This window comes from Phaseolus vulgaris, chromosome 3 (assembly GCF_051622355.1).
Source record: "Phaseolus vulgaris cultivar YP4 chromosome 3, ASM5162235v1, whole genome shotgun sequence".
Taxonomy (NCBI): Eukaryota; Viridiplantae; Streptophyta; class Magnoliopsida; order Fabales; family Fabaceae; genus Phaseolus; species Phaseolus vulgaris.
In genome coordinates, this window is record NC_143500.1 from 30,380,947 (window position 1) to 30,453,035 (window position 72,089).

Sequence of the window (72,089 nt, forward strand, 5' to 3'; positions counted from 1 at the left end):
GATGATTATACGTATGGTTGTGTGGATTTCACAACAAGTAGTATGACAGGTGCAAATCTTTAGATGCTAATTTCAATAAACAAGTCTTTCAGAAATAGAGTCAAGTGTCTGAGTATGTGAGTCGGTAGAAATTTGGCATGAGTAATGTGGATGATGAATGTTGATAGACACTTGATAATTTTGTACAAATTATGAGAATTTGACGAATTATACTTATTATTAAAAGTTAAATTTATATTAGAATTCTTAAAAATAACTAACTTATTCTGCTTTGTTTTGTGTTTGTTTTCTTTAATATGTGATTATCGTGTTAATTTACAACTCTTCAGGAGTCGAAGAATGAAATGTTTTTATTTTGAATGTTTTATTTTTTGTTTTTAAACATTTGTGTATATATTAAAAGTCCTATGAAGAGATATATTTTGAGATAGAGTATGAGATAGTTGTATATATTTATATGTTAATTAGATATTGTATGTATTTTTATTTTATTAAATATAAATAAATATAGGGATGTTTTAAAATTTAATAAAATGTTAAACCCATTAATTTGAGTAAAAATATTTGAGTTTCAGTGTATTTGAGTTTTAGTGTAGGATCTTGAAATATTCATACAATAAGCGTCTCCAAATATACATTTAATGATTTTGACTAATTTTAATACATTTAAATAATATATAACAATATTAAATAAATAAATATCATATTTTTATAATACTAATCAAGTTGACACAAGGTTTATTGGTAACACAACAACATAGATGAAAAGATTACTGGGCAAGTAGTCAAACATTTATCAAGTATACAAAAATATTATTTTATTTTAAAATTTATTTATATTTATTATTAACATTTACTATTTGTAATAATTTATAGAAAAAAATTTGAAAAAAAAAAATTGGAGTGTAAATGAGAAAAGGTAGTGAATTTGTGAGAAATTATAACATTCCTATATTTTTTTCATATCTAATAACCAATATGTAATATATATAACTCTTTCACACAGTGTTTTAAAATATATTTTTTATAAGGATTTTAAATATTTACATAAGATTAAAAAAATATTTAAAATAAAATAAACATTTTCATCCTCTAGCTTTTCAATGAAGAGTATTATTACCTGCAACATCATCTATTTCCGTGTAAATACACGATCATCTCAAATTAAAGAAAACAAAACACAATGCAAACAACATGGTAAGCTGGTTATCTTTAAAACTTCAAATATAAATATAACTTTAAATATCTACATAAAGTCATCAATTCTCATACATTTTACCAAGTGTCTATTATAATTCTTAATTCATCTTTCTCATATCAGACTCTTATTGACTCACAACACATAGACATTTGACTCTACTTCCAGAAGACTCGTGTATTTAAATTAACATCCAGAGACTTGCACATGTATTACTACTCACTTTGAAATCCACACATTATACTCATAATCATCTCAATATTTCATCATCTAATATGAAAGGATAAATCTGTTTGATATGCTCTGACCAATTCTTTCAAACCTTAGACTTAGTCAAATGAACCTCCTTCAACTCTCACCAAATGAATAACTTCATCTATATAATTTCATTATATCAGTACAGTCAAGATCATCTCATTCACAAGACACTCATAAATCAATACACCTTAAAACAATCTCAACATGGTATTTCCTTTCTTGAAAATACTAGGTGTTAATCACACTTTCACCACATTACATACATCATTTAGCGCATCAATGCACCATTCAATCACATCATATTTTAAACTTTCTAAACAATCCAAATATATCTCCAAATTTACTTAAAACACATAACTAAGTTTCTTTAATCATATTTTAAATAAAATTTAGAATTTTCACTTAAAAACAATAGGCAATAATAAAGTACGCTTTCAAAAGAAAAAATAAAAATTTTAAGTATTTTTTACAGTCTAGCTTAAGCGAAAATTTGCTCACTTGGGTGAGATTGGGTCTCTCCCAAGCAAAAATTCTCTTGCTTGAGCGATAGTAAACCGAGAGCACCTCCATAATTGATCTCATTTTTTCCTAAGCAAGATTCCTTCTCGCTTGAGCAAGAATGGACTCGAGAGCACCTCATTTTTCCATTTTATTCTCGCTTGAGCGAGAATTAGCTCACCTGAGTGAGATATGCAGAGAAATCTTCATAAATATGTCTAATTTCATCATTCATAGTCAAACAAAAACAATTTCAATAACTCATTTCACTTCAAAAGTAACTTACATTATATCAACTATACAAATCAACATATTTTTCAGATACAAACAAAAACATCTACCATAAATCATCCATATCAAAATAAACATATTCACATTTTATTCCAAACAATATTCAACATTACTCATAAACAACCAATCCTGCAAACAAAATTTTGGAACTGGTGACCACGTCATCCCCACATCCAGATCTTCTAGCCTAGAGTTCTATTGAAAATTTAAACTAGCTTTCCTTACCTGAACTTGAACACATGCTCACTAAGAGCTCCCAACCTACCAAAAGCTCAAGGGTAGCTTAACTGCACCATAGAGTCCTGGTAAAAAATCTAAATATACCATTAGGATCCTGAGCTAACAGATATCAACCCTTAATCTAAAATAATCACATACAAATCCTATGTAGAGACAAACCTAACAAGTTCAAAATTTGACTCAGAAAAGAGCAAAAATGAACTTACTCTATTAGAGAGAAGACATAGGAAAGGAAAAATGAATTTTTAAAGAGATGATGGTTGTTTTAAAATAAAACCTGAATAACTAAATTTTTATTTGTATAGTCTTTTCACTTTAATAATAAAATATTCAAGTACCATTTTAATTGTACTACTTCTACTCTAAAACTAATTTTCTTGGTCCTTAAAAGAATTGTTTGAAAAATTACTAATTTACTTTTATATCAAACATTTGATTTTTTGAAATAATTATCTTTATTAAGCTTTCTTTTAATTTTTTATAATTAGTATTAGCAACTATTAAATAATATTTTAAGTAATTAATATTTTTTAAGAAACAAATATTTTTATTTTCTCAACTAATTCCTTTCATAAAAAATGTTTATATTTTAAAAATTACACCTAAATTTGTTTTGACATTATATGATAAAATAATATACTAATATTCATTAATTCAATTCAATCAATCAAAATATCAATACAACTTTTTACTCAAATCTACTATTCTTTTTTATTAAATCAAACTACGTTTTAATTACAATATTCATTTATTAAAAAAATTATTGTGCAGTTTTCTTTAAAATGTAGTTATGAAAAGACTATTTTAGTAAAAAAATCTCATTATCTAATTATTAATAATTGTCAGGTGTATCACCTTTATTAGGTGGACTGTCTTATCGTAGTCTCGTAATAATTATGTTAATCAGTATATAATAATAATAGTAATAATAATGTTCTTATATGTTGGGATAATCTCCATAAAATATTAACGTGTCTTTCTTAAGTTATCCGGGATTTTCTTTTTCTTCTCTTCAATGTGGATAGTGTTATATATCTGTTTTTAAGCAATGTAGAAAATTCATTTATTTAACCCATAACATGCCACATCATTTCTACAATAACAAATTTACATACAAATATAAAATAAAAAATCAATATATAGTTTTTATCTTATTCTAATATAAGATGTAAAACATAGATTTGTATGAACGATTAAATTATATGTTTTATAATAATAATAATAATAATAATGTAGATGATGGATAAAATAATTCATATGAATATGTAAATATTATTAAAAAAAAATTAAATTAAATTAAGTTTTAATTTTTGTGAAAAAAAAGTACTGCTTGACTGGTTTTTGGTCTATATAATCAATTTTTGGCCCGTTCTTATCGATTCTAAATTTTTTCTTTATATAGCGATCATACTGGGTTATGATGACCAGACAAATCGGTTGGTCTCTTCAAATCGATTAATCTGATTTTTTTAAATAATGGTTATATCATATAAGAAAATATTATCTCAGAGACATAAATATAGAGGTAATTTTTTATGCTCTTTCTTTTCTTTAGCTTAGTTTTTGTTTTAGACTTAATATTACAACGTTAAAATTATGACATTCAAAAATAGTGTTTTAACTAAAATTGAGTGAAGGAAGTTGTTCGAAATTAAAGATATAAGAACTTTTAAGTTTTTATTTTCTTAAGATAAAATTTGAAATATTTTAATTTTAACTCATTTAAGTGCTTTTATCAAATTCTAAGATTTAAAATATATTTCTAAAAAAATATTTCAAATTCTCAATAAAAACGAATTATTCTTTTAATTATTTATACAACACTATTAATACTTTATAAACTGGACTATATTGGACATGGCATACTCTTAACTTAAGGGTAGGGGTTGTGAATAGTCTTGGATGTGAGAACGGCTATGCATATGATTGGAGGACAACCAGACTCTAGTATGAGAATAGACATTTTGGAATGATTAGTTACAATTATCTCTTAATATAATGAGAAATTGCATATCATTATTAATAACTTGATATGATACATACTTTAAAAAAAATGCGAAATATAAGAAGAAGAATCTTAAATATTAAAGGGTACTTAAGAAAAATAAAAGCAATGCATATAAACTACAAGAGGGACACATACATGACTAAAGAAAGAAAACAAAAAAATCTATAAAGATGGTACATGAAGTACAAGGGAGACATAATCTATAAATTACTAGTCTAGAATTATTACTCACTCCATTATATTTTAATTGATGTTCTTTTATTCAAATTTTGTTTCTATTTTTGTATTTGTAAAGTTTAAAATTAAATTAATTATTATTTAACGAATCATACCTTTATTTTTAAAATTTTAAGGTTTTTTTTTAATATTTGAAATGAATTATTTGAAGGATAATTTATAACAGTACAAATGCTAATTATTTGGAGGATAATTTATTGGTTTCCATAACTTTGTTTAACTTCCTCGTTGTATAAAATTTAGAGAGTAAAAAGGATAAAGATTGATTTTTTCAAGGTTAAATGCTCTTTATTATTATAATTATTTTTCAATTTTATTTTGTAACATCTTTAATTTTTTTTTACCCATATATAATAAAATAAAAGTAAACAAGCAATATGAAGTTAACATATGAATATGTACAACTATTTCAAAAAAAATCCCTTTTTATAGGAATTTTAATATATATACCGAAATTTTTTAAAACAAAACAAAACATTCAAATGAAAACTATCTCATCTGCACTAAGGAGGTCTATTACCTATAACATCTGCTCCCATGTAAAACACGATCATCACAGATAAAGAAACAAACACAAACAAAGAATAGGGTAAGCTAGTTATATAAATATTTCTATATAATTTTAATTTCAAATTAATAAACATAATTCATCAAGTCTCATACAATTTCTCAAACCATCAAGTGTCTATTAAAATTCACAATTCATCCACACAACCATGCACATAACATCTCAATATCTCAGCATCTGGTATGACAGGGTAAATTCATATGACCTGAAAGACCAGATTATATTTCAAACCGCAGACAAAGTCATATGAACCTCCATCGACTCTCACCAACTGAAGAACTTCATCATTTGATTCCATTGTATCAATAGAGTCAGGATGTCTCATTACGGGTCTGACAAATCAATACACCCTAACATCAATCTCAACACTAGTATTTCCTTTCCTAAAAATACTATGTCTTGATCACACTTTCACACCCTTCCATATCTTACGTAATACATCAATGCACCAGTTAATCACATCATATTTTAAACTTTCTAAACAATCCAAAAATCACACAATTAAATCATACCAAAGCTTAAAATTTCATTTAACTCATAATTTTATAAAACTACACATTACATTGATAGTTCCTAATAAGCATTATACAAACACTCTCATTAAGTCAATTAGCTATTATGTCAAATCTATACATATATATCTGATTTCTAAATCAAAATCATTTAAAATCAAACAACCAATCCTCATCAAACATTTCATTTGAATTAATTCAACAAACTATTCAAATACATTCAATAACTCATTCAATTCCAAACTCATATACATTCTACAACATCTATTATATCTACACTTTCACATTTCAATCTCAAACAAATCCCAACCTACTCAAAAATAATAAATCTTGCAAGAAAATTTGAGATTGGTGACCACGTCACCCCCCACATCCAGATCTTCTAACCTAGGGTTCTATTAACAATTTAAACTAGTTTTTTTACCTGAACTTGAGCAGATGCTCCCTAAGAGCTCCAAACTACCAAAAGTTCAAGGGTAGCCTAACCTGCACCACAAGGTCCTGATAAAAAATCTAACTATACAATGAGGACCATGAGCTAACAGATACTACTTCTGAAGATAAAAGCATCACATGCAAGAATCCAATGGCAGACTCCGATCATCAAACTAATGAGCAATCTTGTAATCTTCACTACCAGAAGTTTAATGGCGTACTCTAATCGTCAGACTAATGAGCAAGGAGATCAGAATCTTAGAGAGAGAAAGTAGATGTAACGAGATGATCATTCCGTTAAAATGAAACCTAAATAACTGAATTTCTATTTATATGCTCTTTTAAATTTAATAAAGTTAATAACAAAATACTTAGATATAATTTTAATTACATTACTTCTACTCTAAAACTATTTTTTCTCAGTCCTTACATATTTTATAATTTTTTAACGTTTCAATTTGATTTCTTTAAAAAAATAAACAAATAAAATTCTTTCCACAAAATTAATGATAGTTTTTTTATAATCACATAAACAATGTTATTTAACGAAAGTTACACGTTATTTGAATAACGAAAGTTATACGTTACTCGTAATAATGTTATTTATTAGTATGAACTTAGGTAAAGAGATTACATTAGTTATTTAAAAATAATAATAAAATAAAATTAGAGTGATTTAAAATAATGAGACGAAAATAAAAAAATTGTTGTAATAACATGATAAAAATGCTTCTCTTCAGTGAAGAAAAAAAAATAACAGAAAGATATAGTTATTTTATAAAGAAAAATGAATATTATACTATAAAAGAATACATGATTTTGTGTATAAGAAATATCATAATTTTTATTAATTTACTTATATGAATGTGGCATATTAAAAAAAATATATATATAAAAGAAATGAACATAATGTTTTTAAAAAATTGTTTGGAAAAGGACATTATTAGTTAAGAGTATGATGAGTGGTAGTGAGTGTAAAGTCTGTCCTGAAACATTAATTAGAGAAGGAAGAAGAAGGTAAAAAAAATGAAGGATGATTTTGAGGCGAGAAGGTGCAGTGGAGGAAAAGGACGTGTAGGAGACGCGCACGTACGTGGGAGTGGGGCCGCTTTCTGTTTTCAGCGATAATGACAGATGAGTTGCCGTGGGTCCCACTCTTCCGCGTTGGTCCACTCACTCTGAACCATGTTGCCTTCTTTTCCAAGGGCCCACACCATCTCAACACGCCACCTCCCTTTATCCTCTCATTTTTTTTTCCATTTAAATTGCGTAATAAACATTTTCATTATTATTATTTTAAACATATAGCTGCTAAACATTACTTTATAAAAAACTAAAATAAAAAGAAAAACAACTTGTCTATAAATAATTGTTCTTTTCTCTAATTGGACTACTCCCTTACTAATGCTTTTTGTTCTATTTAATTTAAATCGTGTTATAAAGTCATTTTTAGTTATTATAAAATTACACAAAGGGAACAAAAAATAATTTATAATAGAAATAAAGAGAATAAGTAAACAATAAATACACTATTAAATAATAGACATTTCTAGGAGTGTGTCAAATCAAAAAATTGATAACGTACAAATGCTTTTCAGAAAAAAATACATTAATAACTTATGTCTTTTTTGTCCTGTCATGGATTTTTTAAATTCAATGTTCATGATACTGTAATTATCAATAATAGATAGGTTTTTATATGTAAGGTTGATTGAATATGAATTTCACATGTCTAATTATCAAGTCAGCCTATACGGTTAGTTTATACTTTAATTATAATTTTAATCATCTTGTAAGATTTCAAGGAAATATCAGTGTACATCATAAAATCTCATAATGACCTGCTAATTTATTCTTTCACATGCATATATTAAATTTATAAAAATCATCTAAATAAAATTTTGATTGAAAATTTATTCTTTTACTTAATTTTACACATAATATCACATGTTATTTAAAATTAAAATAAATATTAATTGTTTAATTAAGTAAAAACAAAATGTTCAACGAAAATTTCCTTACACATAACTACATATAGGAAATATCCAACTATTCACCAACTCAATTAGCTAATTTTGTTTTTTATTTTATAAAAATCTTTCATGTTAGGTATTATTATGCAACTTGATATCTCAGTTACTTTAAATAACAACAATTATCTATCATCATATGAAAAAAATTATTATTACAAAAAATAAAATAAAGAAAATACAAAAATATGGGGAAACTAGGTCAAAACTCATATGTTAACAAAAATGATACATATGTAGACTATACCTATTCATAAAGAATTCTAAAAACAGACTAGATGGAAGCCTATTATACCAATGAAATGATTCTCTATGAATAAATCCTAAATTAGCCAACTTCTCAGCACACGCATTCACTTCACAAAAAATATGAGTAATCCTAAACTTGATCTTCCCACAGTAATTAAGACAAGTATTTCATCAAATCTGAAGCATCAAAGGAATATTTGTCCTAACAGTAAACGCAACACAAACCAAAGCAGAATTACATTCCAACCAGACATTAGTAAGCCCCACCTTTTGAGCTTCCTCCATAGCATGTATAACCACATAAAACTTAGCAACCGGAGTAGTCTGAACTTCAAGGAACACAGAGAAAGCTCCAATAAATTCCCTCATACTCCCACAGAAAATACCTACACAATTAGTTAATTTTGTTTTTGTATTTAAATTAGTTGATTTTGTATTTGTCAGGCCTGTAATGACATTCCGACTCTATTGATATAATGGAATCACATAGATGAAGTTATTCAGTTGGTGAGAGTCGATAGAGATTCATATGACATTGTCTGCGATTTGAAATATAATATGGTTTTTCAAGTCATATGAATTTACCCTGTCATACTAGATGATGAGATGTTATGCGCATAACTGTGTGAATTTCACAGCGAGTAGTATGACAGACATAGGTCTCAGGATGCTAATTTCAATACACTTCTTCTGGAAGTATGAGTCAAATGTCTATTTGTTGTGAGTCTAGACATTGATGGTTTGAGAAATTGTATGAGACCTGATGAATTATGTTTATTAATTTACAATTGAAATTATATAGAAATATTTATATAGCTAGCTTACCATGTTCTTTGTTTGTGTTTGTTTTTTTATTTGTGATGATTGTGTTTTACACGAGAACATATGAAGTTGCATGTAATAGAGCTCCTCAGTGAACAAATAGAGGATGAGATAACTTTTATTTGAATGCTTTGTTTTGTTTTAAATTTATATATATATATTAAAATTCCTATAAAAGATATCTTTATGAGATAGTTGTATATATTCATATATTTTAATTACAATTTTACTTGTTTTATTTTTATTTTATTATATATGGATAAAAAAAATTAAGAATGTTACCAGTCTTGTTAATCTTATTTTTCTTATATTTGGAAATTTCAACACAATGTATGAACAACCGTTTATTTTTCAAAAGTATCGATTTTCAATCATGAGAGTTGGAAAAAAATTAGTTTAGGACACTCCTCAAAATGATTAGAATTGAATTTTTTTATTTATTTATTAAATGCAAACTAATTTTAAAGATAAAAAATAATTAATTATTATATTAATCAAATTAAATATTAATTTAAAAATAAAAAAAGAATATTTAACTAATCATCAATTTTTAGCTATAAACTTCAAAATTTAAAATAGTCAGAAATTAAAAGTTAGTAGTTAATTAAATATTAATTTAAAAATTATTAAATTAATGATAAAAATAATTTTAAATATTAATAATTTTTTTACTTATATAATTTTATCAATATAATAATTAATTACTTTTTATTTTAATTTTTTATATTTAATTATTTTTTTAGTGATAATTATTCATTATTTGTTTTTCAAAGTCGCTGTTTTTTAGATAATTATAAAATTTATTTCGTAAATAGTTGTTATTATTAAGAATGCATCTCAATAGTTAGTAATTAAATTACACTATAAAAAAAAATAACATGTATGCTTTTATAGTCAAAAGTTTATCTCCAATTAATGATTTGTTTCTTGATGGGGGTTAGGGTAGTAGACTAGTACATGTCTCCCACCATGGGAATTTGTTTGTACCGTTAGATCAATTCAATTTAAATAAAAGGTTCAGATGTATTTTCTCTTCTTTCTTCTCGTGTGATGGACCTTTATCTTCTTCCTTCTATCACCAGCATGAGACATCCTGTGCCCCGTCGAAGGTGATTTTTGGACAACGATGTTTTATTTTATTTATCGTCAACGTTTTTCTCTTATTTTATTTACATATACAACATTCACATATTTGGTGGATTTTATGAAAATATTAATATCAGAAGTTAGCCAACTTTTTAAGAACTATTTTTCTATTTATCATAAGTTAAATTTAAATAAAATTCATGATTTATCATATATTAATGAGCTTTATTTTATCCATAATTTAAAAAATTCCATTATTTTTATCTGACTGACTCTTCCTTAACATTTAGGCATCTGATGGACAAATTGTGGGTCATACATAAATGATAAATTCATTTTGGATACCACCAAGACCCCATATTAGAACCAGAGAATTATAAATTTATTGTATAAAAAGGTTAATCAATGATCATGTGATCTAATTAAAAATCTAGGCGTGTTTATTTTCTGATTTTGATCACATCCTATTAACTTTGTTTGACTTAGGATAAAATGAAAAGGAATGTTATTGGAATTGCATGTGGACAATAGATGTTTTGGTTGATCATTATTTAATTACATTTTCAACATTTAAAATGTGTAGTAAGTATTTTTCTTATACAAGAGTAAATAAACATGTAAATAAATTAAGAAGGGTAACTTAAATAGATGATTATGCATGCAACGATTTTAATTGATGGCATGCTCTTCATATCACTATGGACAAGTAGTACTAAATACAGTTTGCAACATAGTATTACTTGACTTTGAGCTTTTAGTTTTTGGTCATTCAATTTTTTTATTTTGGTTAATTTGTGTTTACTATAGTGTGGCAGACGAAGATAATCACTAGTTCAATTATTTTCTTATAGACTCGAATATAACTAAACCATTCATAAATGTTAGTGTACGAGGTTTTTTTTAGGACAATGAAATACTTTAAAAACATTTTTAAAAATGATCAGAACTTTGCAAATGAGAATGTACAGTTTTCAAAATAAACCTTTTAAATGTTAAAAATATGTTTAGACAAGATATTCCATTATAATTTATAAATAAAAAACAGAATGTAAATATGAAATGAGTAATTTTTCGTAACTTAAAAGTAAATTATATATAAAATAAAAAGCAATTTATATATAATTTTAACTTATAAAAACTTTTTTTTTACTTTTCTCTTTTAAATTACACATGCAATCCAAATATAACTTTAAAGTAATACTGATTGTGTTTAAATTAGGCATGGAATTCCTTGTGAAAGTGTAGTTCTGTTATATGTTATTTACGCTTGTTATGAAAAAAATAATATAAAAAATCATTTTTTACATTAGCCATAATCAGAACAAATATAAACTATTTTATATGTATGTATATAATGTAGATTATGATCGATGCTTAAAAGAATGGATTGAATGGTTGATTTTTTTGATAAAGTATAATAAATGATAAGAAAATTGCATTAGAATGTAAAATTGGGGGCTGTTATAAGAATGATTAAAGGAAGAGATGGTAGATGGTGAAAGAATGATGACAGCAGTTCAAATTTTAAGAAAATAAAAGTTATGGGTTAAAACAAAGTGGCACAGAAGAAAGATGAGTTAGTGGATGAATATGGGAGTGATGATTGGAATGCACATAGAACACAAACACAAACAAAAACACTAGTAGAAGGAGCAGAGAGAGTGAATTATTAGTATGCTATGCGAAGAAAGACAGGGAAAGTTAGGAAAAGTTACTTAGACTTTTCTCCAACTCCCATGAATTGCCATGTGGCTTAACTTCACTCACCTTCTCCACCCCACACGCACATATTATAAATTATACATAACAAATATTTTAATTCCGCGCATGAAATCTCTCTCTCTCTCTCTCTTTCTCTCTCTATAACAGTGACGCACACAAATATTCCATTTTCCTTAAAAGCATATATCACCTGTTTTCGCTATTCTCTAGCCCATAAAAAGCTTAAATGCAAGAAACAAAAAATAAATAAATAGACAAAATGATCCGAACAACCATTATTAATAATATTCAATCATGAACTTTAAAGATTTAAATCTGTTGGGAGAAGACAAAGTGAAAGGTAAGAGTTAATAAGAGAAGAGAGGAGGGTGGTAGTAGTGGCCACTGGGGAATCAATGTCACGGTTTCAAGTTATAGTGTACAGTTTTGTTTTCTAAAATACTATTATTCTAAATAACTCCCACTTTTTTCACAGTGAAAAGTGTTTCTTCTGTGTTCTTATTTATTCATCGTAACTAAGAAAAGGTTCCCAACCGAATATACGTTTTTCAGATGCTGCTTTTTGCATTGCTTCACTGCTTTTCTTGCACTATTAAAAATCAATAGTTTTCCTTTCCTTTCCTTTCCTTTCTTTCCTTTCCCCATGTATAAATATTAATAATAATAATAATAATAATAATAACAATGGTAAATATGTGTTTGTATTTGAGAAACATTATTATTCAGTGTGAAAATTGTGACAGGGGAGATGAATGGTAGTAGGTATGAGATGGAAAATGAAAGAGCTTATGGGATGAAAGGGGCGGGGGAGACACGTGGCGAGAGGGGGGAAATGGTGGAGGAAAAAGCAATATAATATTATGTTTTGCATAAAAAAGGCAAAGAGTGAGTCAGAGTGCACACTGAAAAACGCAAGAGAAAGAGACAGAGATAGATAATAGTGAGGGATAGAGATAGAGATAGAGATAGGGATAGGGATGGGATAGGGATTCAAGTTGTTGAATGAATGAATGAATAATGAAGGGATTGAGCTGAAGTCGCTTCAAAAGTAGAGCTTCACAATCATAAAGTTCTTCAACGGAATACCCACTTTGCACTCCCTTTCCTACGTTAAACATTTTCATATTTTTCAATGCCTCTTCTTTAAACAACAACACATAAATATTATTTCCAAATTTTTTAATGCCCACATCAAAGTGGATACCAAAACCACAACCACAATGGAAGTGCTGCTTGCCATGACATACACACACACACAAACACTCTTGAAACGTGATTTTCGCACATCAATGCTATTTTAAACCAATTGTTGTTGAATATGAGTAGAAGGAACTAAAGTTGGGAGTTTGGTATTGCTTGGTGTGTGCCTGCCTTGTGGTTGGTTACGTTTCCATGAGGTGCATGTCAAGGTGCTTCCCATCCAATTAAGTTATTTTGGAGTCAAATCAATGAACTGGCTTGCATAAATTTTGAATTCGTTTACATGTATGTGGACATTGACCCAAACTACCAACATCAAACTTTGTACTATTTTATTTATTTGTTTGCATAAAGCTTAAATGAGAAGAGACCCACCATCGCCATGGATAATGCTTGGTTTACTAAATGCTATAAATTAATTCCATCTACATGCCCCATGCCCTACCATAATGTCAAAACGAAAAATGCTTCAAGTGAGGAGAGTAATAAGTGTCATTCATAGAAACTCTTGCCATCAGAACAAACCCAAAATTAAATTAACACCAAAGGAATCATTCTTATTTTGTAATATTACATATTCGGACGCAATGAATACCAATTACATATTTTTTACCGGATATATTCCCTATAAATAACCTTTTTTTTTCCTTAAAATTCAATTATTCTCTCTTCAAACACTTTAAATCAAAATTTTACCTCATAACTAGCAATTAACATACATTATGAACATCAATGTCATATGAATGTCTATAAAAAGCATGTTATCATTCATATTGATTTTAATTTTTCTTAATTACGCGAATTTAAACATCATAATTACCTGTCTTGCTTTACACACTACTATGTTTTGAAATACTTTCATCAACATGCTTGCGTTTTATTAATGGAAAATCGCTAGTATAATATTGAAAAATAAAATAATTTAAAATGAGATTAACTAAAACTTGTGAAATTTTTTATCCAAAGATTTTGTTTTTGAGGTTCCAGTAGAGGCAGCATAATTTTTTTCTAATAGTTTGTGATTATTTGTGAAGCTTGCATGGTTGTAAAAAAAAGATGGTAAACGTAGAAAAGATTCGTAGGTTAAGTGTGTGGGAAGAGTAGATTTAAGAGGAGGGGTTAGTTCCTCGCACGAATGAGCTGGATCCACTCTCTCAGGAGCCACTCACACCCTACTTTCATTATATTATTATTATTATTATTATTATTATTATTATTATTAATATGTAACGTCACAAATTATCTCCTGAAATAAAAAATTAAAACCACAACTATTACCATCATGTTATTATTATTGGAAATTTATTAAGTGGCATAATAAATAACATTAAAGTTTTGCTTAAAACATTTACAAATACTGAATAAAAAATAGTAAATATGATCAATGCCCGAGAATAATTAAAGAATAATTAAATACCCGAGAAATTCAGCGTGTAACAGTGACAAGGCGAGGACATAAGCAGACCAATAGTTATTGTTTTTTTATTATGAAATAAAAATATATTTCTCACCCAAAATTCGTCTTCTCTTTCTTTCTCCTCCGATTCCTGCGTTGCGTTTTGGACCAATTGAGAACACGGCAGCACCAGCTCCTCAAGTTGTTTCACTTCACTTTCGCCTCCAACTTGATTCCAGCTATGTGAACGCCACTGTTTTCTCGTGTTTGTTGTTGTTGTTATTGTGGTGGTGGTGGTGCTGCTGCTATAGTTCTGTTAGGTTCGGTTTGGATCTCCGAAGCATGAATCTGAGCAACGGAAAGGGATCCATGTCTACGGTTACTACAACCGCGGTTATGAAATCCGGCGATGCCGTCTCCGACCAGTTTCCGGCGGGTCTCAGGGTTCTGGTGGTCGACGATGATCCCACGTGCCTCATGATTCTCGAGAAGATGCTCCGCACGTGCCTCTACGAAGGTACCATACTACTACTACTACTACTTCATCGGTTTGTTGTTTTTCTCCTCTTTTTCCTATTTGAACGCTCGGTTGTTAATTGACCTTCTCAAAAAATAACAAGAGAGAAACAGAACAAAAATTGAAACCCCAACTTAATTAACTACTTGGCGATCAGTTTTTGTTTCTTGATTTGTTGATTCTTCCTTTGAATCAGGCTTTTGCTAACCGTTGGATGTCAGATTTGTTATTTTGTTTCTGTCGTCGAATTGTTGTTTGGTTGATATATATGCGAATTTTTAGGATTTTTGTTGTGGTGGTGATTTCAGTTACTAAATGCAATCGAGCAGAGACTGCGCTTTCACTTCTTAGAGAGAACAAAAATGGGTTTGACATTGTTATAAGCGATGTGCATATGCCTGACATGGATGGATTTAAACTTTTGGAGCACATTGGGTTGGAGATGGACCTTCCTGTTATCAGTGAGTGCCTCGTTTGACCTGATTAGATCTGTTTCTTGTGGAGTGCATTGGTGTTTAAATTTACATGTTTTGTGTGATGGTTGCAGTGATGTCTGCGGATGATGGTAAAAGTGTTGTTATGAAGGGTGTGACTCACGGTGCTTGTGATTACCTGATTAAGCCTGTTCGCATTGAGGCTTTGAAGAACATATGGCAGCATGTGGTTCGGAAGAAGAAGAATGAGTGGAAAGACGCAGAGCAATCCGGCAGTGCCGAAGAAGGAGATCGCCAACCTAAGGCATCTGATGAAGCAGATTACTCTTCCTCGGCTAATGAAGGCAGTTGGAGAAACTCAAAGAAGAGAAGGGACGAGGAGGAGGAAGCAGAAGATAGAGATGACACATCCACGTTAAAGAAACCGCGAGTTGTTTGGTCTGTGGAGCTTCATCAGCAGTTTGTGGCTGCTGTGGATCAGCTGGGAATTGACAGTATGTATCTTTTGCCTGGGTTAAGTTATTTTTTTGCTTTTATGTCTTTGTTGCATTTCCGATGAAGACCTATTTAACGGAACTTTTGATGCATGGTTGTTGGGATTTTTTGTGTATATTGTCGAAACAACACTTTTACCACTTTGGTCTTTTAGTTTTTCGATTCTACCATTATCCCGATCACTGCAAGTAGGTTTTGCATGCTTTTCAAATTATTCAAGTCAGAATATTAATAGATTCATTAAGACTCCATTTTGACTTTAAAATTGCATCTATAGTCAGGTCTTATCCCACAGGTTGGGGTTCTAGCCATTGAGCTTTATTAAAAATCAAATCACTTCTCTAAAACCATTTTTATACTCTTTCTTACATTTTTTGGAGTTCCTCTTCTACCTGTTTTACTTGACTATTTTCCACTTTCCTTATTGGAGCCTCTATTAGTTTGCTAATATCATGAACCATCTTTGATGAGTTTTTTCTCTCCTAGTTTATCCCGTGTGTATTTAATAATCTTATCTTTTTATTGTATGTTCACTCATCCTTTTGTCTAAACTAGTAATTTGCTTGAATATTCTTCTTCAAAGAATTATGATCTTTGATTTTGCATGACTCATCTAATATTTTATTCAGAGGCGGTTCCTAAAAAGATTCTGGAATTGATGAATGTTCCTGGGCTCACTAGAGAAAATGTTGCCAGCCACCTGCAGGTATCATACTGTTATACTGTCTGTAATTTGGGAAGAAGTTGGGTTAAATTTTTATCCCTACTTGATGGAAGATCCCTTTTTTCATCCTGTTTCTGTTACAGAAATACCGGTTGTATCTTCGAAGATTGAGCGGAGTTTCTCAACACCAGAATAATTTGAACAACTCCTTTCTCGGCTCCCAGGAGGCAACATTTGGGACAATTTCTTCAATTAACGGGATTGATCTTCAAACTCTTGCAGTTACTGGCCAGCTTCCTGCTCAAAGTCTAGCTACACTTCAAGCCGCAGGACTTGGTAGGTCAACTGCCAAAACTGGTGTACCAATGCCTCTCATGGATCAAAGAAACCTTTTTAGTTTTGAAAATCCAAGGGTAAGATTTGGAGAGGGCCAACAGCAACATTTAAGCAGTAGTAAACCAATGAATTTATTGCTTGGAATCCCTACTAACATGGAGCCAAAGCAGCTTGCCAATTTGCACCAGTCTACCCAATCCATTGCCAGCTTGAATATGCGAGTCAATGCATCTGCTACACAAGGCAACCCCTTAATGATGCAGATGCCACAATCCCAACCTAGAGGCCAGATGTTAAGTGAAAATACTGGTCCTCGTGTTCCCAGGCTTCCATCATCTTTGGGGCAGCCTACTGTATCAAATGGAATTTCTAATGGCTTTCTGGGCAGAAATGGAATTGCTGGTAATAACAGAGGACCTGCATATAATCCTGTTCCCCCAAACTCTTCGTTGTTGAGTTTTCCAATGAATCAAAGCTCTGAAGTGTCCGTCAACAATAGTTTACCTCTTGGAAGCTCTCCTGGTATATCCAGTATCACAACAAAAGGCTCATTTCAAGAGGAAGTTACATCTGGAATTAAAGCAACTGGTGGATTCCCAAGTTATGATATTTTTAATGAACTGCACCATCAGAAGTCCCATGATTGGGAGATAACAAACCCAAGCCTGACATACAGTGCCTCCCATCATGCAAATCCTTTACAAGGTAACATTGATGTCTCACCATCAGTTTTAGTGCATCAAGGCTTTTCTTCTACCCAGCAGAACGGCCAAAGCAGAGATGCTACTTTAATTGGAAAAGCTATGTTCTCCCTGGGAGAAGGCTCAGAACAAGATAACCTCCAAAATGCTGTTCAACACCTCCATCCACTTCTTGTTGACAATTCAATAAGGGTTAAGGCTGAAAGAATTCCCGATGCAAGCTCCCAGACTAACCTCTTCCCTGACCATTATGTGCAGGAGGATCTGATGAGTGCACTTCTAAAGCAGGTTTGCCCTTCATCCCTTTCTTTGGACCTGGAATATTTACACCTGTTATGAGCAAATCAGTTTTCTCATGTGTTTCTATGTTGGCAGCAAGAAGGCATGGGACCAGCTGAGAGTGAGTTCGAATTTGATGCTTATTCTCTGGACAACATCCCTGTCTAGAACAAACCCTGGCCAGTTCTTTCTGATTGCAGTTGTCAGTGTAAATAGTTTATGTTACACAAGCACGTCATCATCCTGCAGTTAGCAATTTTGGAACTGAGTCTAAATTGTTCAACAAACAGGATTTGGTTGATGTCAAATATTCAGACTTCTGGGAGTAGTATTGTATTGTAATGGTTTAGTCTGGATGGTCAAGATGAATCAGCTACAAACGTCAACTGCATATATTTATATATATGCACAAGGCACGTGCAATTTTGACTGCTATTGATAGCAAAGTTGCTAGCAAGCTTCTAATTTTAGGGTGTTCTTGAAGGTATGTTGGCTTAGGGCAGAATTGCAGAAGCAAGGTTTTGATACATCTGCAAAGTTGTCGTAGGATCGTTTCTAACTTCAAATAACAAATTATGAATTTTTTTTTCTTCTGTTTCTTTTGTAATTTATGTCATTCAAAGTAAGTAACGACTTCGGTAAGCATGTAAATATTGCATTTGGCTGCTCTAGACATTTGGTCTGGCCATTCTTTTCTGGTTGCTTCTGTACTACGATACTTCTGTGCTTTTAATGTTCATTATGTCATGCATTCTTTGTACATGAACCTGGTTTGGTACTCGTGTTATGGCTACCAGTCTATAACTAAGCAATATGCATTGCTAAGCAGAATTGACGCATATATAGGAATCTCTATACTAGGTTAGAGAATCTGTCACCGGCATTTTGTAGCTTTCCCAAAACAACTTAATTAACAGAATGCATGTTCATAGCAAATGTAGGGAAAGAAAAGTTAAGTATTGAAACAAAACATTTTTTTATTATAAGAACAATTAAAATATAAGAATACTGCTGGGTGTAGTGTCTAAATAACAAAGCAGATTCATGAAATTCTAAAGTCTGAACCAGTTGTTTTTATTGGTAATAGAAGTATGTGATAAGAATGAACTTTGGTTCTACATAGATACAACTTAAGAAAAATCGCTCGCCAACTCACTTCTCATTAATTTTTTTTTACAAAAATAGAAAGCACCACTTCTGTTATATATATATATATATATATATATATATATATATATATATTAAGAAATTCATCTCAAAGTCGTATATGTGAATCCGAGTTCAGAATTTAAATACATGTAAGTCTAAATTTAATTGCCATATCATTAAATTTTAAAAGATAATTGTAAACTTATAAAATTTCCTTTTCAATCACATTTATCATTTACTTATTTAAAATTATATCTCTCCATTTGTTTTACCCAAACTACGATAGAACGAATGTTGCCTATTCTTTCAGAAAAAAAAGATCTATTGAATCTTTTAATCATTGTCACTTTCAATACTGAAATTACCTTTAGAATTGATTTTTTCGTTTCCAATTTAAAATGGTAAGTTGTTTTTTATTGTATAATATATTTAGGTAAATCACTTAATGCTTTTAGTTTATATCGTAATCTTATTTGTTAAATATCTCCATTTGAAGGGAGAAAAGGTATTAACTAAATAACCTTTTATCTTGTATTACCTGTCCTTAGTTATTTTATCACTCTCTTAGTAGTTTGTTAGATTAGTTTATATATATATGATTGTATTTTTCTCTTTTCAAGAAAATACAATTTTTTTACATGGTTAATATGGTACCAGAAGAAATCATGAATCACGGTTTATCATTGTCTTCTTCCTAACCCATCTTGTGTTTATTTTTTCATCTTCCCACTCTGTTATTCAACACAATTTGATCCTAGCGATGCCGAAGGATGAATATGCAACTTTTTCTTCCTTCATCCCTATGATGCTCTGATATCTTCCATTGGTTAACATCCTTTAACGGGCGACAATTGCAATTGCTGCAGTCACACCACCGAAATGGCACTTGGCGGCAAGAACAATTTAAGATATTTCGATGGAAGTCCTGAACGTGCTTCTACTCACAAAAACTTCAATTCGTGGCTGCAACAGTTTGGAGATAATTTGCAAATACAATATTAGTAAAACAATGGATCATGCCTTTTACAGCTACGACGAGATCTCGTCACCTAGAAACAAGAATCTTTGAGCATCACAGAGTAGTTCACAAAAGTCAAAGCATTATGGGAGGAGTTATCATAATACAACTCTTCTTATACATGCACTTGTGGGGGGAATCAGGAAAATGGGTGGATTACCACCAATCTGAATACGTCATACTGTTTCTAATTGGTTTGAATGAATCTTTCTTCCATGTGAGAGCATACGGATCATTCCTAGTATTGATAAAAAATAATGTTTCTTTATTTTTACTGGAAGAAAAGCAACAAAAATTGGTACTTCGGTTACCACCAATGATATCCCAACTGTTTTTTTTCGTCTGAAATAGTTCCGACTCCAAGAATCAGATATTTAGTTTTGTACCTACTTGTTATCTGAAATATATAATCGACGCCTAATAAATATATTTCGGATATGTATATATATGGTTATAATAAATTAAATAATAATTATTCAGTAATGAATTATAATATTTCAGTCTAGTTCCAAAAATTTATAAATACAGGTGAATCTTATATAAAGTATTAACTCAATTTTTTTATTCATTCTTGTACTCATATATTCTATGATGTCCTATTAAACTTTTACTTACTTAAAGGTCAAATAATCTTTTGTAAGTAAATTTTTCTCTACTTCATTAATAAATCGATGATCAACCTTCAAATATATAAACTCAATTTTCTAGGAATACCACTATTTCTACCTCAAGAAAGTGTTCATGTAAAAAAATTTGGCACCTACCATGGGAGTTGGGTAAATTCTTTTTTCAGACCACAAAATTTTATGATTCTTATTAGAAGTCGAACTATCATTTCAGCTTTATCCAATCTTGAGATAAACCTATCATTTGTCAATAGTTTCAAAACACATGAAAAATCTTTTTGGAGTAGTCAAAATAATATATTCAACAATATGGTTTTATGATCACTCAACAATAGTGACATATATTAACCAATAATTTTGGAGGAGTCAAAATAATATACTTTATACATTGTAACTATTACAACAAAACTAAGTACATAATTTAATATATACAAAGTATTATCATTCGTTCTTTCAAATTCTTGAAATCATCAATAATTGAATCAGAATTAAAATTTTCAACCATTTTCTTTTTAATGTAAGTAACCATATTATCAACAATAAATTTATTTTCATTATATTTCACAATCTTTTTTTTGATAATCTTCATTGTAGAAAATTATCTTTCTATTGTAGATGTAGAAAAGTTAAAATAAGATGAAAAGTTAAAATAAGATGAATTAAGCGATCAATCAAGTAAAACGTACTTGACTTCCTTGTTTTTGTGAAAGATTGACACAATTCAAGTCTAATTGGTAAATTCTTCGAACATGGATAGTTAGGAGGATTAACAATAAAATATTGTTGAAATTTTAAACTGATGTTCTCTTGTTCACAAGATCAAAATGATAAAATTTGTTCACAAAAGTGCATATATCTTTAATTTTAAAAGCTTTATAAGCATCGTTAGGAACGTAAGCATTGCTTAGAGTTAAAAATTTCATTGTTTGCTCACTAAACTTGTCATTTAATTCTTGTAACTGATTACTCAATATAACAAATAATATATTCACTTTGAAAACGATGTTCTACAATGACATGATCATTTTGATGTTGAGAACAACTATGACGTGCAACATAAATAGAATTAAAATCAAGCATATCAATGTTATGTTGTTCACAAAATAATATTACACCTTTCAACAAAATTTGCCAACCGTCATCTCTTAACTTTTGAATTAAAATTTTAGTAGAACAAAATAGTTGCATAACATTAAGTATATCCTGAGATTGTTTCTTCAAAGCTTGACAAAGACAATTAGTGATTCTCATAATCTCTTTCATCATGTGTAAAATCAATATGAACTCAAATGAAGACAAAATATTAAAAGTAACATTAGCATCATCCCTTTGAAAATAAACCAACAATAACTTTTTGAGAACAAACAAGATGCATTATATAGCTTCATCATACTACAAATGAAATGAAAATGTGTGTTACAATGAGTATCACCAACTCGTTTTAAAGTGTCGATTTGGTTTTTCCTTTTACTAGTTTCAAGTTTACTCATTTATAACAATTAAGCTATTTCATCTAATTCAACAACTTGTAACTCATGATTTTACTAGAGGAACACAACATTTAAAATAAAAACCAAATTTGAAAAAAGATTGATAATCTGGAATAAGTTCTCTTGAGCAACAACCAAAGCAAGTTGTAATCTATAAGCAAAATAATGCACATAATAAGTTTAATAATTATCATTAAGAAATAATGCATGCAATCCATTCCATTCTTCCTTTATATTACTAGCATCATCATACCCTTGATTACGAATATTGAAAACATCAATATTATGTCTAGAGAGAACAACACTTAATTCCTTTTTGAAAGTGGTAGTTGTCGTACCCTTAACATGCATAAATCCCAAAACAATAACCATTTTCCCTTTTTAGATTCATCTTGTGCTTCATCAACAATTATGAAAAATTTAAAATCTCCAATTTCTTTTCAAATATGACTTCTTACTTTTCTTAAAAAAAAAATGCAAGATTTCTTTATAAATATGAAGAGAAGTATATTTTGCATTACATGGAGCATTTTCAACACAACTTGTGCTACTTTATCATTATATGATGCTAGAAGTTTAATCATTTGAAGAAATTTACCTTTATTACTTGACTCTGGTGTTTCCTCATGGCCTCTAAATGCAGGAGCTTGAAATGCTAGACATTCAAGGTCTTTCTTAAGAGGGAGGGAATGATGCAGACATCCAAGCCCAAGGGTGACTAATCTTTTGGAGGCCCAATTGTTGAATGACCCTCAGTTTAAAAAGACTAAGTTGATTACATGCACAACATGCTTGGAGTATTAGAATAAAATAATAATATTATTTTTCTTGGAGTTATATTTGAACCTAGGACCAGTTAAAAAGTATCAACTTAACAACTGAGACAAATGATCCTTTCTTGAAATATAAATTTTATTTACTTACAAACGAGACAAGATCTATAACTAAATTTGTATTTATACACTTTTGGAATTCAGAATGAGCATGAATATTTTGGCAATTTAAGAGAGAATATTTCTCTGCTAGGGTTTTTCCCTGCATCTTGTGATTTTATCAAGAATATACCAATTCTTGTGGCGATCATCCTTAAGCTTAACAAACTTTGTTTGTAGCGCCTTCCTCTATCCAAGTTCTCATTGTTACTATTTTTATTTGATTCCGTTCCGTAACCCTAAATTCCTATTTCCATTGTTAGTTCTATTTGGAATCATATCATTTGGTATCAGAGCAAAGGTTTGAGTGATAATACAATTGTGCATACTGTTTTTTTCCTTATCACTGTCCCCGATACCATTCACGTATTGTTCACGCATTGTTCTGCACCATTTGCGTGTTGTTCAACATTGTTTTGCATTGTTCACGTACTCTTCTTTTTTTAAAAGAAGAAGAAGAAGAAGGGGAAAATAGAAAAAAAAGAGGAAAACATAGTAAAAAGAAGAAGAAGAAGAGGAAAATAGAAAAAAAGAGGAAAACAGAGAAAAAAAATAGCAATCTGTTGAGGATAAGTGAAGATTCTACTCAACTTTCATGAAGAAGAGCTTGATGAAGAAAACTTGTTTGAAGGTGTATAAAATTGTATATCATGGTCTTAGTTAGGATAGAGTTTTTAAGTAGCCTTTTTTTGCATTTTGATTCTACTTCATATCTCATAGTCATGGTGATGAACTTAAGCACAAGGGTCTTTTAAAAAGAGTTTTAAAAATCTGCTCAAGTTTTTCAAAACTGTTTTACAACACTAAAAATTTAATTTGTTGTTTGATAAAATAATTGATGAATTTGCACTGCATCAAAACTGTTTTGATATTTTCAAAATTCTGTTTTGTCCCCAAAATCAGTTTTGCTCACAAATTCAATTTTAACTAAATCAAAGAGTGGTTATGATACCACCAAGTGTTTTTTCAAAATATAATATGTTCTTTCAAGTTTCAATATGTTGTTTATAACAGTTTTCAAAACTGTTTTGATTTGAATCCTATAAAAAGGAAGCTTTTATCTCAGTTCAAATCACCCTTTGCAATTACAAAGTGCTTACAATTTTCAAGTGATTTTCATTGAGGTTTTCATGTGAGCTTAGTTTTTGAAAGTTTTTCTTAAAAACTTTTAAGAGTTCTTGTGTTGTTTTCTTTTGGCTTGGGAGTTGAAGTTTTATCAAAATTTTGCACGGGTTTGAGTTCCTTAGTCTGCAAATAAGGTAGGGGTGGCAAAATGGGGTGGGTCGCGCGGGTCGGTTCGCAGCCCGCATCAAATAACACGGGACGAGTTCCCTTTTTTGACCCGCTAACCCACTTAAGCTTGCCCCGCATAACCCGCGGCCCGTGCAGGCTTACAACGGGGCGGGGCGGGCTAGCCCGTCAGCCCGTAAGAAATCCCATTCTGTTGTAGACCTGTTACTGACATGTGATGTGCTGTGCTGCCCTTTTTTTTCTCACAATCATTTTCAAACCCTAAAAAACAATCAACATCTGCGAGCGAGAACCATCTGTTGCCACTGCGATTCTTCCACCATGAACACCACCGTCTCTTTCCGCCGTCCTCCACCGCCAACACCACCATTTGCGACCGCCTCCACCACGAAGACCACCATCTCTATGAGCATCCTCCACCGCGAACACCACCATTTGCGACCGCCTCCATCGCCAAGACCACCTCACCATCTCCCGATTCCTTCCCTCCACCGCGAACACCACCATCTCTGCGATTGTCCTTCACCGCGAACACCACCATCTCTGCGAGCGTCCTTCATCGCGAACACCACGATCTTTGCGACCGTCGTCCTCCATCACCAACACCACCATCTGCGATCTTCGCCCTCCACCGTCGTCTTCCTCAAGGTTTTCTATCCCTTCCTCCTTAACCTTCCACCAACTGCAACTGCGACTGCCACTTGTATGCATGAGAATTTTTTTTTCCATTACCTTTTTTTGCAGATTTGTGGAGCAACAGTTTTAGGGTTTTTCTATTTGTAAAAGTTATGCGGGCCAACCCGTATGCGGGGCGGGTCATGAAAACCAACTCGCATTATGTATGCGAGGCGAACCAATGCGGGGCGAGCCAACCCGCTTTGCCACCACTAAAATAAGGTGTTCTCTTTCCTAATTCTTTTTCCTTATAAAAGTGTTTTTGTATGTACTTCTTGATAGTGTTTCTAGAAGTAAGTGTGTTTAAGCCTGTGTTCTCGGTTCTTGAAGGGTTCAAGAACTGAGTGGTTTGTAAAGATTGTTTTGTTTTAGTGGAACCCATCTTGGTGTAAGGTGGGATTGGATGGAACTCTTATTGAGTGAACCAGTATAAATCTGTGTGTGCCATTCTTCTTCCTTAATCACTGTCTCTAAAACTAAAATATGGAAATCTATGATGAAATAAACCTGTTGTTTCAAAATTGAATAAGTTGTTTTTTACTGCTGCACTAGCCTGAATCACATTTTGTTTTCAAGATTTTGATAAGACTTTAATCAAACTTAAAACTCAAGAATCCTTAATCTTTGACAGATTTATTCTTAAAATTAGCCACCTAAAAGCAATTGGTTTAAGAACTGTTTTAAAAAAAACTCTTCATATCAAATCGAGTTTTAAAAGGAAAGTGGTTCATGGTTTAAAATCTCACTTGTTCTTGATCAATCTTTTGTAAGAAACTGGTTTGAATAAATCTTTAGAATTGTGTGATTCAAAGCTTTTGTTTTTAAATCTGAAATAAAGATCATAATCTCACTTGATTTGTTTTTCAAGATCTTGGTTTTAAAACTATATTGAATATTTGATAACTCATTGTATTCAAAGCTTTTATCCTTTGATACTGTTATCAATATCCCCACTATATAAAAATAAAAACTGCATTAGATAGAATTCTTAAGTTAAAAATAAAATCTGTTAATCCTAAAACTAATATGTAGTATTTCTGAAATTGCTACTTAAACAAGAAAAATCAATATGTTTTTCTTTAAATCAAGTTGTTCTTTTTCTATCCAGATTTCCTAAATAGTGTATTTGCGAAAATTTTCCTCAGTACAATTCACCCCCATCTTGAACTTAGACTCCCATAATCTCAACACAATCATCCAATGCATACTTCTTGATTGTTAAAAGTTATAAGTTTCAAGTGTCTTGTCTATATATATATATATTGTAATTCTCTTGCTCTTTTGTTGGTAGTGAAATTGTTCTTCACTATTTTTGTTCTTCACTATTTTTCTTTCATTGATGTTAAAATATCAAAATTTTATTTTAAGCTTGTGATTGCTACCTTTGAAAGCGATTCTTGATTGCTTGATTCGTGTAACAATCTTAAGTTAGATAACGAGTGGTAAAAGGCAGTGTAATCATTAAGAATAAAAGCCTTATTGTGTGAAACACGAGTGTTGAGTGTAAACACGTGAGAAAGTAGTATGAAGCCTAAACTTATTGTTATTTTTAATCTATTTACTTGACCATGGCAGGGGAAACGTCAAATAGTGGACTTTCACAAATACAAATGCAAGCCTTGTGGAGTGATAGGGATACAAAATTCCTAAGTCACTTTTGGAGGACTTTTGTTTTCAACTACTTGTTATCCCCAAATAGATGGACAAACAGAGGTAGTGAATAAATCTTTTGGTACTTTACTTAGAACTATTTTTAATTTTGTTTTGAAAGCTTGGTAATTATGTTTACCTCATATTGAGTTTTCTTACAATAGGGTTGTTCATAGCACAACAAATTACCCTCCATTTGAAATTGTATATGAATTAAATCCTTTAACTCCATTAGACTTGTTACTTACGCCTAACATTTAAAGCATAAATATGCATAGACTAAGGCTGATGATAACATTTTACGACAAGTGCATTGCGTTTGTCAGAAGTAATAATTGTATCTAAGGACGGATATCGATCCCACAATGAACTGTGAATTATCGACTGATCAAAAAGAAAAAAAAAACAAAGAATTAGTTGCTTCAATTGGAAAAATAGGGATTAGGCTTCATCAATTCCACTCTCATGTATTTTGATTAGCATGTTAATATTGAGTTCTTTGATTGAAATTCATTTATATCGATCTCTCGCATATAAAATTCTTAAGAATGTTTCTCAAATATCGATCTCTCGCATACTTATAAAAACAACTTAGAAATAACAATAAGATGTTAATGGCAATTAACATTTCAAGTCTATCTCAAGCACTCAAATATGTTAAGTATTGATGTTTAGGTTTGAACCCTAAAAATACCTCTCGGTCAGATTTAAGATTCTCAATTTGTCACGGAAAGTTAAAAGTAAAACAAAAATACCAATAATCAATCAAGAACTGAATATTAATATATAAGATATAACCTCAATACATAAGAGTTTGAGCAGATTACTCCCAATCCAAAAAGGGTAGAATTAGCCACGCATACTTCTACCACCTCTCATTCTCCCAATTGGGTTACAATTCCCTCTATGGTGTTTTCCTCTCAATCTGGCACACTAGGGTTGAGCCTTTAGCCCTCTATTTATCCTACTTTTCTAGGTTTAGGTTGCTTCCTGTGTCGCGCTAATGGGCTAAATGATAAAACATAAAAAAGGCCCAATCTTTCTTTGCATCTTTTTCCATTCCCTAAGAAATCTGTAATTAATACCAAATTTGGGAATAAAATGCTCTTATTCAAATAAAGCTCATAAAAATGTAAAAAGGTATAAATTCATAAATTAGCAATAAATCTTCATAAGTGCCTATATTTTAATATGAAATATTACTGAAATTAGACACTTATCACTCTCCCCATCTTAGAATCTTGCTTGTCCTCAAGCAAAGTAAATGAATATATTTTAAATTTAAATATCAAAAAAATTAATTCACTAAACAACAAATCAAATTAGAAACTTATGATGCTTCCAAATTCAAATATAGAATAATATAGACACAATCAACTTTCAGAATCAAATCAAAACAAATAAATGACAATTCATCAAGGAATATCGTCTCATATGCTCACAAGTAAGTGTTTCTCTCTATTTTCACTGAATCATAACAAATCATGGTTGTTTTTCATTTCATATTCGAATCACAAACATATTAGAAACATGAATCTTGAGGTCTTTTCCAGGGTTGTAATGAGGCTGAGCTTCAAAAAAATATTGGTTTTTCTTAGATAACAAAATGCACATCTTAAAGAAGAAGAACATACCTACAATTCAATTATAGAGAACATATATGTTATCTAATCACCACTTTCTTTCGATGTCCTTTTTCCTCATTTTTCTTTTTGACTTTTCATGATGATTTTTTTTTCTTTTCTTTTTCTTTTGCTTCTTTTGTTTCTCTTTCTTTATTTTTTCTTTCTTTCAAAAATAGGAAAAGATTCTTCCTATTTTCAACTTTTTGAGCTTTCACGATCAGAACCAACCATTCCCTTTTCTATATGTATTGCATCTATGCTCTCCCTCCTTAAACATGCTAAAGGGTAGAAAAATATACCATTAAAGGTTAAGGTGCAATATTAACAAAAATTTCTTGCCCAAAGGGGATATAAAAAAAATGGAATTCTAATATAAATGTTGATTTTTTGGCCCTGGCTCCTAATTAACACAAACAAATGCCTCAATCATCTTCATGCTATTTTATGATGCAACAAATATAAAAATTAAGCAACCACAACTGTCAATTCATCATTAAAACTCTCAAAACTATCTAAGGTTCACACATTCACTTGGTTTAAATGGTCTCATTCCTTTTTGTCTTGTCATTATCTGTCCTAATCAATCATCCTGTTAAATTTTCATGTATCAAAATTTTAACTACATTTGAATAAGGATTCAATCATATTTTCTTTTCTAACCTGTGTCTAATTCATCTCACTATTTAATATTTAAACACATTCTTTTTTCCACAATTCAAAATTAATATTCTAGTTCTTTTTTATTTGAAAAAAATAAACTAGAAAACAAACAAATTAAAACTGAAATTTATTCAAGAAAGATAATTTAAGACTTAAAACTAACAAACTAACAAAACAGGAAATTTATTCAAAATAAGCAATATAAACAAACTAAACAAATAAGCTAATAAACAGAAAACAAAATAACCAAAAAATAAAATAAATAAAATAAGACAAAATTCAAATAACTGTAAAGCAAAGAGAATTAGAAAGATAAAACCATATTTTTGCTCAATCCTCTCTTCTTCAAAAGTCATCCAACTTTTTGTTAAAATCTTTATCTACAGTCTTGGTTCATTTGCTGGATCTGCCTCCGAGAATAATAAAACCTGTCCCCAGGTCAAAATACATAACCTGCAAAATGATTAGGAGACATATAAGATTTTTTTTTATATTTTTTTTTTGAAAAAATAAACTCAACATTGGTATCAAAACAACATAAAACTAAAATGTGGATTGGGTTGCTTCCCAGTAAGCGCTCGTTTAACGTCATTTAGCTTGACGCCTGTTTATTTCAAGGTCGACATACATAGGTTAGGTTTCCCTTAAAATTCTCCATGGTTTACCAGCTGGACTTATTTGATAGGAGTGATTGGCTAGACAGAATTTCCTAGCCACTTCATTTTTAAAACCATATTTTCTCACTCAACTAGTAATAGGTACCGTCATCGTCATCTCTCCTTCTTTTCTAACTTCTCCTTGCTTCTCTTTTCTTTATTTTTAACTTCTATTCTTCCGAGTCTTCTTCTCAATTTCTCAATCTATAACAACTTGTTTTCTTAATATCATAAGACAACTCAAGTAAGGATTAGTATAACAAGCAAATAGTTTTTTTTTAAAAAAAAAATGAAAAAAAGAAAAACAGAAAATTTAAAATAACAAAAGAAAGAGAAATAAATAATAAATGAAAAACAAGAACAATAAAAAAAAAAAAAAAACTTACTTAAATAAAAACTAAATAAAATAATAAAAATAAATAAATAATAAAACTAAAATAAATAATAAAACTAAAATAAATAATAAAACTAAAATAAATAATAAAACTAAAGTAAATAATAAAACTAAAATAAATAATAAAACTAAAATTTTTAAAAAAGAGAAAAATAAAATAAATAAAAAAAGAATAATATATAAAAACTAAAAATAAAACAAATAAAAAAAAACTTAAATAACTAACTAACTAAGAAAACTAAAACAGAATATATAGATCGAAAAAAAAACTTGCGTAAAATAAAAACTAAGAATGAAATCAAAGAAAATAATAAAACTAAAAATAAAAATAAAATAAAATAACATAAAATAAATAAATAAATAAATAACTATTAAAAATAAATAAATAAAATAAAAATAAACAAAAATAAAACAGAAACTAATAGTAATAAATAAGTAATTAAAATAAATAAATAAAAACTACGTAAACACTAAATAAAGTACTTAAGCTAAACGTAAAAAAAAGACTAAAATAAAATATGATAAAACAAAATCCAAATAAAATAAAATAAAAATAAAAACAAAAACAAAACAAAATAATTACAGTAAAAAAAACTACGTAAACGAAACATAAAAACAAAAAACTAAAGAATAAAATAAAATATAACAAAAAAAATCAAAATAAAATAAATAAAGCAAACAAATAAAAAAAAACAAAAACTTAAAAGAAAAAATATTAACATAAAAAAAATAGTTTTATAAAAAACACACATATTCACATCTAAAAAAAACTTTTTACATATGCAACTAGAGAAAAAAAAACAAAATCTTTACAAAAAAATATGCATATCTAAAAAACAAAAAACTATAAAATTATTCACATCTAAAAAGGAAAACAAAATCTTTACAAAAATATTCAAATCTAAAAAAAATAATAAAAACTAAAAAAAATATTCACAACAAAAAATAGTTAGTATAATCACAATATTTAAGAAATTATATTCAACAACTCAAACTTGTTCCCGGTAACGGCGCCAAAAACTGACATTTTACAGCAAGTGCATCGCGTTTGTCAGAAGTAATAATTATCCCTAAGAACGGATATCGATCCCACAATGAACAGTGAATTATCGAGTACAAAATTAGCTAAATATAACAACAAAACAATAAAAATAGTTTTGAAGTGATAGTGGTGGCACTGATCAATAAGAAAAAAAAAGGATTAGTTGCTTCAATTGGAAAAATAGGGATTAAGCTTCATGTCTCCCAGTCTTATGTATTTTGATTAGCATGTTAATATTGAGTTCTTTGATTGAAATTCATTTATATCAATCTCTCGCATATAAAATTCTTAAGAATGTTTCCTAAATATCGATCTCTCGCATACTTATAAAAACAACTTAGAAATAACAATCAGACGTTAATGGCAATTAACATTTCAAGTCTATCTCAGCACTCAAATATGTTAAGTATTGATGTTTAGGTCTGAACCCTAAAAATACCTCTCGGTCAGATTTAAGATTCTCAATTTGTCACGGAAAGTTAAAAGTAAAACAAAAATACCAATAATCAATCAAGAACTGAATATTAATATATAAGATATAACCTCAATACATAAGAGTTTGAGCAAATTACTCCCAATCCAAGAAGGGTAGAATTAGTCACACATATTTCTAGCACCTTTCATTCTCCCAATTGTGTTACAATTCACTCTATGGTGTTTTCCTCTCAATTTGGCACACTAGGGTTGAGCCTCTAGCCCTCTATTTATCCTAGTTTTCTAGGGTTAGGTTGCTTCCTGTGTCGCGCTAATGAGCTAAATGATAAAACATAAAAAGACCCAATCTTTCTTTGCATCTTTTTCCATTCTAGGACCTTCCAGCTTTCTCTTTTTAGCTTAAATTATTCTCCTTTATTCCAAATCTTCAAAGCTCCCTAGAAATATGAAATTAACATCAAATTTTGGAATAAAATGCTCTTATTCAAATAAAGCTCATAAAAATGTAAAAATGTATAAATTCATAAATTAGGGATTATTTTATATGTAAATTATCAATAAATCTTCATAAATGCCTATATTTTAATATGAAATATTACTGAAATTAGACACTTATTAGCTGACTATGTGAGAAAGCTACATGAAAAGGTTAAAGCTCAAATTGAAATAAAAGTTGAAGGTTATTCTAAGCAAGCTAACAAAGGAAGGAAGAAAGTAATCTTTGAGCCTGGAGATTAATTCTAGGTACACATGAGGAAAGAAAGGTTCTCTGAACATAGAAAATCCAAGCTCCAACCTAGAGGGGATGGACCTTTCCAAGTTTTAGAAAAGATTAATGACAATGCCTACAAGATTGATCTTCCAAGTAAGTACAATGTGAGTAACACTTTTAACGTGTCTGATTTGTCTTCTTTTACTGAAGCTTTGGAATTAACTTCAAGTCTTTCTTAAGAGGGAGAGAATAATGCAGACTTCCAAGGTCTTTCTCAAGAGGGAGGGAATGATGCGGACATCCAAGCCCAAGGGCAAATAATCTTTTGGAGGCCCAATTGTTGAATGACCCACAATTTAAAAAGACTAAGCTGATTACATGCACAACATGCTTGGAGTATTAGAATAAAATAATAATATTATTTTGCTTGGAGTTATATTTGAATCCAGGACCACTTAGAAAGTATCAACTTAACTACTGAGACAAATAATCATTTCTTGAAATATAGGGATTGTATTTTCATTTTATTTATTTACAAAAGAGACAAAACCTATAACTAAATTTATATTTATACACTTTTGGAATTCAGAATGCGCATGAATATTTTGGAAATTTAAGAATCATATCACAAAGTATTCTAACTTACAAAAAAAATCATAGGATTAAAATAAAGCCGATGAACACTTGCAAACACAAAAAAAGAGTTTTAAAACTATGGAATGGAATACGAAGAGTTTAAAAACACTTCATTTCTAGGCGCAACAACAATGGGACACTCAAATATTGTGTCTTAGGACAACATGACACAAAATGATGAAACGTTAGCCACCAAACGACATAACGTCTCGAAGAAGGGAAAAAAACCTTCATTAATGCACATTAGGAATCACACCATTGTACTGACTATCAAAACTAAATTAACTTGGCTTCATGAAAGGTTGCAAAGCCATAACCACAATTGATGGTTGTGAAAATAAAATCTCAAAAGTAATTACGCGAGTAGAACACTCAAACTCATTTATCCATCAAATTGGACCACTTGCACCTCATTAATGGATTTCGAACTTGAAGACTTATATATCTATCTAAATACGAGATGTATCACAACATAATAATATAAAATTCAACCAAATCAAATATGTTCATATAACATATATATATATATATATAATGGATTGAATAATAAATATTCAATACTCACTTAATTTTCTTATTCTGATTTATACTAATGTATTCTACTATAATTTATTTAGTTCTTATCGACTTGAACCTAAAAAATCTTCTACAATTGGATTTTCTCTCGAACTCCATCAACAACACGACGATCAACTTAAAAAAATATAAACTCAATTTATTAAGAATATCAATTTTCACCTAAAAAAAGTCATGTTGCTTTCTATAAAAATAACTTAAAAAAATATCAAAATATAAGGATACTCATTCTAAATCACATCAAGAACAAATGCTTCATGATCGTGATTACCTTATTCGTTATTAGAAAAATAACCACTTCAATAATATTTTCAATGATGATTCTTTCTTATTAACTCAAAATCAGTATCGTTATTGTCTCTTGTAAAACCATTATAGCTCAAATTTATAGTATGATAATACTAATTTATAGTATAATATTTAATATTAAAGATATGAATTGTAGTAAAAGTAAATAAAGAGTGAACTAGGCGTCTAAGGACTAATTTTGTGTAATTATTTTACAATTATAATTGTACATGCAAATTTGGTATAAAAAATTATGCATTCCAGGGCTACTTTGGTTTTCTTTATTTAAGAAAAAAACAAAAAAGTGTTACTTCAAAAGCACAACTTATACCATTGAAATCGTTCTACAATTCACAACTTTCATTTTGAATAATTTTTTTAATACTTATTCATTTTCATAATTTCAAAATGAAATTATACCAATCCAGTAAATTTGCTAAAATCGGTGGCAGTAATAATACACTACCAATGTAAAACCACTTTAGCCAAAACATGAGTATGATCAGATAATTTTATTTATGCTAGGCTCAAACTAACACATCAGTCATAAGTTTTGATAGGCTCCTCTCATCCGGTTGGTGTTTTTCTAGAATTTTGAAGGAGATTTGCGGAAGTTAGTTGAAGAGATGAGTCAAGAATGACTCCATTGGAAGTATAGATTCCTTGTAGTTGCATGAAGAGTAGGGAGAGTGATTAGTTCAGCCATATCACTTGGAGAGGTGAAGAAGAAGACCAAAGTGTCTATCCTAGAGAGGTTTAGACAAAGGAGGACTTAAGCTTGCAAAATTGGCTGCATAACACTCATAAAATTGATCTTGAAAAAAATGAGCCAAGCTACTCCTTATATATGTGTAAGAGGCCGACCAAAGGTTACAAAAAAGAGAGGGAAATTCAAATGCTAAATGGTTTGAAAATAGACACCTAATTAGAGTCACAAGTCATGATCATGTGTGCTCCATGTGACCTAATTAGGTCTAATGACCATATCAGGGTTTAATGTGGGCTGCAATTAAGCCCAATTATACCCTAGGTAGGTTTTAGATGTGATACAACCTAATTAGACAAGGATATAACCAAGGACATAATAGACAATTCATAATTAAGTTAGTCATCTCAGCATCTAAGACAAGGCCCCACCAAACTTCAGAAGGACCTCAGTAGAAGAAGAACTGGACAGAGGCTAGAGCATTTGATGTTCTTTCTTCTGATCTTTTTAAAAGACAAGTTTATGTAAATAAACTGGGCTCAATTTGGGGGTTCAAATAGAAGAATAAGCTAGAGTAGGGTTCACTTAGCATAAATTGGGGTGTACTTAGCATAAATTGGGCTTGTGTCAAGCCCTCACCTTTCATGACAAGTGCTTCTAGGTTTAGGGTTTCTTTGACTTACCTTCTAGAAGGTTTCTCACAAATGACACCCCTACCCCTCCATCTTGTTCTCCAAGACACTCCCTCCTATAAATATAGTGTCTTGCCTCATGTTTTACACACTTGAATTTGAAATAGAAAGAAAACTCTGCAAGAGTGTTTAGTGAGCTTTGTCTTAAAAATTGGGTCTTATCTTCGGTGTTTGTGCACTTCAAGTGGCGGCTCTTCACCACTTATCTCGGAGTTTCCTCCCCCTCCAAGTAGCGTGATTAATTATTACATAAGCATCTCTTAATCTCTTCACCTTTGTGTTTTTCTTTCCTTTTCCTTATGCCATTCTTCCATACTTTTATTCGTTTATGTTTGCCTTTCTTCATCATCTTATGCTTTATTTAATGTCTTTTATCTTCGCACCTTCATCATTATAACCACCATACATGTGTTTTCTCTTTGCCCTTTGGAAGTGCACCTTCACACTTACTTAACCACTTGGTTAAGTTCGTGTCCGATGAGAATCTTTTTTGGGTTTCTCACCATAATTGCTAATCTCAAAACTCATAAACAAAAGAGTAACCCATAAAATGTGTAATCCTAAAATCAACCCACATCAAGATGTCTAATCCTAACCCTAATTTAGTTAAATAAAAATTACAGTAAATTTCCTACTCTACTTATAAGCAAAAAAATTAAAATCCTAATCTAGGAAATTACCCTAGGTTATGGCTTTTTTTGAACATGTATAAGAGAGTGTCTCTGCCATCAATAGCAGAGTCCCAATCTTCTTGTATTCTCCTTGTCATAGCTTTAGTGGTTGGTCCTGTGTTGAGGCCTCTATCATCATTCCCTCCCTCTTGAAGAGGATTTGTCCTCAAATCAAAAGTCTCTGCTCATCATTTGTGCTACCTGCAAAAGGTGTTAGATTTATAACATTAAAAGTAGCATGTACTTCATCTTCTCAGGCAGATCTAACTGATATACATTATTATTGATTCTCTTCAGGGACTAAGCTTAGACTTCCTCTTACTAGGGAATCTATCTTTTCTAAGATGCAGCCAAATCTAGTCTCTATTTTCAAAAACTATCTCCCTTTTTCCCTTATTGTTATGTTTTATGTATTTCTCAGTTTGTTTCTGTATTTGAATTTTAATCCTCTCATGTAATTTCTTAACAAACTTGGCTTTTGTTACCCCTTCCTTATGCATAAATTCATGTGGATTATGCAAAGGTAACAAATCCAAAGTAATGTGAGGATTAAAACCATATGCAACCTAAAATGGAGAAATATTAGTAGTCTTATGGACCACTCTATTGTATGCAAATTCAATATGAGGAATGTATTCACTACCTCCATTTGTCCATCCGTTTGAGGGTGACAAGAGGTTGAAAAGTTCAACTTAGTTCCTAGCCTTTCCCAAAGAGTTTGCTAACAATTTTGGATCTCTATACGAAACTATGGGTTTAGGTAGACCATGAAGTCTTACCACTTCTCTAAAGAACAGTATGAAGATGTTGTTAGCATCATCCACTTTATGGCAGGGTATGAAATGAGTCATCTTGCTAAACCTATCCACTACCACAAAGATGGAATCAAACCTCTTTGTGTCTCAGGAAGCCCTAAAATGAAATCCATGCTAATGTCTTCCCATGGAGCATAAGCAAGAGGCAATGGAGTGTAAAGTCCATGAGTCACTGTCTTAGAACATGATATGTATCTATGACAATGTCTTTGAACTTCTTTTCTCATATGGGGTCAAAAAAAAATTCTTTTAAAAGCTAAAGAGTTTTATCAACTCTGAAATGACCCATGAGACCTCCTTCATTGACTCTTTAACAAGGAGTTTTCTATGTGTTCCTTGAGGTATACAAAGTTTTCATTCTTTAAACAAATACTCCTCAGAAACATAAAACCCTCCTTGTGCTCTATGTTTATAACTAGCAAAGGTGGATTCAAAATCCTAATCATTTTCATGAAGCTCGGGTATGTTACCAAATCCAAGAATTTGGGCTCTAAGTTTAGAAAAGAGGGCATGTCTTCAAGATAAAGCATATGTCACAATATTTGTAATGCCCTTTTTGAATTTCATAACATATGAAAATTGCTCTAGAAATTCCCTCAATTTTGCATGTCTTTTGTTTAACTTATACTGACCCTTAAGATATTTCAAAGACTCGTGATCACTATGAATAACAAATTCTTTTGAAACCAAATAGTGTTCCCAAGTCTACAGGTCCCTCACAAGTGCATAGAGATCTTTATCATAGGTGGGGTAATTAAGGGTTGCACCATGTAATTTTTAACTAAAATATGCAACCACGTGCAATAACACTGCACCTATGCCTACTCCTGATGCATCACACTCTAGCTCAAAAGTTTTTGAAAAGTTTGGAAAAGCTAGAATGGGTGCATTAGTGAGTTGAGCTTTCAACCTTTGGAAGGCTTGCTCATGTTTCTTCGTCCAATAGAACGGAGTGTCTTTCTTCACTAACTCATTGAGTGGTGAAGCTAGTATTGAGAAGTTGGGAACAAATCTTCTATAAATTCTTGTTAACCCATGGAAGCACCTAACATCTCCTACATTCTGCTCTTGGATGACTTTGATTTTCTCGAGGTCCACATGGACCCCATTTTTGTTGACTGTAAAACCTAAAAGACTACACTATCAACACAAAAAGTGCATTTATCTACATTAGCAAACAAATTGTTATTCTTAAGAACTAACAAGACTTTCCTAACATGACCTAAATGAGACTCTAGACTCTTACTATATACTAAAATATCATGAAAGTAAACTACTACATATTTACCTATACAATCCCTAAGGACATGATTCATAAGCCTCATGAAAGTGCTAGGTGCATTAGTGAGACCAAAATGCATCACTAACCACTCATATAATCCAAACTTGGTCTTAAAAGTAGTTTTTCACTCATTCCCCTCTTTGATTCTTATTTGGTGATAACCACTTTTGAGATCTATCTTAGAAAATATTGTGGACCCAGGCAATTCATCAAGCATATCATCAATTCTATGAATTGGATGCCTATATTTGATGATGTTGTTGTTGATTGCTCTACAATCACAATACATTCTCCACTTTCCATCTTTCTTAGGCACCAACAAAACCGGTACAACACAAGGACTTAGGCTCTTTTGGACCCAGCTTCCAACAATTCCTGAACCTAGGATTCTATCTCCTTAGTCTCTTCAGAATTAGTTTTGTATGCCAGTCTATTTGGTATACTAGCTCTAGGAACTAAATCAATTTGATGTTCAATGCCCCCTTAAAGTCAAATTGGTTATTCCTTAGGGAACACATCATAAAATTCTTTTATAAGACTTTTGACCCTAGGAGGTAGAACATTAAAGTGTGGCATTACATTTAAGTGCTCCTTTACAAAGAAGGAGACCTGAAGGTTGTTCAAATAGCAGAATTTTGTTAACTTCTTTTTTTCTCAAATTTTGTTCTATTTGAATGACCTTGTTTGAAGGAGCACTCTTCTTCCACACCTCAACATTGTCCCTAAGGACTATCCTTTGATTTTTGAGATTTTTATTTTCATTTGTACTTGGTCCTCTACCACTTGTGAAAGTGTTAAAGGATAAAGTACAAACTTTATCTTTATGGGTAAAAGTAATCTCGTTGTTAAGGCCATTATGGGTGGTTTTCTCATCAAATTTCCATAGCCTTCCCAATAAGATATGGCAAGCTTCCATGGGTACTACATCACATAAAACATTATCTTTGTAATTCCCTAAAGAAAGACTGACTTTTACTTGTTTATCTACAACTAAATCCCTATCTTCATTCAGCCAATGCAACTTATAGGGTTTGAGGTGGGGTATAACTTGTACATCAAGCTTCTCAACCAACAAAATGCTACAACAATTACAGCAAGAGCCACTATCCACAATGAGAGAACAACTATTTTCTAAAATTCTACATCTTGTATGAAATATGTTCTCTCTTTATGTCTCATGTTTCATGTTAGGTTGATTGTTGAGGGTTAATTTCCCCTCACAAGGATATGCCCCCTCATTGTTTTCTTTCTCCTCTTCTTCTCTAGACTCGTCATCTTGGTTGTTATACTCATCTTTCCCCCTTAGTATCATGGTTCTCTTATTGGAGCATTGAGATGCTATGTGGCCTCTACCAAGACATTTAAAACATTGGATATCTCTAGTGCGAGTGTGTGAGATTTGCATATCTTTTCCTCTTTCTAGGTTTTTGGGAGTTTCTAACTTAGATTTATCTTTGGAAAAACTCTCATCCCTTTCTTTCTTATACTCCTTCTTGGGACAAAAGCTTGAGTAATAACTCTCCTTGTGACTTGATCCTTTTCTCAAATTTTGATGCTCAACTTTTATGAAAGTTAGATCAAGTCATTTAAGTCCCTGTAGGGCAAAAGTTATACTTTGTCTCTTATCTCAAGATTGGGTCCACTAAGAAACCTAGATATGGTGGTGGTTTCTTCCTCCATAATTGAGGCTTTTATCATGTAAAGCTCCATCTTCTGCCTATACTCTTCTACACTCATATTTTTTTGTTGGAGTCTTTGGAGCTTGTCCATCAACTTTCTATTATAGTACGAAGGAATATGGCGAAGTCTCAATGCTCCTCTAAGATCATTCCAATAGGTAATGAATGGGTCATTGTGGAGACGTCTCTCTCTCTAGGGCAGTCCACCAATACATAGCATTTGATTGAAAGCTTAAAGTGGCTAGGGGTACCTTCCTTTCCTTACTCATACAATGGCAGGCAAAAAGTTATTCTACTTTTATTTCCCAATCTAGATATACAAATAAGGTAGGTCTACCCTAATCTAATTGGTTGCCTTTCTCTTCTAGTTCTCCTAGGTGTAGGTTGATAATAATCATTAATTCTAAGACTCTATTCCTCATGAGAGTCACTAAACCTATAACTAGATGGGTGATACTTTTTATGATTTCTTATATATTCATCTCTTTCTTTAACAAGTTTCAACTCTTCATCTAGAATTGCAAGATCATAATCTTCTTTCTTTTCTTCAATAATTTGATTCTCATGTTGTAATTGTCTTAGTGTAAGTTATTGGATATCTCTAGCCATTTGTTTGAAAAAAGATTTAGTAGAGCTCAAATAACTTTCAATAAGATTGGAAGTATGTTTAAACAAGTTAAAGTTTGTGATAGAAGTAATTCCCAAAGAGAAAAATAGGCTTAGTAAAGTAGGTAATTTCCCAAGTAGGCGGTGTTGAACAAGATGATTTGATGTCTCCAAATCCATTTAAAAAGCTTGAAAACCTTGTTGTTGGGTGTGTGTGTGTGTTGTTTAGTTGTTTGAAACTTGTTAATTCACTCCTTAAGATAATCCAAGCTCAATTGAATCTTTACCTTTTTAAAAATATGGATTTTCTAAAAGGATGTGAAATTTTAACCTGTTGAAATGTCAAATCAACTGGTTGTTTGACACTTAATGGTTTTTAAAATTGCTTGGAAAAACTTAGCTTTGTTTTGGCTTTGCTGTCAAACAGATTCAACCGGTTGTTTCGATAAATAAACTGGTTGTTTTTATGAAAACCTTAACATAATTTTGTTAAGAGGTTTTAATCTATTTTAAATTATTTCAACTACTTTTGGTTTTTAATTTAACTGCTTTGATCATTTGATTGAGGCATATAAAGGTTGTTGTACGCTCCTTTGCATTAACAAAGAAAGAGAGATTAATCAAAAACGTTTTACAATATTTCAAAAGCTTTGAATCATCTCAAGTGTGTGCAATAGGATTGAGTTTTGTACTTCTGAACCTTAAGCTTTGTATTACCCAGATGAATTCTATTCCTCTTCTTCTTTGAATATTTTATTTATGTATTTGAGTGTAGTACAAATCCAGAAAGATGTTTTCTGGAAATTGTGTGTTGCCAAGGAGTGGTGTGTGTTCTTGAGGGGTTCAAGATCATCACTCTTGGTGTGTGGTTTGTAATCTAGGTTTGATTACATAGTGAATTCTCAGTGGTTAGCTGAGGACTTGATGTATCTCTTGGTTAAGAGTGAACCAGTATAAGCATCTTGTGTGATTCTCTCTATACCTACACTCATAAATTGTTTTAACATTGTTTTTCATTTCTGCTGGTATAAACAACTGGTTGATTTTTTGCAATCAAACTTAAAACAACTTTTGTATTGGTTGAACAGAATTTTCAATTTATTGACTCTTCATAACTTTTCACTCTACCTTCAACCTTTGCGAAAATCTTTCAAAAACAATTCACTTCCCCTCTTGTTTAAGGCCTCTAATTCTAACAGGTGGATCACTTAAGTACCCAACCTTTTCTAGCCAGAAATTATCCCACAACACTTCACAAACCTTTCTCTGAGCAAATTACTAAGAGCTTAACCGAAGATGAAAACTCTTAGCAAATATGAAAGCAATAAAAACAATTGAAATTTCTACTTAGAAAGCTTTAAACTAGATTGTTTCCTAGGTGAGCTTCTTGGCACTTTGGACCTTGAATACACACTCACCGAACTATGCAAAAACTAATCCACTAAGTAAAAAAGTTTAACAAATTACAACTCAAAAGAAATACAATGAAATTAGGTCAACAATTTTATGCACTAAAAATTAAATTGCCTATTTTATGCACTCCACAAAGTTGCTCCAATTGTCTTTTGTTTCTGTGTAAATTTTAAGTTTCTTCTCTCCCTTGCTTCACCTCCTTAGGATATTCAACCTATTGTGTATGGTTTTTACCTTTTTATGATATTCAACCAAAAATTTTCAGTCCCACAACTCACCAAATGTAATCCAGTCACTTTCAGAAAATAGAGGTCAAACAATTTTTAAAGCAACAAAAGCTCACTTTAAAATAAAGGCAACTTCAAAGAGAGTTTATAATAGACATGAATTCAAATGAGTAATCAAGAAATTGACAAGCAAAAAATTAAAGTTCACAAGAAATGATAGCACACAAATGAAATCCTAAAGAAAGGTTCTAGAATTAGATGAAGAAAACCAAAAAATGCACTACAGAATTTTGTATGAAAGTTTTCTTAAATTTCCGAATTTATGCTGAATAAAATATTTGAAATTAGGGTTTGAATTTTTAACCACTGAAACTTCAATGTATAAGCTTAATATTGGTGTTGGAAGTTCACAAAAATAGTGCGGCAATTAATTGCAATAATATTTTCAAATTTACTATTCAATTTAAATTTTCAGAGCCAAATTTTTTTACACTATGTCCAATTCCAAAGTTTCACATTTTTTCACCAACAAATCAAATTATGATAAACTTTTTCAATCAGCACAAAAATCTGGAAAACTGAGAAATCCTAATTGAAATTAAAAACAGAAATGAAAACTCAAAGACACAATAGAATTTAGTGAAATTGGAATTTGTATGGAACTAAAAACAGGTATATAACTCAAATTTGAAAAATTAAAATGCACCAAAGCTCAAATTAAGAATAGTATTTAGAATAAAATTAAAGCGAACAACCAAAATCAATTAGAAAAGGCACCACACAAATTTAATGACATCGTAGGAAGAACATGACTAGGCATTACTAGAAACTTGATTCAAAAGTTAAAATGTCTTAACCAACATTAAAATCCACTAAATGAAATTGCAACAAGACTCAAATAAAATGAAAAGCAAACGGTATACTCAAATTGAAACCTACAAAATTTAAAAAGGATTGAAATAGAAAACAACATCATAGAAAATGAAATTCAAGACAATAAGGAACATTAATGCCACAACACGGAATTAAGAACAAAAATAGAAGAGAAGACACTTATCTCTTGAAGAACCAAAGCTCTAGATACCAAATGATAGGTTTCACTCATCTGGTTGGTGCTTTTCTTGAATTTTAAAGGGAAATTTTGGAAGCTAGTGGAAGAGAATGGGTCAAGGATGGCTCAATTGGAGCTATGGATTCCTTGTAGTTGCATGAAGAGTAGGGAGAGTGATTGGTTCGACCATATCCCTTGGAGAGGTGAAGAAGAAGACCAAGGTGTCTATCCTAGAGAGGTTTAGACAAAGAAGTGCTTAAGCTTGCAAAATTAGCAGCATAACACTCATAAAATTGATCTTGAAAAACATGAGCCAAGCTACTCCTTATATAGGCGTAGAAGGTCAGCCAAAGGTTACAAAAAAGAGGGGGGAAATTCAAATGCTAAATGGTTTGAAAATAGGCGCCTAATTAGAGTCACAAGGCAAGTATGATCAAGTGTGCTCCATGTGACCTAATTAGGTCTAATGACTGGTCTAGGGTTTAATGTAGGCTGCAATTAAGCCCAACTATACCCTAGGTAGGTTTTAGATGCCTAATCCTAACCTTAATTTAATTAAAGAAAAATTACAAGTAAATTTTCTACTCTACTTTTAATCAAGAAAATTAAAATCCTAATCTAGGAAATTACATTAGACTATGACATTTTTTAACATGTATAAGAGAGTGTATCTGTCATCAGTAACAGAGTCTCAAACTTCTTGTATCCTCCTTGTCATAACTCTAGTGGTTGGTCATATGTTGAGGCCTCTACCATCAAGTTTCAAGACAACATTTTTGAAATATGCATGAATGTTCAAATATAATCTAACTAAGATACTTAGAACCACATTAATCCCAAATTCTTGTTATCAACAGCACACGTGAAAATCACATCCTTCAAAAATTAAAGAAATTTTATACAGCTACATATAGCTAAAAGAAAGAATTGCATGACTTTAGTCGTTTGATGCAAGTTAAGATTGTAAGTTGTTAGCAAATGATTTCTAAAGTTATGGTGCCCCTTGTCCTATCTTAATTATTGAGGTTGAACATGGAAAAATAATCCTTTTTAATGACTAAACATCCGTATACAAATAAATAAATGCAAATGCACATAAATTTTAATCTGTAAAGAGCTTTTAAACCGTTTGTGCTTACTTACTAAAAAAATTTATTAAATACAAATTAATTTTAAAATAAAAAATTAATTATTATACTTAGATACTATTTTATAAACTAAAACCTATTAATATTTAAACTACTTTTTATTTTAATAAAATTTTATAAATTAATATCTAAACCCTAAAATTTTAACTACTAACTATTTTAGATTTTAAAAACAGTCTTAATAGTTTTAAATAATATAAATATTATATCCCTTAAAAATAAATAAAAAATATTAATTATTATGTCCAGCTATATTTGAGTTATTAGTTTGTACTCACATTTTTATTTACATTACATTGGGTTGTTTCAATTAATAATAATATGAGATTCTAACAATTTGTATTTCTTCACCTCTCTATAGTTTCTTTCTGCATCTTCATATTTTTTTTTATGAAAAGTTAAATTTATCCTTAATGAATTAAAAATTAAGTCTAAGTTCCTACATCTTCTACCATCTTCTTTGTTCGAGTGTAGATAGTATTTCGAATTCAAAATACAAAATTTACTTCTAAATTCTATAATTCATAAATCATTTCTAAATTAAAAAATAACTTTTCGAATTATAGAATTCATCGTACAAAGTTTTCAAATTCTAGAATTTAAAATGATTTATGAATATTAGAATTCGAAAGTTAATTTTGTATTTCAAATTATACAATTCGAAAGTTATTTCTGAATTCATAAAATGGTTTCCAAAATTTAAAATTTAGAAATAATTTTTTAGATTCATAAATAACTTCTAAATTGTAAAATTCAAAAGCCAACTTTTCAAATTCTACAATTTGAAATTTCTGAATCTAAGAGAAAAAATTTTAAATTGTAAAATTCAAAATAAAAATTCAAAAGAGTATATTTAGAATTACATAATTATGGAAGTGCATAAAGAAACTATGGAGGTGTAGGAAGAAAGCAAGAAATTGGATGAGATTCTCTAAGTTAGAGATGAGAAACAATTTGAACCCACCAGTATTAGCTTAACGGGAGTTTCTTCCTGCACCTTTACATTTTTCTTCCTGTACCTCTACATTTTTTTCCTGCACTCCTACATTCTTTTAAATACCGAAATTACCCTTTCACAGTTTTATGTGATTCCGGGAGTTCTTTAAGTAAAAAGTACTTCCAGAATAGAGGTTTTGTAAGCAAAGAGTGTTTCCAAAATAGAAAATCCGAAAGATAAAAAAAATCTAAAATATTCTGGAATACATTTTTTGATTTCCAGAATGGTAAATCCGGAATTAATATAATGTGTTCCAGAAATATTTTGGAGAAAGCAATTTGGAAGTCATTTTTAAAAAGAGTAAAACAGTCTTTTTGGAAAATGATGGGATGCAGAAAGAAATTTGTTAGGGTGCAGGAAGAAACCGCCTAACTTAACTTGCTTAGACTTCTGTGGGAATTTTTCGCTTTTATGGCCTATAAATATGTTTTTATCTGTATATGTACAATAATTTTCTTTTATTTATACAATTTTAAATAATATAAGTTTCTTTTTTAATAAATAAATTATTTAAACCATAAAATAATTAATTGATAAAATTAAAAATATACATTTGATTAAAGATATAATATAATTTTTAACTTTTACTTTTAATTTTTCTAATTTATTATTTTTTATATTTTGTTTGAAATAGAATATAATCAGTTATTTAGTATATTTTTTATTTAAAATTATGCATAAATTAAAGTTATAATAAAAAAATGTAATGAGTTACCACAATTTATCTAAACTATCAGTTACTTAGTATATTTTTTATTTAAAATTATGCATAAATTAAATTTATAATAAAAAAATGTAATGAGTTACCACAATTTATCTAAACTCGATGAATACCCAATAAAAGAATAGATATTAAAAACTAAATTCATTTTTTTTAAAAGGGTGAGCTCATTTCATTGTTGGTGGTAGAAGTATGAAACTATCACATTTGTTTTACTCCACTACTGTATCAGCAGTATAACTTGTATATAATTTGCTATAATATTATTTTATTTTTTATACTTGTCTATTATTGTATATAAAGATCGATTTGTAAGATATTTATAATTTCAAAAAGTTCACTTCAAAACCTTTGTGTTTATTATTTTATTATATGAAGATTAAATTTGTTATTGCTTTATTCCAAGTACAAATAAAAGTTTATATTCCCTTTAAGCCATGCTTGGTTTACTCTCAAAATCAATTATTTTCGCCGCTTATAATTTAGATTAATTTAAGCATTTAGACTACTTATGCTGGTCGACTTTTAAATGATAGAATGAAAACACTCATGAATCAATTATTTACATATATACATCAACCAAGTCATCATCTATTACGAACTTTCTGGGATGACCACCCACTAGGAGAGAATTACTCAGATTAAACGCAAACAAAACAAACAGTCAAAGGAGAAAAATAAGCTTTTAATAGAAGAAGGAATATATTTCTATCATCTAACACAAATCTACAATCCTCTGTACTATAACATGTTCCAAAAGAATCACATATGAATTGAACAATGACTGTCACAGCATCCAAACCAGACACGACTAAGTCCACTGAGTTTCTGTGGTGAGGTCAATATATGAATCAAATCCTGTCCCGGGACACAGCAGGCCAGAGCCTAAATCAAACATAGTCACTATCATCGTAACAAGAGGAACGACAACAGGGATAGAAGCATTGAAGTACCCAATGAAAAACCATTCCAAGAACCACCACTAGTTGGATACACGGAAGGAAGAGAGCATTCCTCTCCATTGAAAAAGACTTTAGTGGGAAAACCATCTCCACGAACCATATTGATTCCAGGAGTAAGTTTCTTTGTGAAAGAGATCACAGACTGTTGTTTACCAGGCACCCTGGGATCTCTCAGAGGGTCAGCTCCATCGGCTTCTGCTACAAGGTAGTTCAATCCTGGCAAACCTTGCATAATAATAGTGTTGTTTACGCCGTCTAGAAGACTTGCGTTGAAAGAGTACATTTTCTCAAAACCTGCAGCTGCTTTATCCATTTGTACTGCAGCAAACCAGTCTGCAAAATTGGTGTCACCCCAGTTAAAAAGTGTCACCCTCGCACTCCATCCTTTAGTGTAGTCTGTGTACAAATGCCAGTTGATGCTCACACCACAGTTATCACTACAGGGCATCTGGGTTGGCACTCGAAGATGTTTCAGGCTTGCCCAAGCAATGGCCTTGGCGGTTCGGTTTTCATAAGGAACAAGAAGTGCCTCTGGTGGAAGCCACATAGCTGGGGCAGTGGTACTACATGTTCTCTCTGTATTCTGGGGGCATCCACAAGCACATGTTTTGCATGGAATAACTGAATCATTGTAATAGGCTGAAAATGAAACACAGCATTTACTTGATGTTCCCTTGGCTGTTGTAATATTGCACACAACCTGCCAACTGGCCATCACAGTTTTGTTCGACGGTAAGCCAGAAAGATCAGGGTTTTCCGTAGGACTCACTCTTACAGGAGGGCCACATTTATAGTCAGGGTTGAGTATCCCACTTATCTTCCAGTTCTGCGGTGGTGAAAGTTGGGATCGGTTAAGCGCTGGTGGCATCTTGAAAACCTGCATTTGGAATCTTGAAGCTGACATGCTAGGGTCCATGGAGGGCGGCAAAATAGTACCATTCCGGCAGCAAAAGGGAATCTTCCCAAGGTCAGAATCATTGAACTTGGTGGGAGGGAGATCAATTATGGTTGGCCTTCTCTCGCAATTCAAAACAGTGGCAAAGTCAAGATCCCTGTAGAATGTGCCTTGCTTACCGAACAGACATTCAGAAGCATCCACAACAGAAGGATAAGCCCCTTTCATTGAATATATAAACTCATCGTTCATCCAGTCCCAGCTCAACCTCCAGTTGTCAAGCCTCCCAAGTGGGTTATGGTTTCCAATAGTAACCTCAGCCCAGTAATTAGAATCGTAAGTTCTTATCACGTCATACATAATGCTAAGATCACCATTCTGACGTGGCAGAAACTCTTCATCCGTGGTAATGTTAGTTTTGAATTTGGGATCTCTCGTGCAGCACACACTACTAGCATTCTTCCCTGAAAAACCAAAAAGTAACCCCACCCCATTTCATTAATCACAGCAATTAACTAAACCCGATCAATCATTTCACAGATCAAACAAAACTAACCCAATAACCTAAACTCACAGCAGTTAAAAATTCAACTTTTTTTTTTCTAAACAACATTCTCACAAGCACCTAAGCTACAATCACAGATCAAGGAGAAACACGCTACCTTGGGTGGTGGATTTACGACAGAGGAATCCATCATTGGCGAGGCTGATGGATTTCGGCATCGGAACACTGGGCGGCGCCACCCCGAACACGGTGCCGACGAGATCGATCTGAACCTGCATCTGGGTCAAGTCTCCGGCGGTGGCCACGGCGGTCTTGAGATCGGTCATGGGATAGCCAGCGAAAACAGTGCCGTTTCCGACGGAGGCGGGGAGGGTAGTGCCGTCTGCGAGCACCGCATTGGACGCAGAGACCAATAACTCGTCGTGGTCGAACCCCACGGAGACCTTCCACGACTTGAGCTCATCGAGACCATTGTTGAGCACCGTCAACGTGGACTCAAACCGGTAGGGCTGCTCCGCCGCGTTGGTGACATTGGGCGGAAGGCGCAAGCCGCTGGTGTAGGCATAAGAGACGAGGATGCCGTTACAGGATTGGGCGTCGGAAAATGACGAGGTTGAGAAGAAGATTGTTAGTGCGAGGATGGTGGTGAGGTAGCAACAGTGGATTGGGAGGAGCATTCTGGTTTGGGTTTGAGCTTTGGAATTCGAAATTTGAACTAAGAGAGAGAAACGCGACGCATCGACTATTAAGTAGCTCTGTTTGGTCTCTTTTCTTATGAGAGAGAAAGTGATTGGTGAAAGAAACGCGCTTAAAGAAAGCTGTAATGAGGGAATGGCATTTGAACGTGTTTGGATTTTAATTTTGTTTTTTATGTCCTTCTTTGTGCCGCGTTCGGTTTATTAATTCAAAGGACAGAGCATGTTCTGTTGAAAACTTGCGATCGATCGCGTTGCGTGTCTTTCCATTATCAATTTATTATTTATTATGCAAATGGTTTCTCTCTTTTTTCCAAACAAGAAAAAGTGTCTGTTTACTTTAGTAGAAAAAAAGACAGAAAATTGTAAAATTTTGAGGCTCAAACGTTCAATTTAACAGCTCTATTGCGTGCTTTAATTTGAATTGGTATCCCCAATGAAAAGAGATCTTTTGTAAGTGTTGACCTCTGATTGTTGGTATTGTGTTTGTGGTGTGATTGGATATAGGGAGATATATGAAGAGTGCAAGTTTTTTAATATGGATTTGTGTTTGTGTTCGAGACATATGGTATAACGTGATTGGGCCAAACCTTACAATCAATCATCCATATATCCGCGGCTTGAGTTGCGCCCACGTCTGTGTCACTCTTTCACCCCCAAACATTCATATTTTCCCTATAACTAACTCCATTTTAAATAACTTCACTACTTTTTTTTCGCTCTTCAACAAGTTTTAAATTGGATTATGGGTGAAAAGAGAAGATATTTGTAAGCTGTGTAACTTGTTAACATAAGCTTCTATTACAAGTGAAAAATAATTGAATTATTTCAAATCAAATGGGTTGCTTAAAAAATACTATATATGTTCATATATTAGTATTACCACTTTTTGTCTGCATTAACCACTATTCTGTTTTTTAATTTTAAATGTCAATTTATTACTATAACACTCACATGCCAAGTTTTGCTTGAAAATAATCTTGAGTGGAGGTGGCACCTTTGGAAGCCCATAGTTTTTGTAGCTGCGACCCTGAGAGAGCCCAAATTGGACCCAATATCATACAGATTGCCCAGTTGACTGCTTCTTCCTGCACCTCCATCACTTATTCAGCCACCTCCATAAATTTTGAAATTTCAAAAATTACCCTTCCGTAAAAAGATAAAAATAGAAGCAATATTTTAGAAGTAAAAAATTACCATTTACAATCCAAAAGTTACAAATTTCCACTTTCAGATTACGTAATTCAGAATCTATTTAATAACTCACAATACTGGATTACGTAATCCAGAACTTATTTAAGAAAATAAACCTACCAAATTATGTAATACCGAAGTCAAAATTATCATTTCCAGATTACATAATTCATAACCTATTTAACCACTAAAAATACTGAATTACATAATCCGAAACCTATTTAAGAAAATAAACCTTTTGGATTACGTAATCTAGAAGTGGTAATTTTTTACTTCTGGATTATATAATCCAGAAGGATTTTTTCCTCAATAAGTTATGAATTATGTAATCTGGTATTGTTAGTGGTTAAATAGGTTATAGATTACATACTCTGGAAGTTGTAATTTTTTACTTCTGGATTATGTAATCCGTAGATTAAAATATATTTTTTCTTTTTTTTTTACTAAAGGGTAATTTTAGGAATTTTAAAATTTATGGAGGTGAAGAAGAAATGATGGAGGTGCAGGAAGAAGGAGTCTACCCAGCTTCTTATTATGAACAGTTGAAGACAAATGCTTCCTTCATCCAATCATTTTTAACCTGCACCCAACATATTTTTTTAATTTCCAAAAATGCTCTTAATTCCGGAAATAAAAATCCGGAATTGAAAATAATATATTCCAAAAAAATAAATCCAAAAGTAATTATTGAGTTCCGAAAATAAAAATCCAGAAACAAAAATTAAAATTCTATTTCGGATAAAAAAAATCTAGAATTGAAAAATAATACATTCCAGAAAAAAAAATCCATAAAAGAAATTATTATGTTTCGAAAATGAAAATCCAGAAAAAAAAAATGAAAAATTCATTCTGGATAAAAACATCCGTAATATAAAATTTTGTTCGAAAAAAAATAAATCCGAAACACATATTTCAAAAATATTTTTTAAGGACAGTTTCGTCTTTTCCGTTGAGATTGGGTGCAGTGATACAGTGCAGGAAGCAATTGCCACAGTTGAATCGATGAGCATGTTGATGGTACTCTATAATGAAACAGAACATAGTTTCTTGTAGCACCTCATACTTTTTAAAATATCAAAAGTATTTTTCTTATTGGTATTTTTTATTTCAGTCTAGAAAATTTTGAAACTATAAAATTTGAAAAGTAAAATATTTTCCTAATTTTATAATTTTCTTTAAAAAAAAATACATTCTAAATTTTCGAATCGGAAAGATATTTTAAAATTATAAAATTTAAAAGTATTTTCACATCTAAGATTATCTTCCAATTATAATTCATAATGTATTTTTATAAAAAAAATCAAATTGTAGAATTTATAAGATACTTTTGAATTAAAAAAGTCTTTCAAATTCTACAATTCAAAAGTAAAAAGAAAAATATATTTTTAAATTATAAAATTTGAAAGATATATTTTTAAAGACAAAATAATTTTTTTGTCTGACGAATGGCAATGGAGGTGCTGGAAGAAAGTGGTGTCTATACTCTGTTGTGTTTGAGTTTCTTTGCATGTTAAGATCTATGCTCATATAAAATATAAAAACCTGACATAAGTTTCAAACAATAATTTAAATTACTCACATCCACAATGAGATTGGGTGGGGAAGACTATCATTATCTCCTACAAAAAACATTACATCTGCTAATTCAAATATCCTTAATTACCAGTTTTACTGATACCAACCAAATAATAACAATTTATTATAAAAGAACTTTCATTTTAGATAAATATTTATTTCGTATAACTAAAAATTATAATAATAATTTATTTTAATGTATAAATCATGTTATAATTACAATTTATAATAAATAAATACTATCTATGTTGTGATACAAAGTTATTTTTAATTACTAATAATTTGTTTTAAAATATTAAAATTCAATTTAAAAGTAAAAATGGAAATAATTAATTAAAAGATAAAGATTCTTAAAATATTTTCATTAAAGATTAGCCTTAGTGTTTTTCCTTTGTTTTTATTCTATCACACAATCAAACATATATTAAAATAATTCTTATGAGGGACTGTACATGTGTACTTATTATTTTTAAATTTCTAATCAATACTTATAATTTTTTCTCTCTATCTTTCTTTCAACCACGTCATATTAATTATAAAATATATCCTTTTCTGTGTTTCATTTAATTAAATTACATAGAGTACTTAATGAATAATTTAATGAGTAATTCTATGTAAGAAAAACATGAAATAAAAATAAATTTTAGAAAAAAAAATAGTTGTTATACTAACTAAATTAGAGACAATTTTAGAAACTAAAAAAATTGATTTTTAAATTAGTTTTTTTATTATTGTTAAATGGTTTCAAAATTGATATCTAATTAACAACCAATGTTTTTAGTTTCTAAATTTGATAGCAAAAACCTTGATGGCTAATTAGATACCAATTTACAAATCATTTAACAATAATAGAAACTAATTTAGAAACCAAAAATTTTTTAGTCTCCAAAATGACTTCTAATTTAGTCAATATAGCAACTAATTATTTTTTAACCCAACTCTTAAAAAATAATCAAACTATTTATACCCGCTTAACCAAAAATAAGTTACCTGTATATATAATGTTTATGCTGTAATAAGTCATCCATTTAGTATTCTGAGTGTGTATGTATTATTATTTTTATTTGTTGATAATATTACAGTGTAACACAAGCAGGAAAACAATGAAAAAAAGAAAGTTGTCATTGGTGGCACATTTTTTAGTAAGTCCAACCTTCATGATGATAATATACAACACATTCTATTAACATTTGTTCTATAAGATCCTCTTCATAGAGCTTAATTCTTTCCTTAATAGTCTCTTTGGACAAGAGGGCACTATTTTCTGCATGTGAAAGAGAGGATATACTACTGTTTGGATCTGTAAATAGAGAAAAGTGAGTGACTGAAAATTAAAAGTTGTTTCTCACACTTCACACTTGTAGAGAAATAAAATAAAAGAAAAAGAAAGTCACATAAAAATATATGTGTCTACATTTTTATTAACAAAATTTGCTATGAAATTGTACCTTTTCTTTTAAATTATCCACTACACATATAGTAAAATATAAAAAAAGTATAACTAAAATTAAAAAAAAATTATAAAAATATAAAATACATTTATAATAAAATAAAAATATTATGTATTAATAAATACCAAAAATTAATTATATCACAAAATTTATATATATAATTAATTATATAACATATATATAAATTTTAAAAATTATATATGTTATACATATGTTATGTACATAATCGATTATACTTATACATAATGTTATGTATATAAATTTTAGAATAATTATTAATATAATTCATTATAATACTATAATATAATAATAAAATAAATAATTATATTATAAATATATATATATATATATATATTTATAAAAATAAAAATATATTAATATTAATCATATAAATATTAAAATAAAATAATTTAGAATTAATTTATAAAATAATAATATTAATTAAAATAAATTTATAAAATAATGATAATAAATATAAATTAAATAAATTACTAATAAATAAATAAATAATAATATTATTATTTTATTTTATTTGTATCAAATATTTAATAATATTATTAATAATAATAAATATAAAATTATAATATAATATGATAAAAATAGATATAGTTATTTATATAAAATACATAAATTTATACATAATTATAAAAAATAATTTTTTTTTATTTATTTATTTAAAATATAAGAATAAATTTGTAAAAATATAACAAATTTGTATTTTTTTTTTAAATAGTTAGTCAACAGATATACAAATTTTTAATTAAATCAAATCTATACAAATATTTTATTATTTAAATATTTTTAATGATAAGAGTAAATTTTATATTTATATCCTTAAAAATAATTCAAAACATCATCACAACTATCACATTACTCACATATTTCAATAAACTTTTTTCACACATTCACTCTAATATACTCTAATCCAAGTACACTAAACTTTTTTCATACTTTCTTCTCAAATCCTCACATTTTCACTCTCCCATTTTGGAATAAGTTAAATAAAAGAGTTAGGTTCTTAACTCTAACTATCCAAAACTAAAACCTAGGTATTTTTGTTATCATAATGTTTTAATTCATTCTGTTTTCGTTATAAATAGCATTGTTTGTATTATATCAATACATTTTCTTTAATAAGAGATTTCAGTTTCAATTCCAATTATCAAATTAATTCCCAACAGAGTGGAGGTTAGGAAAATTAAGGGGACTTGTGTGGTTCCTTGAAGATAGTGTGGGGATCTTGGAGGAAGGTGTTGCTGAATTTGCATAGGAGAATTTGCATAATTGCAAGCCAAGAAGAGAGGAGTTGACTGCTGCAAGTGGAAACTTCCATGGCTGCAATTAATATGGTTTTAGGGAGTTTTCCAGTATTTGATGGGAAGGATTATGATGATGGGTTGTGAAGATGGAAGTCATTCTTGGTTTTCAAGAATTGGAAGAAGTTGTCAAGATTGGTTACAAAAACCATCCAAGCCTGAATCTGAGGAGCAGAAGAAGAAATCTGAGAAGCATATAAAAGGGAATAGAAAGATTGATTGCAAAGCACGAATGTTGTTTCATCAATGTGTTTCAGCTACTATTTTCCAGAAAATCTCAAAAGTTGAAACTACCAAGCGTATATGGGATATACTGGAACAGACCTATAGTAACACTAGAACGGTCAAGAAGGTAAGGCTACAATCACTCATAAGACAATTTGAATTGATGTCCATGGATGATCCAGAATAATGAGTGATTATTTTGGTAAGATTCAAGCAATTGCCAATTCTATGTGGGGTTGTGATGAGCAATTAACTGGTTCAAAGGTGGTTAAGGTTTTGAGAACTTTGAATCCTGGTTTTGATCATATTGTAGTGGCAATTGAAGAATCCAAGGATCTTAATGCAATGACAGTAGAAGAACTCCAAAATTCTCTTGAGGCACATGAGCAATGGCTAATTTCAAGAAAAGGCAAAAAGATTGTAGAGCAAGTTTTCCAAGCCCAAACCAGCAACAGAGGTAGAGGAAGGACTGACTGGAAGAAAAGAGGCAGAGGCAGATGAAAAGGAGAAAGATTAAGTGACTGGACTGTCTCAAACAATCCAGTACAGAATCAAAGCAGTGTGTAGAGGCAGAAGGTGGTTGGATGTAGAGGAAATCAAGATCATGGATCCAAGAAGTATTTTGATAAAAGAAAACTACAGTGTTATAATTGTGGTAAGTATGGTCACTTTGCAGCTGAATGTTGGGGAGTTGATCACAATAATTGCACTGGAAAATTATCTAAGAAAGATTAAGCACATCTAGCCCAAGAAGATGAAGATTTTGATTTAGACTAAGTGTTATTGATGACCACAACAAATCAGGATGAAGATGCTTCAAATTGGTACTTAGACACGAGTTGTTCCAATCATATGACTGGCAATGGCAATAGGAATTGGATCATTGATTTTGATCCTAATATCAAAAACAGTGTGAGATTTGCAGATAATAGTATGATTTATGTTGAAGGAATTGGCAAGGTCAGATTCAATGGTAAAGATGGAAGAGCTGGTTATTTGAATGATGTCATATACGTTCCATCAATGAAGAATAATCTTTTCAGTTTAGACCAACTACTAGAAAAGGGATTCAAAATGTCAATGGAGCATAACTCTATCAAGATCTATGATCAGAAATCAAGGTTAGTTCTTAAAACACCTTTGTATAAAAATAGGACTTTTAAGACTAACCTTAATATATCAACTGCACAATGCTTGTCTTCAATTGGTGGTAAGGAAGAAACAAGTTGGTTGTTGCACTATAGATTCGGCCATTTAAATTTCAAAAGTTTAAATCGGTTAAGCAACAAGCAAATGGTCACTAGGCTACCACAGATTCATCTACCTCATAAGACACGTGAAGGTTGTTTATTTGAAAAGATCTTTAAGATTTCTAGACTTCAAAGAGAAAAGAAGTCATTGGAGGTTGTATATTCAAATGTATGTGGCCCTCTAGACAGTAGTTCACTTGGAGGTAATAGGTATTTTCTTACTTTTATGGATGAATTCAACAGAAAAATCTGAATTTACTTATTAAAGGAGAAAGGTGACGTGTTTGGTAGATTTGTGAAATTTTGTGCTAAAGTCGAAAGGCAATCAGGCTACGCCTTGACTATTTTCAGAACTAATGGAGGTGGAGAATTCAATTCGAAAGAGCTAGAATAGTTTTGTGCTGCAAAAGGAATTGAGCATGAGGTCACGACTCCTAACATTCCACAACATAATTGAATTGTAAAGAGAAGAAATAGAACTCTGCTTGATATGGCAAGATGCATGCTCAAAGGAAAGGGATTGCCTCATAGTTTTTGGGGAGAAACTATCACCACTACAACCTATATTCTAAATAGGTGTCCCACAAGAAGATTGGAGGCAGCCATACCAGAAACAATTTGGTTTGGACATAAACCAACTGTTAGTCACATGAAGATATTTGGTTCTTTGTGCTATAGGCACATTCCAGATGAGAAAAGGAAGAAATTGGAAGATAAGAGTGAAGCTCTTATTCTAATTGGGTACCATCCAACAGGTGAATATAGGTTACTCAATCTTGTAAACTAGCAAATCATCATCAGCAGGGATGATATTGGAGCAAGCTAGGAAAACAGATCCATTGCATGTTTTAGGACAGTGGGCAAAAGCAAGATGAAGGGTATGATATATTAGCAAGTTGAAACAATATGATAATTTGATCACTGATGAAGGAGAGCTGGTTCACTTAGCATTTGTGGCATACATTAAGTCGATCATGTGGAAGAAGGCAATTGTTGACAAGGAGTGGAAGAGTGCCATGATTGAAGAGCTGGAATCACGGGAAAGAAATAAAACCTGGGAATTAGTGGTTCTGCTGAAGGGAAAAAGAACAATTTATGTCAAATGGGTTTTTAAAATAAAACTAAAGTTTGGTGGCAGCATAGCCAAGCATAAAGCTAGATTAGTAGCTAGGGGTTTTTTGCAGAAACTTGGAGTAGACTACACTGAAGTTTATGCGCCAGTGGCCATATTGGAAACCATTAGATTGGTGATTGTTGTGGCCAATTCTAGAAACTGAAAAATTTGTCAAATGGATGTTAAATTTGCATTCTTAAATGGTATTCTAGAAGAGGAGGTTTATGTGACTCAGCCACCAGGTTTTGAAGCAAAGGATGTGAGCCACAAAGTGTTCAAACTCAAGAAGGCACTGTACGAACTCAAAACAAGCTCCTAGAGTGTGAAATAAACTAATAAACTTGTTTTTGTTTGAGTTAGGCTTCATAAAATGTTCAGTAGAATATGGTGTTTATGTGAAAGTACCACAATGTCAAAGCTTAATCTATGTATATTTGTATGTGGATGATCGGTTAATTACAGGAAATTTAGTGCAAAAATTGAGCAGTTCAAAGACAGACTGAAGGTTGTTTTTTAAATGACAGATTTGGGAAAGCAAAATGTAGTTGCTCTCTCATCTTGTGAGATAGAGTATATAGTTGTAGCAGAGGCAACTTGTCAATGTGTTTGGCTTCAGTTTGTACTTGATAATTTGAAGCTGGATCATGTGAAACTTGTGCAACTTTGCGTGGACAACCAATCAACCATCAACCTTGCAAAGAATCCAATCTCACATGGGAGGAATAAACACATAGAGACCAAGTTCCCTTTCTTAAGGGAACAAGTTGGAAAAAAGAAAGCTAGAAGTGAAGCATTGCAACACCAAAGAGAAAGTGTCTGATATTCTCACCAAACCACTTAGACTAGACAAATTTGAAGAACTGAGAGAGTGGTTAAGAGTTGGAAGTGTTGCAGAATTTAACTTAAGGAAGAGTGTTGGAATAATCTAAATAAAAGAGTTAGGTTGTTAACTCTAACTATCCAAAACTAAAATCTAGATATTTCTGTTATTAGAATGTTTTAATTCATTCTGTTTTTTACAGTTATAAATAACATTGCTTGTATTGTATCAGTTCAATTTTTCTTATAAGAGATTTTAGTTTCAATTCCAATTATCAAATTAATTCCCAACACCCCACACCCTCAACTTTCCACTCTCCACACCCTCAACTTTCCACTCCCCAATCCAAACAATGCAAAAATGTTGTTGATATGATAATGAAAAACTTCCATTTATAATGTAAAAGAAACAAAGAATTTACGAGGGATTCATAAAAAAAAATTATGATTTGCATTTTAGACAATGGACTTATGGGTCTTCTATCTTATATGTTACTCAACTTTTTCATTTCTACATAATGTGGGATTTACATCTGGGTTAAATATGTTTTTTGTTTACAAATTTTAGATCTCCTTGGTACTTGTAATAAGGAAACTATTGGAATGAATTATTGTCAATTTTTTTACGTGTGGCAAACATATTCTCAATGTGTATTAGGATGTTAAAATATTTCATGCTGACTCATTGCTATGGATGTCATAATATTATAATACAGTCCACGTTGTTCTTTTGTTACGTTAATAAAACACTGGTAATAACCATTTCCAAAAGTTTCTTTATTACAAGTGTCTAAGAGATCAAATGTTTAGACTAGAGACAAAAATCAATTTCGTGTTATAGTACAACGACGAAAATATGTTTAACACATTTAGATTCATACTTGACTTCCTAACTGTAATGGTCAAAGTCGAACGAGCCACATCACTCAGCATCGTTCACCGATCAATTGCATGAATTGGTTATATCAAATAGAAAATAAAGAGATATGTGATAATCATGTAATATCTTGTAAATCCGATAACCATGCGAGAAATAAGGTAATATTATTTTATTAAAAATACGTATCAGATATGACCCATAAACGAAATAGTCCATTATTAACACTATAAATAAGCATTGTTACATGAGAGAAAAGTATGCCTTTGATCAATTTCACTATACACTCTTAACACATAGTACTTATTTGATCGTCAAAGAACCTTTTGCAAGTTAACTCTCGACCAAGTGCTGAGGAATTAAGGAGAATGAGTCTTGAAGTCTGAAAGAGTAAAGTATTGAGGAGCAAGGAATAGATCGAGCAACCAACAACCACATCAATTGTTACTATTTATGTCCACTTTATTTATAGAAGTACATTAACATAGGATAATTCATATTAATACATGTCTCTCGAATCAAACATTTCTAACCGCAAATATCTTATTACTAATCCTTACATTTATTTTCGTTCACTTTCAATAATCATAGTGTAATAAAATGATTCGGTGATTCCACAACAAATATGTTATAACTTATTTGGAAGTCATGCTTCTTTTATTTAGTTGGTTGTGTCGTGACGAGTTTTTTCTTACAAATTTGATGTTGTTGGTTCAAACTTAACCACTATATTAATTGGTTGAGAAACAACACAAATACAGATTTATTTTTTTTAGTTTTCCACAAGGCCTTAATCGTTACCAACTCATGTCAATTTACACAAAAAGAGAGAGCGTAAGAACACGAGAGAAGAGAAAGGGGGAAAAGCTTGTATTGTATTTTTATTAATGGTGTTAGTTGCTTGGTTGAATAGCTTTTCTTCCTAGTACTTGCTCCTGTGTATTATTTAATGCCGTTCTGTTAGAAATTTGGGCCATCTGATGAGTTTGTCAAAGAAGGAAAAGTTTCATTTTTTTTCGTGAAAAAACATACGTTAGAATTGTGGAATTAGGATAAGAATAACACTACGAATTCTGAATGCTTGTTTTTACAGCAAAATTATATAACAAAAATGTATCCATTATAAAGGAGATAGAAAGAGTTGGGAAAGATAAACAATAAAAAAAAATTAAAATTCATTATTGAAATATGCTATGTAAATAATATAATAATTAATATTAAAATTTATTCGTTAACTAGTAAATATAAATTATGAAGAAATTGTATGGAAAAATGCTGTATAGGAGTTATTTGTGATTATCTATATTTTTGAAATTTAGTTTGAAAACAGTGTAGATAATAAGGTCCTAATGAGTTGGGTTGGGAAGGGTAGCAGCCCCACGTGGAAGTTGCGTCTGCGTTGCGTCTCCTCCTTGAGTTGCCTCCTCATCATCACTTTCAAGTGCAAAAGGGAATCAATCCCCAACTCTCCCAATGTTAGTCTCTTGCAGCATTAACACAAACTCTCTAACTATTATCAAAATAAAAGAAACACATTTGTTGTCTTCTTATCTTACCTAAATTCAAACACATAAATGATGAAACCGTAGAAGCAGAGTTTTCTGTAGTGTCCTAAAACTACCTATCTTAATATCAAAGTTATGAAAGTAACCTAATTACTGTATTTGGTTTGGTTTGGTTATCATAACATAACATATAACACAGCTCGAACAGTGCAAGTGTTCAATTCAAACATGTCTGCCCAACGTGTGAAACCAAAACGTGTCCACCTCATCTTTTACAATAACTCATTAAACTTGATTTTTAATCTGGTGTCCGTTAACCAACCATTCATTGGCACAAAACCAAAAAATGCATATTATAGTATAAAGTTGGTAGAGTTAATAAAAAGTGTAGGATAGCTTAAAAGATAAGAGAGTGGAGTTCCTATTTCCTATTTCCTAGTCTTTACTCCACACACCACTCTTTTAGTACTACTCACTGCCCAATTTTCTCTTCCCACACACTCCACTTCCTTCCACCTTGCTTTCTTAACTTCCTCATCGTCGCCGTCCTAGGTAGTTCTAGTTTCTGAAGGATGAGGTTGTTGTTTTTAACGTTCTTGCTTCTGGTTAGTGTGGCAATGGGAGAAGATGCGGATCGTAAACACTCCCTAAAAGCCACGTCACATGCGCAGATCCAGTGCACAATGTGTTCCTCTTGTGAAAACCCTTGCAACCCACTTCCCTCGCCACCGCCACCGCCACCCTCACCGCCACCTCCTTCCACCACAAACTGCCCTCCACCGCCGTCTCCTCCTTCCTCCGGGGGCGGGGGCGGAGGTTCTTACTATTACTCCCCTCCACCCTCTCAGTACACCTACTACTCACCACCTCCACCGGCATCCACCGGCGGCGGTGGAGGTGGCGGCGGAATCTACTACTACCCTCCTCCCAGCAATGGAAACTACCCCAGACCGCCGCCGCCGAACCCGATTGTGCCGTATTTTCCGTTCTACTACTACAGCCCACCGGCGCAGGGCTCCGGCGCTCCTGCGCCCTCGACGGCCTCTTTTCTTCTCTGTGCAATTACTTTCTCCTCCTTTCTGGTGTTCTTGCTTTGATCGTAACTGCAAGAAACGAGAAAAGAAGGGAAATAGTGGAAATAACGGCGCAGATTTGCAGATCTGGAGATTCTGAGGGAAATGAGAGTGATGATGGAAGCGGTGGTGAATTTCCCGTTATGCCCTGCACACACCTACAGAACCCACACATGTGAAGTGAATACCGCACGCGCGCGCATCCTCTTATATTATATATGTTTTTTTTTTTATCTCTGGATTTCTAGTGCCAATGTAGATTGATCTGCAATTTGTTGACAACTTTTATGTATTACTACTAGTGAGTCTTATTTGGTCAGCACCAAAATGAAATAAATTACAATTATTCACGTTCTATACAAGCAGTGGTAATAGTTTAGCAGAGTGTTTCATGGTTAATTTAAAATTTGATGATGGGTTATAAATTGAATGTGATGTATCTAGGTGATGAAGATGATAGTGATGGAAGAGACTTTCAAGATTTGAGGTATGGAGTTGTTAGAATTGTTTGTCGCCACCAACGTCATTTGGGAGCGTCTTAATTATGTCTTGTAAATGAAGTGGTCTCTTTCAGTTCCCTACCTTAACCTTCTCATTCACAAAACATCAAAACTTCTTCTTCACTTTCTTCTGTTCACAAAACGAAATCAACAAATTGAATTCATCTTGCAATACAATTATGCAAATCCCTCAACAAAGTTTACTCGTGGGCCAAATCTGCATTTTGGATTCGTTGACAAGAACTTTGGTCAGCCTTTAATATTCTTTAGGTTTAGAACGCCCTGTTCGATGAGCAGTAGATAAAGAAATACTTTCTTTGATTAAAACCAAAAGAGATTTAAATTAAATAAAATTAGTTTGTTAACACTGTCATAAATATGATTTGAAAACACTCTTTTCTGTCATTTTGAAAGAAAAAATGGTGAACACCCAATAAATCTGTTTTTGAAAATTATAAATATGGGTCATGTTATTTGTCCCTTTTAAGAGTGTGTGAAGTAGTTGAAGAGTTAGTATGATGAGCAATATCTATAATTTGTGCAGTGTTAAAAATTAGAGGGTAAATTGATGTGTTTTTCTTGAGATGAGTTATGCAGTTTCATTGTTGTTTACATTATTGGCAGCATTATGAAGCGGCAGCATGCAGCGTTGCCGTTTTGTGTCTTAATTCTTAGGGAAATGTAATAGTGTGTGATGGCAGAAAATAGTAATTATATTTGATGAAAAAACAAAGTTAAGGACAAAAATGTGTTGGCAGGAATTAGCTGTAAGTCACAATGGAGGTATTATGGTGGTGAATGGGCCCTGCTCTTCCCACTGCAACTGGCATCCATATCCAACATCACACTCTCTCTCTTCCGTTTTGAATTTCTTTCTTCCTTTTCTTTCTACATGTTTTGCCTCTGCTACAGCTATCTCTTTTGTGTCTATCTGTGAATTCTCCAAAAACGTTTTAACCATGAAAGCTACATATACCTTTTGAATAAGTATATTTCAAAAGTTGCTCATTAGTTACCTTTTCATATAAAACAACTCATTATTTTCAATCATTGCTGAATACAGCGTCTACAACTTTCACTCTAATAATCATACTCAGTCTCCAATTAACATCTCCAAAATACAAAGATTGGAACTCTTTTGCATTAATAACATGTGCACTTTCTTATGCCTAAATTAATTTCTAAAGTAATATATATCACTTAGGATATAAAAATTACATAAAGATCAAATTATTAATTCAAAGTCACATTAACTACATCATCAATAAAAATATAATAAAAATCAATTCTTTTTCAGAACAATAAAAAAATTCTCAAATAAAGTCAGAATGCACCTTCCTCAAGAATTCGACTCCCCAATTGAATTCTAAAGAAGTTTTTTTATTGAAAAAGGAGATGAAGAACTACAAAATAAATTAAAATAATTAATTAAGAATATTGAGATCAAACTTTAATTGCTTTGATATAATGAACAAACTACAAAATAATTTAAATTCTAATAAGTTTGGATTTTGTAATAAAATTTGTTATTACTATAATGGTTTTGTAGAAAAAAAATGAATGAAAGATAAAAGAAAAATATAAAATTTTCAAACATTATTATGATATTGATCACAGATTTTTTAAAAGATTTAAAACAATATAACAAGAAATATGAAATGAGTTAAAATATAAAGTACAATTTTTAAATTTATATTAAGGATTAAAATTATTATATAGAAAAGTAGTTTAAAATAATTAATAGAGATATTAAGATTAAATTTTAATGAGCTACAGATAAGTAACAAAATAAACATTAATTTAAGGATAAATTAATTTTGGTTTTGTGATATTATTTTTGCAATATAATTAAGAATAAATTTTTTTATTATTATAATGGTTTGTAAATAAATTAAACGAAAGATAGAAAAAAAAATATAAAATTTTATGACATTATTATTATTATTAACCATATAAGTTTTTAAAGTAATTTAAAAAATACAGTAAAAAATATAAAATGAGTTAAAATATAAATTAAAATTATTGAATTTATATTAAAGAAAAAATTTATACATTTATAAATATTTCCTATTAAAAAATCATTTTAATTTTACATTTTAAAATTTTAATTTTAAACCTAAAGTTATTATTAATCACTTTCAACTTTTATTACTAAATGTATAACATAAACTATATGTTTTTAATTATAATTTCCAATCATTTTACCTTTCTAATGTATTATTAAATATGTTTAAAAACTCCTTTAAAATTTCTGAAAGGATTTTGGGTGCTGGAAATTAAAAAATCAATTAAGAATTCGATTGTTACAATAAACAAATGCATTGGAGGAAACAATATTCGACTTTTGGTCCATTTGAGATTTTTTTTTTTAAGTATTATTCTAAGAAAAAAATAATAAAATCAATTCTAAAGTGTTAGAATGTTTTAAAAAAAAACTTAACAACAAGGGTGAGAACTCTAATTTAAAGTTATAACAAGCATAGAAATCAAATAAATATTAAATCTATTAAAAAATACAAATCATAATGACTCACATTAAAGTAATTTGTTAACCCCTAATGACTTACAAGTGTATTTGAGGAGTGATCATATAACTAATTTTCAATATAAATAATTTTCTATAGCATTGAAGCAGTAGTTTTGGCTCTCCGTATGACCTTTTTTTCTCAAAAACATGATGAACTAATTTTGATATGCCAATAATTGTAACATTTGTTTTTTATAAAAAGGATCATGTAAAACATCACTGTGAACTTTAACGATTCACTTCAATTTCATTAATAATATATTATTACGCGAAATATATTATTACAGAAGAAAAAAAACAAAACAAAAATCACGAAAGACTATGTCAAATACATGAAAAGAAAAAAATAAAACAATACTCCAAATCAAACAGAGAAAAAAAGTAAAACATTCCAATAATACAAAACGGAAAATAGCGAACTTAAACTTATTATAAAATAAGTTAATACAAAGAACCAAAGACAAAACTTCGTATTAATTTGTCTCCTTGAAATCAGCTTCTTATACTAGTTTAGTTTATTTAAAATTATTAAACCTTAAATCCTATAACCTAAATTCAAGACGTTTTGATTTTTTTTTTTAATAAATTTGTAGAATAGTTGAAGATCTGGTAATATCCGATATCGAAAGTTGTCTGATCGGCCAGATATAAAGGGATACGTGACAAATCATATTTCATTGTTATGATTATACATATTGAATACGTCTCATCAATGAATGATATAATTCATTACAAACGGTATAAATAAGCACATTAGAAAGAGCAAAAATGTGTCTTTATTACAACAATGACAATATCTAAATATCGAATACTCATTTGAGCGTCGGATATCTTTTAGCATGTGTACTCCCAACCGAGAGCCAAAATTTGAACATAAGAAAGAGAGGAAGGAAAGCACGATTGATGAAGAATAATCAATTGTTCAGCCAGTAGCAGGTAGTGTCGACAGTACAAAATATATTTAGAAAATAAATCCTTAAAAATTAAAATATATATATATATATATAAAAACAAAAGAGAAAAATAACTTCAACAAAAATTAGCGGAAGTTTTTCTTATTTTTTTAAAAAAGTGAACCATTTATTCTTCTTTCATCTTAAACGAACTAGTACGAAGAAAAGACACTAGTGCAGAAAAGCTTTTAGACAACGATTTTTAAAGCTCTCAGACAACGATTTTGTAATTGCAATTTATCAGCACATAGTCTATACTTTTGACTTATAGACGATGGTTTAAAATCGTAGTCTATAAGGCACATATAGACGACGATTATTTTGACCAACCGTCGACTATAGCTTACGGAAAATAAGGTCAAAGTATACCCATAGAAGAGTATAGGCGACAGTTGTTGTCCAAAATCGTCGTCTATAGTGTCTTATAGACTGTGGTTTTGACAACAACTGTAGTCTATTATGATTTTTTTTAGTTCAAATATTTTTATACGTTTTCTCCTCTTAATTAAGCTGTTCATTTTAAAACCCAGTCATATAGAGATTTAGACAGATGCACATTCTTTCAAACAATGAAATTATATATATTGATAAATCAATTACAAACACCAATATATATTCTTATCTATCTAAATTCTATATATTAGAAGCATGCTATATTACTTAAACATATATATTATTCATTAGCTATCCTAGAGTTATAGAAACTAATGAAGTATGTGGCTCAAACATTTCTCACATAGTTCATTGCTTCCGAGTGTAGTGGTTGAGCATCCGTAAAATACTACATTACAAAATAAGTTCAAATTAGTGCTAAGGTACATATATTTTTATTATAAAGAATAATTTAAATACTATTATTTGCTCTCAATCTCGTTGAATGCCTACCTTTGTAAAGGTAGTCATCCATTGCATAATGTAGTAGCCACCCTCATAACCTCTCGATTGTTTATAAGACTACAATTCAATATAAAATAAGAGTTAATATTGATATTTTGACAAACAATGAAGAGAGGAAGACAGAAAATTACAAACCTTTAGGTTCAACTATGTCAACTTTTGATAATTTGCACTCGATCGACCTTTACGTATGTTATATCCATGCCATGCCCTGGTAGAAAAAACCTTGTTAGTAGACGTTTAAGTATTATACGTATGTAAGTTCAAAATGTAATTACACTTCAACTATTTGCTTGAGATGTATGGTTGACTTCTTGTGAAGTGAACAAAATCACATAACTGTCTTATCAATTACAGATAACACAAGTAACTGCCACTGACCCGTACATCATTCATGAAAATAGATAGTAAATATTAAAAAGATGAAATACTAAAACTTGACAACTTACAATTGAACTTGCTATATAAGGGGGAAAAATATATTTAGTTTGCCTCTCCAATCAAAGTGTTGGTGATGTATGTTTGGATTTCAATCTTCTTCGCTTCAGTTGGATTAATGAAATAGGGATCCAAGAATCCATATACATGTTGATTCTCTCATTAATAGAAACACCAGAAAAATACCTACAAGTAATTAGTTATATTAATCAATAATTTAATATAATAAAGTAAATTGATATATAGGTGGAAGAGAGTTACATAATAAATAATTGAACGACAATTATATTCAGCTCCTGGTTGCCAACTACAAACTCTAGCACATCCAAAAAACTTGATGACTTTTCTACTGCAAGTGCATCGTGTTTATCAAGAGTGATCAAGTGCTTTGAAGAATTCAAATTATGCTTGGAAGAATCCAAATCATATGTGCTTGATGCAAGGTTGTGTTGCTGTTGTGTTTTGGGAGGGATCTGGGTAGTTTTATTTGTAATCCACTCCTTTGTTGAATCTAAAGCTAATGTGTTTTAAATCCTTTTTGAAATAACGTGTTTTTCAAACTAAGTGAAAAATAACCTGTTGTTTTGTCGAATCAACTGGTTGTTTTACTCTTAGGAGATTTTGAAAAGGTTGAAAACTGTTTAAGTTTGGTTGACTTAACTACCAAACCAAACAATCGGTTGTTTCGTGGTTTCAACCGATTGTTTCTTTGAAAATCCTAACAGAATTCTGTTTTGGTGGTTGAATGTGCTTTAAATGATTTCCAATTGAATACGCTCCTTCATTAAATGTTTTGACCAATCTTTGGAAAATATAAATAGTTTGTTTATGTTTTCAAACAAGAAAGAGAAACAGATTTGAGTTTTACAGTTGTGAAAGAGTTGATTCAAGATTTGAACATTCACATCAAAGCTTTGGTTTAAGAGTGAACCAGTATAAATTGTTGGTGTATCTTTCTCTTATCCTTAAACTCATTTATTTTTTTTTTACTTTTACTGGTATAAACAACCGATTGTTTCGCAGAAACAACCGATTGTTTTTTTGTTGCTTTGCTGTTTTATTGCTCTTGTTCTTGGCTAACCTAATTTTTGTTCTGGATTCATACAAAGAAGTTTGTTAAACTTTAAAAAGATTTCAAAAACTTCTCTTAAACAATTCACCCTTCCTCTCGTTTAAGGCCATATATTCTAACAATTGGCATCAAGAGCTTGGTACTTGAAAAATATTCAAGTTTGATCCTAAAATCTTTTTACTATGGTTGGAAAACTACCTTTTGAGGAGGGTGCTCCAATTAACAAACCAGCTTTGTTATGTGGTTTGAATTACAAGTATTGAAAAGCTAGAATGAAAATCTTTGTTGTATCTATTGATCAAGGAATTTGGGATGCAATTGAAAATGGTCCTTTCATTCCTAGAATTGAAAAGGCTGAATATTTTACTAGAAAACCTTGGTCCCAATGGACTAATGAAGAAAGTGAAAAGGCCAAATTTGATTGCATTGCCAAGAATATCATAACATCTTTTGTAAACTTCAATGAATTTTTCATGATTTCGCACTGTGAATCAACTAAAGAAATGTGGGACACTTTAGAAGTCATTCATGAAGGGACAAATGAAAATGAAGAGAAAGTGCTTAGCATGTTGTTTAAGAAACTCAGAAAATTCTTGAAGAAAGAATCAACAAAAGAAACTCATCCAAAAGGCTAGACAAAGAAGAGAAGAAAGGAAAATCAAGAAAAGCTTGCAATGATGACTCATCAAGCATATCTTCAAGTAAAGTTGAAAACACAAATCTCTGTCTAACGGCTAAAAAGGAAGATGATTCAAGCAGTGTAAGTTCTAGTACCTCCTTAAATGCTGAAAACTATAGTCAATTGCTTCAAGCTTATAAAGAAACTCATGAAGAAGCTAACCAATTGGCTCTCTTGAAAAATCGTTTGAAAGGTATGAACAACTGGCTTGAAAACGGAGTCAAAGCACTGGAAGAAGAATTGGAAAATTCAAAAACAGATTTTGAAAACCTTGAAATGCTTTACAAACATTCTTCTTGTAAGTGTGACTCTCTTGTTTGTGAAAATTGTGAATCTCTTGAAAAGAAGGTTCACTACCTTGTGAAAACTGTGGATAAGCTTTCAAAAGGCAAATCCAACTTTGAGAGTGTCTTAGCATCTCAAAATTGTGTTTTTGGAAAGGCTGGATTGGGTTTTAATCCACAAAACAAGTTTTCAAACTCTTTTTCAAAAGTGTCAGAAAAACAACCGATTGTTAAATCGAAACAACCGGTTGTTACATGTTTTTACTGCATGAAAAGAGGCCACTCAGTTAGATTCTGTAAAATTAGGAAATATTTTGTTCGTACAGGCTTTATAAGATGGATTCCCAAAAATTCTAAAGTTCCCAGTGATGAAAGTAATTCAAGACGACCCACATTTGTAAGGGGACCGAATCTTTGCACTTGAACTTGAATTTTGTAGGGAAAACTGATGGGAAACATGCATTAGTGGTATCTGGACAGTGGTTGCTCAAAACACATGACAGGAGATAAATCCAAGTTTGTGAGCATCATCTTCAAACAAGGAGGTCATGTAACATGTGGAGACAACAACAAAGGAAGAATTCGTGGAAGAGGCTCTATAGGAGACAAGAGTATCTTGCTAATTTATGATGTCTTATATGTGGAGGGACTAAAACACAACTTGCTTACCATTTGCCACCTACTTTGGTAAAACCCATTTTGCTGAGTGATTCATTGTTCAACTCTTGAGTTGACTTGACCAACTCAGATGTTTCATCTTCAAGGTTCACTTCAAAATAGAGTAGAAATTTAGAAACCAAAACAGCATATGGATAGTGATAGTCACTTAACCTCATAGCCTTTTGCATGTGCTCTTTGATGATGTGGATCCAATTGATTTTGATCTTCTTCATGATGCAGAAGATGTACACCAGATCCTCCTCAGTAAGAACAGAATGATTGCTCCCCCTTGGTGTTAGAATCCAAGTCACAATGAGGGTTAGCAACCTTTCATCAAGCTTTAGGCCTCCAACCGAGCAAGTCCTAACTTGAGCATGTTGGTTATTCAAGCAACTCTTGTAGTATTGGATTTTGTTGAAATCCTCCACTACTCCAAGATTTCCCTTGTTAATCTTGAGGCCAGAGTACTTAAGACCAGCAACAGCAGCCCATACCTCATGGGTTATCTCCATATCTACACCTTTTACATGAGAAACTAGGTTGTTTCCCTCAAACTTGAGATTTGTGTAGAACACCCTTATTAAATATGGGTAGATGTTTCCCTTCATCTCCAGGAACTTTCTGAGAGATTGATCTTTGAGCAGCCTCCTTACATTGTCAAGCTTTTGGCTTTTCAGCCAATCAAAGCACACAACCTTGGGGTTGTTTATCACTTTGGTGCTTGTTTCAAACCTATATCTCTCAATTAGATCATTGTCTCCAGAAAACCATCCTTCTAGTCTTCCTCCAGACCTTACAGCTCTGGTTTTGACTCTCTTTGAGGTGGGAGGAGTTGAGTCCATGATGGCAGAGAAGAAAACAGAGAAAAGCTCACTCACAGATTTTGCAAGAGATGTTGCAATTGGTTGTTCTTGTGGAAGAGATCAGCTGCAACAGATTTTATAGCAGTAATAGAATTAGAAAGCATTCAATGATATGAGTGGGTACCATATTTTCAGAGAGAGAGGACTTGACCCTGCCCTGCACAGAAAACGTCAGAAAAAGCTGAAAATCACATGGTCTTCACATGTGATCTTTGACTAGTCATTAAGGCTCTTGAATTTCCAAGATTTTGGAATATATTCCTTTATGACTGTTGTAACTTCTATCTGAACGTGATCAACTTTCAACACAGGTTCATTGACCAAGGATTCTCTCTTTAAATTGATCTGCAACAGATAGAAATTCAAAATAAAAATTAAATTGATTTCTTTACAATGTTGTCAGGCTCAAAACAATCGGTTGTTTCGAAGAAACAATCGGTTGTTTTTCTGCAGCAGTTAAAACTGATTTTGAATGTTAACCATGAGCAGAAAGAGTTCAAAGCAGATGAAGATAAACATTTTAAAGAAGATATTTAAGAATGAGAAAGAACTTAAAAACAGAAATTAAGAACAGAGAAAGGAAGGTCTTATCCTTTATATTGTTCTTTCAATGAGCCATGTGCTTTGTGATCAAGAAGCCTCTTTTAACTGTTGAGGGCCTTTGGACAGATGTAGAACAATGATTCAGCTTCAATGTTGGTCTTTTTCTTCCAAAAACTTGATCAGATGACTCAGTCCTTCACACTTTTTTAGAATTCTTGCACAAGCATGAGTTCAAGCAACAAGATTTGGTCCCTTCACAAATGTGGGTCAAATTGATTTCTTTTTCTCATTTGGAACCTCACATCCTTTAGGAATCCATTTCATGTAGCCCCTACGAATAGAGAACTTTCTTATTTTGCAGAATCTAACCGAATGGCCCTTTTTCATGCAATAAAAGCATGTAACAACCGGTTGTTTCGATTTAACAATCGGTTGTTTTACTGGCTTTCTTAAAAAAAATTGAAAACTTATCTTGTTGGTTCTGTGGATTGAAACCTAAACCAGCCTTTCCAAAAACACAGCTTTGAGATTCCAAGACATTCTCAAAGTTAGATTTCTCTTTTGAAAGTTTGTCCACAGTGTCAACAAGATAATGAACCTTTTTCTCAAGATTTTCACAATTTTCGCAAATGAGAGTGTCACACTTGCAAGAAGAATTTTTGAAATGATTTTCCAGATTTTTGAAATCATTTTTAGATTTTTCAATCTCATCTTCAAGTGATTTCACTCTCTTTTCCAGCCAGCTGTTAAGTTCTTTCAATCGGTTGTTTGAAATAACCAATCGATTAGCTTCATCATGAGTTTCTTGAAAAGCTTCAAGAAATTCACTATAATTTTGTTCATTTAAAGAAGCACATGAACTTACCTCACTTGAGCTACTTGATTCATCATCATCTTCAGCAACTAAGCATAAGTTTGCCTTTTCTTCCTTACTTGATGATGAGCTTTTATCATTATAAGCTCTTCTTGATTTACCTTTCTTCTCATGCTTCTTGAAGTTTCTCTTCCTTCTGTTGGGACATTTAGTTTTAACATGACCCTTCTTTTTGGATTCTGAAGAGATTCAGCAGAAGATTCTTCTTTTTTCATCAATGCACTCCTTGGATTCTTGTGATGCTCTTCAAGGGTATTCCACATTTCTTTGGCAGAACTACATTCTGAAACCTTGAGCAATTCATTAGAATCAAGTGCAGATACAATGATGTTCATAGCTATACA

The 72,089-nt window shown here is 31.0% G+C and overlaps 3 protein-coding genes and 1 pseudogene across 3 annotated transcripts; 2 read left to right on the forward strand and 2 right to left on the reverse strand.

Annotated features, from left to right (window-relative positions):
* The first annotated feature begins 14,733 nt into the window (after positions 1-14,733).
* Positions 14,734-18,936, forward strand: LOC137806986 (two-component response regulator ARR2). The gene is made up of 6 exons (XM_068607393.2): positions 14,734-15,267; positions 15,576-15,728; positions 15,815-16,195; positions 16,826-16,902; positions 17,004-18,185; positions 18,273-18,936. Exons 1-6 carry the CDS (start codon positions 15,093-15,095, stop codon positions 18,342-18,344), a joined length of 2,040 nt encoding a protein of 679 aa, XP_068463494.1. The 5' UTR covers positions 14,734-15,092; the 3' UTR covers positions 18,345-18,936.
* Positions 18,937-21,760: 2,824 nt separating this feature from the next.
* Positions 21,761-25,077, reverse strand: LOC137805497 (uncharacterized; annotated as a pseudogene).
* A 21,589-nt stretch (positions 25,078-46,666) lies between these two features.
* LOC137806987 (COBRA-like protein 7) lies at positions 46,667-49,312 on the reverse strand. The gene is made up of 2 exons (XM_068607394.2): positions 48,519-49,312; positions 46,667-48,320 (listed from the first exon to the last, which is right to left on the reverse strand). Exons 1-2 carry the CDS (start codon positions 49,036-49,038, stop codon positions 46,906-46,908), a joined length of 1,935 nt encoding a protein of 644 aa, XP_068463495.2. The 5' UTR covers positions 49,039-49,312; the 3' UTR covers positions 46,667-46,905.
* Positions 49,313-60,756: 11,444 nt separating this feature from the next.
* LOC150028781 (uncharacterized) lies at positions 60,757-61,812 on the forward strand. Its single transcript, XM_090300609.1, has one exon. The coding sequence runs from the start codon at positions 60,955-60,957 to the stop codon at positions 61,477-61,479; it is 525 nt and encodes a 174-aa protein (XP_090156735.1). The 5' UTR covers positions 60,757-60,954; the 3' UTR covers positions 61,480-61,812.
* The last annotated feature ends 10,277 nt before the right edge of the window (positions 61,813-72,089 follow it).

Coding starts and splice junctions, on each gene's coding strand:
- LOC137806986 (XM_068607393.2), top strand. CDS start 15,093: ATGAATCTGAGCAACGGAAAGGGATCCATGTCTACGGTTACTACAACC. Junction 15,729..15,814: donor GATGGACCTTCCTGTTATCA/GTGAGTGCCTCG, acceptor TGATGGTTGCAG/TGATGTCTGCGGATGATGGT. Junction 16,196..16,825: donor GGATCAGCTGGGAATTGACA/GTATGTATCTTT, acceptor TATTTTATTCAG/AGGCGGTTCCTAAAAAGATT.
- LOC137806987 (XM_068607394.2), bottom strand. CDS start 49,038: ATGCTCCTCCCAATCCACTGTTGCTACCTCACCACCATCCTCGCACTA. Junction 48,321..48,518: donor TCGTAAATCCACCACCCAAG/GTAGCGTGTTTC, acceptor TTGGTTTTTCAG/GGAAGAATGCTAGTAGTGTG.
- LOC150028781 (XM_090300609.1), top strand. CDS start 60,955: ATGAGGTTGTTGTTTTTAACGTTCTTGCTTCTGGTTAGTGTGGCAATG.